Genomic DNA, 72,089 nt, shown 5'->3' with positions numbered 1-72,089 from the left:
TTTTAATTTCTTTTCTCTTCTCTCGGTTTTTTAAAAACTTATTTTTAATAAAACAGCCAATCCAGTTTGGTTGGTCCATGATATGGGTCCAATAGTAGTGTAGTTGGATGGGGCTTGACAAGAGCTTTCCAACGATATATTATAAGCCCAATTCCGATGAATATTGAGGAAGTTATGGCCAATTTACTGAACTGGGCCCGATTTGAGCCTTATATACGGCCCAATGATCTAGAGGAGGGCCTAATATAGATTTATCATTCCTAATGCACTTAAGAATGGTTTTAGTCTTCTAGATTCTTCTAGAAGGTTCTTTTCATTCTTAATTCAATTAGCATTGATAAATGACTTTTCTTGACTTTTCAGAGTTTTAATTAAAATCAAAAAGCATTTTCGAGGAAAAGATACGATTTTATCCTCCAGTACGGCAAATTTATCTGATTTTCAAAAACGCGTCAAAAACAGGACTAGCGCCTGACGCCAGGCATTGGCGCCTCGAGCTAGGCCTGGCGCCTGGAGCCAGCCATTGGCGCCTGGCGTTAGTGTTGGCGCCTGGCGCCAACTCTGTTTCACGTGCGCCAAGTGCTCTGTTTTGATATTTTATCTTTTTGGCTAATTTCTCTATAAATAACGACGTAAAAACTTCGTTTTCAGTCATCTACAATCAGTTTTCAATTCTCATTCTCTTCTAATTCATTAATTCATATCTTTCTCTCTTTCTTTCTTTCTCTTTAAACTTGCTTTTACATGCAAAATTCCGCATTCACAAGATCTAGAAACACCTAGCCATATTCGAAGTTGCCTTCGCCCTAGACGTGAAAGGTTTAATTTCTGAGGGTTTGGTCCCAAATCTCTATTTCAATTATTTAATTTAATTGTTTAATTATTATTTTCCTTGAAGTTACTAACTTGTGTATTTTGTTATTAGAAAGAGGTACGAGGCATCAAAGTAAGTACTTTAATGATTTTTATTGATGTTATGATGTAGAAATCATGCTTAGATTGTTATTGTGATTACTAGTATCATGTCTAGGGTAATTTTAATATTAAATATGATTGTTACGATGCCTTTTATGTTCTTTCTAATATTTATGATTGTTAGTATCATGTTAGGGCTAAAGATTTGATTTTTATTGCTTAGTGACATGCCAGGGTTTGTTATTAATCTTGTTAGTATCATGCCTAGGATCTTGCTATTATTATGCTTTAATATTAACATGAACATGATTATGATTATAATTGTTATAATTTATGATGATTATGAATATTATTATTATTATTATTATTATTTTGATGATGATTATTTTATTTATGATTATTATTGTTTTGATTATGATTATGATTTTATAATGATTATTATTATTATTATTATGATTATTATTGTGATTATTATTATTTATGATGATTATTATTATTTATGATGATTATTATTATGTTGCTTGATATTTATTGTTATTGCTTGATCACGCCTCTTATGCATGTTTAAAGGGAATTGGTAATTGTAATCACGCTTAATAAGATATTATTAATCTTGTTAGGGTTAATTTGATTATAATTCAAGTGATCGCCAATAATAGATTTGTTTGTGCATTAATATTCAATCAACATAGATATACAGGTTTAGGGTTAATCCTATTGATTGTATGTTAATTAAAAAGCGCACATGAATACGATCAGAATAAAGTACAGGCCTATTATTAGGGCAGATTCAATCTCTTTTAGGTTGGATTTGTACCTTCATCCCCGAACCCTTATTTGGTTCAAGACCTTATGGAGTTGAAGATCTCTTGGATCGTTAAGGGGTGTGACCTTCACCCTGTTAACGGTTTATAAGTTCCTAAAACTTGTTGGCGACTCTTTTGCTCTATCTTCTTCCCTTTTGGACGCCACCGTACTTTAGTGTATAATCACAGTGGGGTTCAAGCTAGGGGTTAATGCTTGAAATTTATTCCCTACAACTACCTCATCACTTTGTTCATCAAACTTTCCCAAGTTCCTTTTTCCATTATATGAACAAAGCAATTACAACCAAAAGATCTAAAGTAAGAAATGTTATGTTTTCTCCCTTTAATAGGTTCATAAGGATTTTTGTTGGAGATGACTGTAACAGATACTCTGTTGAGGATATAACATGTTGTGTTCACTGCTTCTACATGCCCAAAAGTTCCTACGCAGTCTGCTTGAAATCAGCATTGTTCTAGCCATGTCTTCAAGGCTTCTATTCTTGCGTTCCACAACACCATTTTGATGTGGAGTTCTTGGTGCAGAGAAGTTATGATCCATTCCATGTTTTGTGCAAAAATCATCAAACTTGAAATTTTCAAATTTTGTACCATGATCTGATATGAGATGTACCAATGGATTACATGTTCTTCTCTGTTCTTTCTTTATAAAAGCAATAAACTCATCAAACGTTTCATCTTTACTAACAAGAAAGAATATCCAAATAAACCTTAAATAATCATCAACAATAACCATAACATATCTCTTACCAATTCTGCTTTGGATTCTCATTGGACCACAAAGATCCATATGAATAAGTTTCAAAGGTCTCTTGGTACTTACCATCTTTTTGGATTTAAAGGAAATACGGGTCTGTTTTCCTCTAACACAAGCATCACATACTTTTTCATATAGGAACTTGATGCAAGGAAGTCCTTCCACCAATTTTTTTGATCTTAGTTTATCAAGCAGAGTAAAGCTAGCATGACCAAACCTTTTATGCCATAATAGAGGATCATCCTTAATAACACTAAGACATGTCAAGCTTCTGTTAGGAACCTCATTGAGATCCACAACATATGTGTTCCCTTTACGAGTTCCTTCTAGAATTATGTTCCCAGTGTCAATGTGGATGATTTTACACTTATTAGAAGTAAAGCTTATAGAGTTACCTTTATCACAGAATTAAGAAATACTTAACAAGTTGTGTTTCAAACCCTTGACCAAAAATACATTATCAATCGTATGGGAACTTGACCTTCCTACTTTTCTAAGAGCAACAATATTTCCTTTCATATTATCTCCAAAGGTCACAGTCCCACCATAATAGGCATCCAGTGAGAGAAATCTAGATTTGTCTCCAGTCATGTACTTAGAACAAGCACTGTCAAGGTAGCAAGTGTTGTTCCCCCTCACTGGAACCTGCATGAAGAATTAAACGTTAGTGTCAGGAACCCAGGTCTTCTTGGGTTCTTGTGTAACAAGAATGGGGTTATCTTTCACAACCGAAATTTGTTCTACATGTTTCTCATTCTTCTCAGTGCTTTTCTCTTTCTTAGGACACTTATCTTGCTTGTGTCTTGTGTTTCCACAGAAAAAGCAAACAATATTACTTAGCAGATCCACACATTTCCTTTCCTTTAGGAACTTTTTTGTAAAACCTAGTCTTACTGTTCTTTTAGTTTGAGCTTTAGCAATCTAATCTGGAACTTTGTATTCTATGGATTGCTCACCTTTCCTAGATCTCTCAAATTCCCCCTCAAGTCTTGCCTTATCCGTTTTTAGATCATCCAAATCAGATTTTAGTTTTCAAAACTTGGATAATGCATGAATGGAGGAACTTCAGAGTTAGGAGTGTTAACACTAAGTTTTAACAAAGATGATTCCACATTCAAAAGTATGTTATCATGTTTCAGTTTTTCCAAAGTTTCTTTTAGGACAAAATTGTCATCAAAGAGACTAAATAACCTATATTGAATATCAAATTTCATATTGTCTACCCATTCACTGTTTTCCTTGTAAGTATCAAAGCATTGTCACTTTGCTGTTTTTCTCTATGTAGTTCTTTCAATTCTTCTTGAATGTCCAATATAGCACATATTAGTTTCTCTTTAAAAATATGTCTTAATTCATTTTGAGAAAACCATACCTCAGCCTCGAGTTCCTTTAATTTGGCCTTTTCATCAGTCTTGGCCATTAGGCATAGATGTGCGGTTTCTTCATGAGGTTGGTCTTCTTCTTCTTCCGAGTCCAAGTCTCCCCAAGCAGCTTGCATAGCCTTCTTTACATTATCCTTAGTAAAGTATGGCTTACAGACTCTGGAATCCTTGGATTGCTCCTTTCTTTTAGTCTTTCCTTTTTCACCTTCCTTGAATAGATAGTCCTTAATAAAATGATCTTTCGAGCCACATCTAAAACAAGTAGTGTCTCTGGAACTTGCAATCTTCTTGTTCCTGTCAAACTTCCTGTTATTCATCATTTTCTTGAACCTTCTAACTAGCATTGCCATCTCATCCTCATCAACTTCTGAGTCATCCGAATCTTGTGCCTTGAGAGCTAGGCTTTTATTTTGGAACTTTTTGTATTGGAATCAGGTGAAGTTCATGAGTCATCAGGGAACCGGCTAGCTGTTCCATATTGAACTTAGTGAAGTCCTTAGCTTCTTTCATAGCAGAAACCTTGGATCTCCAGCGTTCATCTTGTGGTAAGCTTCTCAAGATCTTTCTTGTCTGTTCATCTATAGGAATGTGCCTGCCAAGGGAACCCTACTAATTAATTATATCATTAAATCTTGTAAACATTTCTTCTATGGTTTCCTTAGACTACATTTCAAACCTCTTATACCTAGACATCAATAAATCAATTTTAGAACGTTTTACCTCATTAGTTCCTTCACGAGTTACCTCTAGTAAATCCCAGATCTATTTGACTGTCTTACACCCCATAATACGATTGTGCTCATGGGGTCCAAGACCATAGTGCAAATATTTAGTAGCTAGAGCATTTAACTCAAGTTTCTGATAGTCTTCTTTATCATAATAACAAATAAGTTTAGGAACTACCTTGTTTTTGTCATTGGTTGCAGTTACCTCGAAATCACTAGATTCTATAACACGCCATACCTGGTAATTTTCGGCCTTGATGAAGATCTCCATCCTATTTTTCCAGTACGTATAAAACTTACCATTAAACATAGGTGGACGTTGGATGGAATACACTTCTTCAAATTTCACCTTGTAATTCATCTCTCATCAGGAACTTACTCAGCAAATTATCTGCTTGCACGTGAGAACCATGCTCTGATACCAATTGTTAGTTGAGACGAACACTACAAGAGGAGGGATGAATTGTAGGTGAGTTCCTATTACTAATTTTTGCGGAAATAAATTAAACTGTAAAGGAACTTGCAAATGCACACAGATTTTACGAGGAAACCTTCCAGGGCCCAACTGGAAGTAAAACCTTGACCCTTCCTAATGGATTTCCAAAACCAAGTTACTCCACTATAATAGGGCAATACCAACTTACAATCTATTACAAACAAACCTTTACTCACAAGTTCCACAATGAACTTGCTACACAGTAGGACCCTATCTTACCCAATCTAAGTCCCAAACTTAGATTCACTCGTACTCCCAAAGTACACTTACAGCCTCACACTAGAACCTAGCTCTCTGTATGCAAAATATAAATTACACACTCACCCAAGAACCCAACCAATACAAAATATAGAACACCTAGAATATGTTAGGCAAGCAATGCACGAAACCCGAAACTAATATGACAAGATTATAAGTTTGGTAAACTTACACAAATTAAACTCTGAGATTTCTTCACGAATAAACTCACAAAAACTCATGAAATGAGATCTCTACTATTTATAAAAGATTTACTTGTATAGCAAGTAGGGTTTTTCAAAAGATAAATAAGTTAATTTAACTAAATCCCAAAACACGGTTTTATGTAAATCATTTAGAATAAAATCTTTTCGGAAAAATAAGATGAAGAAAGTTTAAACAAAAAGAATAATATCTTTTTGTTAAACCGATTTTAAGAAATAAAATCAATTTAGAAAATCTGTACTTAAAATCTATCTTTTATCTTATTCATTTTAATTAGATTTACCAAGCAACTTGTCACGCTTCTAATAGGTTTCGTGCAAACCCTACTTAACATATTTAACAACCAATCTAGAAGATAAAATCTTAACTAAATAAGTTGCTATGCCGATTTATTCTGCACTCGAGGATTGCTTGGGCTTCACGCAGACCAGGACCAAGTTTAGGGAACGGTCCTGTTAAGGAACTTAAATAGTTCTTGTTAGAGAACTAAGTTCCTGTTAGGGAACTCTTCTTTTATCTTGATTAACCTTCTTAAAGACTTCTTCTTCACATTCTTTAAAGTCAAAGTTACTCTTCCACCACCAAGGTTTACTTCACATGTTCTTAGTCAAACACTAAAAGACATCTTTAGTTAAGTTTGCTTGAGTTTAAGTCTATCATCATCAAAACTTTAAGCTTCAACAAAGACTATTGCATATTATACCAAGATAAGGGAAATAAAGTATTGTTCGTCTTTTCCGAAGCAAATAAAATGATATTATGGTTAATTAACTGTTGTATAACTCTAGTTATTTATATATAATCAAGACTTGATTGTTCCTACTTATTGCTTTCTAAATTTTAGGCTTTTACCTTATTCTAATACACCTTTTCTCTCTGTAAGTGCATTAGAAACTTTGGGTCTTTAGACCTTAATACAAAGTATAACTTTTGCATGCCCCCGATTTACAGTAATTTTATTTTACATCGAACATTTTGCACAAAAGTGACCCTTTTTCTTCTACAAAAGTGTTTTATATTTTCACAAAAGTGACCTTTTTTTCACAAAGTGACCGTTTTTTCCACAAAAGTGACCCTTTTTTACACAAAAATAACCCTTTTTCACAAAAGTGACTTTTTTCACAAAAATGACCCTTTTTCACAAAAGTAACCTTTTTTTCACAAAAGTGACCCCTTTTTCACAAAAGTAATTAAGCTACTTATGCAAAACAGAGTATCAAAATCAATAAAAACAAATACAAAATTAACAATAGTTATGATTAAACAATACAATCACTCAAACAAATCAAAAGTCACCACCGGAACCACCGTTAGCGACGTCGATCGCGCTGAAACCATTGTTGATTCCACCATTTTTGACCATCTCACCGAGCAAAGCGACGAAAAAATTAATAAAAAAGTGTGCAAACACTAAGCTAGAGCAGAAACATCAACATCATCAATTATCAACAGAAACCAAACTATTCTTCTTCACCATTGCAGAAACTACAAAAATCCTAAAAATCAAAACACTAAAATTTAACAAAATTGAAAAATAAAATTGAATAACGCAGAGAAATTCAACTAGTACACTGAGAAAATAAAAATCGCTAAAAGAGGAGAGAGAAAATAAGAATTTTTTTTCCTTGCCAAAATTGGGCCACCAAACTAACGTCTTTTTCCGATTTTCACTTAAATAGTGAACATCCGATTTAATGGAAAGTTTGTGTTTCTATATTTATGAGTAAAATAGAGTTTTTTTTTTTTTTTTGGTTGATTGGAAGTCAATATCAATTTTTTTTTTATTGTTTTTTTGTGTAACTTATTAAGAATTGAGAATTGTTGCAAATATATTACTCATTATTAAAATTAATGGGATATTTCAAAATATGGCATTAGAATTTCCCAAAGAAAAACAAAATTCCGAAAAAAAATGTGAACCAAATTGGTTTACAGGAATATAAGAAATAGATAAATTCCTTCCAAGTTAATAAATTAGCTAATTTGGGAATTAAAATTTATAATTAGCCGTTTCGGTAAATAATTTTATAAAATTAGCCATTTTGATAAAAGATCCGAAGTAATGGGTAATGGGTAAAGTCCATATATAAATCAGTTGAGGATGAGAAGGAATCTAAGAGAAGGAGAAGGTATGTGGAGCTGTTCATAGTGCTTCTACATCTTCTGTTTCATGTTGGAAGCCATCCCCAAGTGGCATTGTGAAGGTGAATGCTGATGCACATTTATCCTCGAATTATGTTGTCCAGTTTGGGGTTGTTATTCGCTGCTCTCAGGGGTCCTTACTGGGCCTACTGGCTGCAGCCGTGAAGAAGTTTGAGGTGAATTGGACCCCTGAATTGGCTGAAGCTAGGGCAACAAGATACGGGATGGCTTTGGCAGGAAGTTTGGGTTTCCAAAATGTGATCTTAGAAGGTGATCTCTCATTTTTTTTTTTTTTTTGAGAAAAGATCTCTCAATGTTATGCGTGCTATACAGCAAAAGAAAGTGGGTGAGGCTCCAATTTCCACTCTGCTTAGGGATGTTTTAAGGATATCTAGCTCCTTTATTTACTTTGATTGTAAGCATATTAAGCGTGCAGGTAATACGATTGCTCATTTTGTTACTCGGTGAGATACCAATTCTCATGCGGAGCGTATTTGTATAAACTCTTTCCCCCAAAGTTTACAAACTTTGGCGGATCTCGATTTATCTTAATATAATCCCGCAACTTTTATTCAAAAAAAAATTAATAAATTGAAATTAAATCTGCTGAACTGAATTTATATTTACTGAACTGAAATCATTTTTACTGAAGTGATTATTATTTTAAGGTTAAGTGAACAGAGGCTTAACAAGAAACAAAACAATGACATTATTGAATAAATACATTTATTTATTAATTTAAATAGTCTTTATTTCATTAATTACCTGTTATATACTTTCTTCATTATTTTTAATTGTACTATTTTTGATTTTACGTTCGGCAATGCACTACTTTGGCAATTAATATTTTTTATTATACTTTATTAAAAATTATTAAAAAAAATAATATAGAGTTGATATTGAGAGGAATCTAACTCGATCCCACATAACTATGTTTATACTAACAAATAAATCACAAAATATGGTAAAACACTATTGTGTGAATATCGTAAAAGTCCAAACAATGCAATTAATTAAAAAAACAAAGTAAGTACATTGGTTGTCAAGATAATCTCAAAGTCTTGTCTTCTCATTCATCATCAATTCAATATTTATATACATCTCTTAGAAACCTAATCAACGTAGGAATCTAATTCATATCTATCTTAGGATATATTTAGTAAATATTATCCTACCTAAAGATAACACAATATAACTACAAATATATCAAATATATTCCCTAAGATATTCTTCCTTATCTTAACATCCCCTCTCAAGTTGGAGCATGGAGATCACGAATGCCCAACTTGGAAAGTAATGTCTCAAACTGAACCTTCCCCAAGGCTTTGGTAAAAATGTATGCTAGCTGCTCCTTCGTAGGTACATACGAAGGGGAAATCAGTCCCTCCTGAATTGCATCTCTTACAAAATGCAAATCAATTTCAATATGTTTCGTCCTTTCATGAAATACTGGATTTTTAGCAATGTACAAAGCTGACTGGCTGTCACAAAATAATTTCATACCCTGTGGCTGTTGTACACCCAAAGCTCGTAGTAGTTGTTTCAACCACTTTAGTTCACATGTCGTAGCCGCCATTGACCTGTATTCCGCATCCGCAGATGATGTAGCAACTGTGGGTTGTTTCTTGGTCCGCCATGATATTGGGGAAAAACCAAGAAACACAAACCAACCCGTCAAAGACCTCCTAGACAAAGGATAACTAGCCCAATCAGAATCACACCAACCTTCAAGTTGCAAAGCACTATCCGAGCGAAGAAGTATTCCTTGCTCTGGATGTTTCTTCAAATAACGCACCACTCTAAGTGCGGCCTCCCAATGTGCTTCCTTCTGATTCTGCATAAACTGAGATAAAATATGAACAGAATATGCTAGATCCGATCTAGTTACACATAAATAAATCAGACGACCAACAAGCCGTCTATATTTCTCCACATCCTCCAATACTCTGCCTTCCGCAAGAGCTAATTTATGATTTTGTTCCATCGGGAAATCTGCACGCTTAGATCCCAACAAACCAGTTTCAAAAATAATGTCTAATGCATATTTCCGTTGACAAATATAGATGCCCTGCTTACTTCTTGCAACCTCGAGTCCTAAGAAGTATTTTAATACTCCCAAATCCTTCATCTTAAAACAATCTCCCAAGTATGCCTTAAATTTTGATTAGGCTACTTTATTGTTCCCTGCAACAATCAAGTCATCAAAATATATCAACACATTCAACTGGAATGTTCCTTTGGTAAATGTGAACAAAGAATAATCTGAGTAAGATTGTTTAAATCCATATTTCTTCAACGCCGCAGTTAAATTTGCAAACCAACATCTAGGAGCTTGTTTCAGACCATATAATGATTTTTTCATCCTGCACACAAAATCAGAGTTATTTTTATTGAAACCCATAGGAATTTTCATGTAAATTTCCTCCTCCAAGTCTCCATGTAAAAGTGCATTGTGCACATCCATCTGATGTACTTCCTAATTCTTCACTGCTGCTACTGCTAGAAACGTTCGAACTGTAGTCATCTTTGCAATTGGTGCAAATGTCTCATTGTAATCAAGGCCTTCCACCTGATGATTGCCTAATATCACTAATCGAGCTTTCAACCTCAACAAGTTTCCGTGCTCATCACGTTTCTCTGTGTACACCCACTTACTTCCCAAGGCTTTCTTCCCTGGTGGAAATTTCTATAGAACCAACGTACCTTGCTCTTCTAAGGCTTTTATTTCTACAGTCATTGCATCTCGCCAACCGGCATGTTTCATTGCCTATTTGAATTATCTAGGCTCATTCCCTGCTGTTAGAGCTGCAATATACTTTTTATGTTTCTTAGAAAAACGTGAGCAATCAATAAAATATGTGAGGGGATAAGGAGTACCTGAGGAAGATGATAGTGGAGATGAATTGCGGGATGATGGACTGTATTTCCGTATAGTGTGTGTCACAAAATCTTTATATTTAGTATTTGGGATTTTTGGTCTTTTTCCTTTCCCGAACCTATCCCCTTCTCCCTCATTCTCACGCAAATTATGCGGCTGCCCTGCACTCCCCCTACCTCTGCTACTACTGGCGTACTCCCTGCATCCTCCGTGGCAGCAACGTTGGGCAGGGAAGCTTGCTGGCTCTGCTGTTCGTCTCGGCACCCAGCAGCAGCTGGATCTCCAGCGTGCTGGTCAGTGGGCTGCTCTCGGCACCCAGCTGCCGCTGGATTTCCAGCTGGCTGGTCAGGGGCTGGGATGTCCTCGGCATGGGGCTGTAAAGAGTCCCACTCTGCATCTTCACTCCCACCTTCGTCTACACCCCCTAATCTCAAATCTTCCATTAAAACTGTCTTCGAAGCATCATCAAAAGGAAAAACAGTTTCAAAAAATCTGACATCACGAGAAATAAATATTTCTTCGGTTTCCAAGTCTAGCACCCTCCACCCCTTTTTTCCAAACGGGTATCCTAAGAACACACACCTTCTACTCCTACTAGCAAATTTATCTCCCTTACACCTTTGATTATGATCATAGCACAAACACCCAAATACACGAATGCTCTCATATAACGGGGGTTTATTAAATAACACTTCAAAAGGAGTTTTGTTACCAAGTAATGGAGTGGAAGTTCGATTTATTAATGACATGCCGCTAAAATACACTCCCCCCAAAATTTTATCGGTAAATTCCCTTGAAATCTCAATGCTCGTGCCACATTTAAAATATGTTGATGCTTCCTCTCTACCCTTCCATTTTGTTGTGGTGTTCCCACACACGATGTTTCGAAAATTATGCCATTATTATTAAAATATTCTTTCAAGGAATTAAATTCCGTTCCATTATCACTTCTAACAATTTTAATAACATGATCATATTGTCGTTTCACCATAGCTACAAAATTTAAAAACATCAATTCAACCTCCGTTTTATTTTGTAACAAATAAACCCAAACACCTCTTGAAAAACCATCAACTATTGTTAAAAAATAACGGGCACCACACAAAGAAGGTATCTTATAAGAACCCCACAAATCAATATGCACAAGTTCAAATAAACGACTGGCTTTATTCTCACTAATTGGAAAACTAGATCTAGTTTGTTTTGCTCGAGGACACACATCACAAATTTTATTATTTCTACTATAACGACTACTAACCACCGGAAGCAATTTTAACACTGACTCTGAGGGATGTCCCATTCGTTGATGCCATAAGTCGAACGAAGAATCTCCATCCACCGCTAGAACCTTCACTTGAGGGACACCTCGATAAAAATACAGTCCATCTTCGCGTTCACCCACACCAATCACCTTTCTCATCCGCAGGTCCTGTATCACACATATTTTATTAGTAAATTGCAACATACAATTAGATTCATCGCTTAACTGAGTCACAGAAATTAAATTGCAAGTCAACTGAGGTACAAAAAGCACATTAGTCAGTTGTAAACCACCCGACAATAACACTGTTCCTAATTGATCCACATTAGCCGACTTGCCATCAGGCAAGCCTACGGGACAATTTTGGATCTTCTTCACATCTGTGAGCAAATTAAACTCACATGTAACATATTTGATGCTCCCGTATCTACAATCCAAGGTATTATATTCGTCTTACCATGCAACTGTCTGTTTTTGGGATTTAAAATATCAAGAATCTGCTGAACTTGGACCGCACTCACACCAACTAAACCTGCTGCCGCATCTTCAGTCGAAGAAGAAGCCTTCGGTTGTGACTGTGATGAACCAGCCACCTTGTTTGCCCTCACGGATTGCTGCTGGGATGAGGTTGCTGCCGCTGCATTGCTGCTAGCGCCGCGCGTCCCACGACCAGCCCCACGGCCACCACCTCGACCCCGTCCTCTACTACCACGTCCACGCTCCCCCCACCACTCGGGGTAGCCAATAAGTTGAAAACAGCCGCTCTCGTCATGGCCCACTCTATTACAATGATTACAAAACTTATCACTGTTGTCTTCATATCGTTGCTTATTTTTCAAATCAACTTTGAAAGCCATAGCATTGTCCACCTTCACACCGCCCTCTCGTAAGCGTTCCGCCATTGCTATGTTCTGATAGGCAACATCCACACTCGGTAGAGGAGTTTGCGCAAGGAGTTGGGCTCGAATCGCAGCATAGTGAGCGTCCAAGCCAATCAGAAAATAGTGCAAATAATCTTCCTCTCGAATGCTATCCACCTGTGTAACTATGTTACACTCACACTTTCCACGGCTACACTTAGGAACCCGTACATATTGCAAGAGCTCCTTCCAAATTTTTGAAAGCCGACCAAAGTAGTCAGCCACGGACTCTGTATTGGCTTGCTGGCACGCACCCAGGCAGTCTTAAGTTGGCAGACTCATGTGCCACTTACCACACAGAACCGACTTTTAAGGTTCAACCATAATACACCTGCATCATCATAGTCACCAAGTGTAGCACGAACCTTCGGATCAAGCGTATTGGTAATCCATGAGACTAACATGGATTGAACCGCAATCCAATCCTCCATCTTCTTCGCATCCGACACCGGTTTGGCAATAGTGCCATCTACAAAACCAAACTTACGCTTAGCCATTAATGTCCTTCGCATAGCTTGAGCCCATTCATCATAATTTTCACCACGCAATTGTATAGGTGTAATGATATTACTCGGACCATCACTCGATCCCAAATAATACGTCAAGTCTGCAGGTTTTTCACCCATCTTCGTTCTTCTTAATATGTGTTTTAATTATTTTTAAGTGTGTTTAATTTTTCAGACTTTTCTCACGGCAAAAAAATTGAATCTTGCCTTGGCTCATGATACCATGTCAAGATAATCTCAAAGTCTTGTCTTCTCATTCATCATCAATTCAATATTTATACACATCTCTTAGAAACCTAATCAACGTAGGAATCTAATTCATATCTATCTTAGGATATATTTAGTAAATATTATCCTACCTAAAGATAACATAATATAACTACAAATATATCAAATATATTCCCTAAGATATTCTTCCTTATCTTAACATTGGTCTTCAAGAAAAACCCTATTTAACAACTACAAGACACCGACGACCATCAAAATATGTTTCAGCAATCATCAACAGTTATAGACTGACGTTGCCTTTAAAAGCAGCATCTGTTACATTGGCTGTTAGTGCAACAACAAGTACGTGGCGGATCTAGGAATTGTACCTAGGGATTCGAATTTCATCAAACACCCAATATCCAAATGCACGGATATAAATTGGGTATTCAAGTATAAAATAGAGTGTTCAAATAAATAAAAATATACAAGTACACCACAAAATAAGTCCAAATTTCAATAAAATTGTAAAATAAAATGATGTGATACAATAATACATAACTTTGATTAAATGTCAAAATACAATACATTAAAAAGATGCAAATTACAAAAGCACTTCGAGTTTTCATTCTTTGAAAACATTCCAATTACAAAAGCATTTTTTGAGTTTCCATACATCAACACATCTATTGTCCATTTATTCATTTAAGTTAACAATTCAACAAAAGTTACAAAATAATCAACATATTAACAATTAAGAAATTGAAAAACTAAAAAACAGATTAACACTTTATAGAAAAAAAGATAAACAATCTACAATTTAAATAAGTATAAATTATAGAATATATCAAAATACTTAAGAAACTTATAATAAAAAAAATGAGAGAGAGAAGAAAGAGAACGAAAGTTACAGAATTGAGAAAAGAAAGAGAACAAAAGTTACAATGTAAGGGGAAAAGGAGAAAATTAAAAAGAAAAAAATAAATAAAATTGCGTCCTGCTTGACTCGAACCCAAGTCCTGTTGTCCAACTCTAAAGCATCCTATCCAACTGAGCTGCAAGCCTTATGTTCTACATATTTGTTTCAAATATTATTTCTATATTTTTTTTTTATAAAATTCTTTTTTTTTTAAGGATCTAATGGGGTTCAATTGAACCCCCGTTGGATCCGCCTTTGTTTTAAACTATAGGTGTTTCACTGACAACCAAACTACCTTGAAGTGGAGGATAAAACATCAATACACATTTGATTTATAAGTGTTTCTCTTGTAAATAGTCGGTGATCTGATTAGATCACTGACAGCATAACTAACGATGATTTTTGCATCACCGACGAAATGTCCACCGTCAGGCGTACAACGACATTTAGCTGTCGATGATGCGATCACTAACGATGTTTTTGTGATCACCGACTAATCCACGCGATCGATGATATCTTATTTTCTTGTAGTGTTGTATTTCAATAATCCAGCTATATCATATTGATCTTACAATTTGACTAATTCTGTTCCATAAAAAGATTCTTAGTAGAACGAACAAAATGAAATGAAGGGATAAACACTATTTTGTAACTTTTTTTCGATTTTTTCACTAAATACCCTTGAGTGATTCGCTTATTCACAATATACTCATAATACTTTTCAAATGCACCATGCATATGCCCCCAAGTTTAATAAAAATGCCTCAAATACCCAAATAACTAATGAACCTCAACTTCGTTAGTCATTAAGGGTTAACAATGCTTCATAACATCTGCTGATTGGATGTTTTTTTTTTTTAATCTATTTAGTTAATTAATAGAAAATAAAAATCGAATATTAAAAAAAAAAAAAAAAAAAAAAAAAAAAAACCAGCCCTAGCCACAGCCATCACTATTTGGTATTTTGGACATTTTTGTTAAACTTGGGGGTATATGGTGTATTTGGAAAGTTTAATGGGTATTTTATGAATAAGCGAATTACTTAAGGGTATTTGGTGAAAAAATCGTTTTTTTAATTTTTTTCTTGAAAAACTACCTAATATATTTCGAATTTTGTGAAAAACTACCTTATATAAAAATAAAAAATATAAAAATTTAGAAAATAACACCACAATAAAACCCAAATTTTTATTATGACAAAAAAAAAACTTTATTATAACACCACAAAAACTTCTAAAATTGATTTCACCACCACTTAATGGATTCTTGGATGTAATCCGTTAGTAGGACCCGCCACGTACACATGTCAGTGTACCATTGGTTTACAAAAAAAAAGTATTATTTTAAAAAAGAAAAATCTCTAAACCCAAACCCAGCCTCCACCAGCAACCTCCACGGCCGACAGCTCTCTCCAAATCCCACCGCCGGTAGCTTGTTCCCCCTCCCCATCCTACCACCAATAGTTTTTCCCAATTTTTTCCTTTTGCCTATTGTCGGAACTTGATCTCCACCCTCGCCCCCGCAAATCCACTCTCGCAAAACATCCTATGATTGCCGGCAGATCCCAACCCTCGCTTGCAATCGCTCAGATCCATCCCAGCCCTCACCTAGACCCAAAAACCCCTCTCATGCTTACCTGAACCCTAACCTGCACCTAAAATTCGAAACCCGAAACCCAAACCAAATCAAAATTGGGTGTTTTAGGGTTATTGGTGTTGGGATACTTTCGGCGGTAGATATTACAGGGAGGGGGTGTCAACAGTTCAGCGTTAAATGAGAGGTTTTGGTAGTGGAGCTTCCAGCGGTGGGATGTAGGGGATATGGTGGTGGGATGCAGGGGCTGCCGGTGGTTGGCTTAGGGTTTAAGTTTTTTTTTTTTTTAATTTTTTTAACCAATATATAAGTAACACGTGTACTAGGTAGGGTCTATAAACGGTTTTTGGACGGCATCCACCAAGTGGTGGTAAAATCAAAATTTTGGGTTTTGATGATGTTATAATGAAAGGTTTTTTTTTCTTTTTTTTGGTGGTGTTATAATCAAAATCGTGACTTTTTTGTGGTGTTATTTTCTAAAATCTTATATAAAAAATTCATTAAAAAACTAAATGTTACTTGTAAGTTTCCCCATATGTTTGAATTAACAATGAAAGAAAAGGGGAATTAGGGGTAATAAGGGGGCTATGGAGAAATTGGGTGAGAAAATGAGAAAAAATGATTGAAATTGGGTCATTAAAGTACCTTATTTAATATAATAATCAATCAAAAGGTAACTTCTTACAACATTTAGTGTTTTATAAGGTTGTTTCTTACTTCATATAGTCTTTTATAAGTTAGTTTCTTATAATATTTTTTAATAAGTTAGTTTTTTCACAAAATCTAAACTGTATAAGGTAGTTTCTCACAAAATAAAATCCTCTTTTTTAATAATTACATTTTCAACTCGTCAATGTTGCACTCCCTACCACAAGATCTCCCGTGGTAATTTATTACTTTTTTAAAAATCATAAACGTTGGTTAAAGATTTTTTTTACTTTGACCACATGAATAGTAAGTGAGTCGAATTTTCAAAAATAAAGGTAGTATATAAAATTTCTCAGTTAAGGCATTTTATTGAGTACACATATTGTTAGAAAATCAATGAAAATTGATGTTCAAAGAGACCGGATAAATTCTTCAAGGCACGTGATAAACGCTTTCCTAGTAGTTATTTATTGACTTTCTTTGGAACAATCGAGTTACACGATAGTACTATTGGGATACAATGAAAAACCAATTAGTTTTGCTAGTTCTTACAAAACTAATTCAACAAAGTTTGAGTAGAAATGTGTTTGTTTTCACTCTAAGAAAATTACTGCAGATTTTCTCTCAAAGTAAGCAAGAATGATTTGTAATTCTAATCTCCTTCCTCATATATGTCATATAAACTCCTATTTATAGAGTTTATATGAAGAGCATTTTTAATTCCAACGGACATGTCCGTTCACAAAGCAAATCGTTCAAAAAACTGTCAAAACCGTCAGTTTTGAACTTTGCCCGGTCAGACCGGGCAATGGAGCCCTACCAGGCGCAAGCAACACTTTAATTTTGTAAACCATGTAAAAACTAACAAACCCCCTACGCCCTGGCAGACCAGGCAATTGAGCCCTACCGGGCGCGAGTAACATCTCAATGAAATTGAGATGATTGACAATTTTTACTCGTGCTCGCCCTACAGGGCGAAGCACAAATTAATCAATAATTTTGCATTGTTTTGTCACTTTTATACATCTTGTTTTGCTATAACTCTAAGTATAATCATTATACTAATCCTCCTCAACTCCTAGCATAATATAAACTTCATATATGATACATAAGCTCCATTTATTCCATAAATGTTCCAACACATATTGCATAGTAAATGACATTAGGAATGGAGGGATTGGTCTTACCATCTCCCGTGTGACACGGGGTTTGATTCCTCACCATCCCCCCCCCCCCCCCTCCTCCTTAAATGAAGGTGTTTTTAAAAAATATAGCATAGTACATGTACGACATAAGTACGTAGAATACAAGGATGGTTTAAAAGGATAACGAATACAAAGCCAAAGTAATAAACACAACAAATAAACAAAGTAAATACTTTGGCTTTTGCATACATTAAAATGCAAGGATGATTATTAACATAAATATATTTATTAGATGTTTGAACATCGGAGACACAGGGGTATGTACACGCTCGTGCTCTTTATTAGATTATCTTGACAGTCGACATACTTGGATCAATGGATCATCCGTTAACGATCTCTCCACCTGAAAAGTTAGGCAACTTAATTAATTAACTGTGCTTCACTTAAATTATTTTTGCAATTCGAGTATTAATGTACGAAGAGTTATGTATATATCGATAATATGGGATGACAACAATTTCAAAAGATGAAAAATTACAACATGCTTACCATTTGGATGAAGGACTTGACCTGTGAAATAGGATGAACACTCGTCGCTTGCAAGAAATACAAAAGATGGAGGGACTTCAAATGGCTCCGCGGCTCTATCCATTGGTGCATATGAACCTAAATTCACAACCCGTTCAACAGGCAGAGAAGCAACCTGAAGGGGAGTCCATATGGGGCCTGGTGCTACTCCATTTACTCGAATTCCTCGTTTGATGAGTTGAAGACTGAGGCTTCTAGTGAAGCTAACAAGCGCTCCTTTGGTGCTGCTGTAGTCAACTAGCGTTTCCTCACCCTTGTATGCTGTGACGGAGGTTGTGTTGATTATGCTGCTTCCTTCTTTCATATGCTTTAGTGAGTGCCTTGATTCGTTCGTTAGAAATCATATTGCATTAGCATCATAACATAAAACAAAGTTAAAAATCCTACTATGATGATATAATGGAGGGTGACATATTAATCGATTGTTTTATGGACATTTTGTGAAAAACTACCTTATAAAACAATTTTTTTTTTTTTACGAGAAATTACCTATTAAAAAAAATGCTGTAAGAAACTACCTTATAAAAAGGTAAATGTTGTATGAGACTCCCATTGGTCGGAAAGTCACCACTGACTTTCATTTTAGCAGACAGCCCAAAGATGTATTCCCGACAAATTTTCCTATTTTTTATGCATTTGTTTGCTTATTGTTATTTTTTATTTGTTATAAAAAGATGTAGGTTATCATTATAAAGGTTGTAGATTAAATCATATAGATGGGGGATTAATGATGTGACAACCCAAAACTACATGTACATGTACCTAGTCATTGTGGATGCTCTTATAGACTTATAGTCTTTATCTAATCAAAAATTTGGATTTATATAACCCTTTTATCCAAATGTTCTTTGATAATAATGCAATAAAATACTCCCTCCATTTTGTTAAGTGTCCCATTAGAGAGTTTGAGACTATTTAATAAACATATTTTGACCAATGGTAAATGAATTATTCATAAGAAAATATATAGTATTGTGAGTACTTGTTAGAATCGTCTCAATGAGTATATACTTCCTGCATCCCTAAAAAACGACCCTTTTGGGGAGTTCACGGGTATTAAGAAATTTAAGTTGGAAGTACAATTGTATGAAAGCTAATAAAAGTACATTGTAAAGGGAAATTTACATGAGGAATTCTAGGACAATAACTGTTAAAGTCATTTATGACTCTAACAAGGGGATAATCGTCCATTCACTTTTACCGTACTTGAAAAAAATAATGTCATAACACATGTTGGTATTTCATTATACTTTAGATAGTATCACCATGATACCAACCACCTTATTCAATGATACCAACGAACATAAAATTGTTTTGTTGGTATCGATATAATTTGTTGCTGGTATCATGTGAAATACCTACATGTGTTGTTAGAGTCATAAATGACTCTAACAGTTAGAGTCCAAGAATTCCTCAATTTACATTGAATTTGAAAAAAAGTAGAGAGATAAAGTAATAAAAGTACATAGAAAAAATAAAATTTACATGGAAAAGCTAATGTTACACAAATATCATTGCAAATTGGAGAATATTTAAATGCAAATGAGATGAACATTTTGGGACTAAAATTTGGTCAAAAGTGATTAGGGGATTTTTATCCACCAATCACCGTCTGACAAGTGGACCAACCAGGTTTCGCCACGTGTCCTTCACGAAGGCCAATAGGAGCCTGCCACGTGTCAATCACAGATACGTCCTCTACGGACCAATCGAGGCACGCCACGTGTCCACCCATGCCAAATGGGAAAACCGGCCAACAAGGCCCAATCCTGTCTAGAGGCCCGGTCAGCCCTAGGTTTACCCTAAACCTAGAGAGTGGCACGCTTCTCAAGACTATAAATACTTAATTAATCCTCATTAATTAAGCAATCAAGAAATCAAGAGAACATCAAGCAATTGAGAAGCAATTAATCTCACCTGAAGAACAGAAACATTACGGAACACTAATAACCGGCTAATCTCGCTAACAAAGCAGATTACCAACATTAAACACTCTCACCTAGAGAGGTCTTATTACTTTAATTTCCGTATTAATTACTCCTTAATCAGGTACTAACTTGACCGTTGGAGGCGGAGCTCTAAGGAGTCTCCGTTATTTTGCAGGTACAGGCGTCCGGTTCCAGTCTCGGAATTGTAACTCTCCCGCAGGACATCAGAAAACCCCGAAACATTTGGCGCCGTCTGTGGGGAGAGTACTTCAGAGATGGCATCCAAGTCTGTACCGACTCCTGAAGAGAGGCGTCCCCTAAACGACCCTCAAGTTCAGTCGGACCATGATACCGAAAGTGAATTTGAAGTGGAAACTCATACAGCTCCAGACGGGACCCTAAGGGCCCGACGTACCCGTCATACCGAAAGGAGGGAACGGGAGCATCTTCAAACAGGAAGCGAGCCAGCAGGCGCACCGCCTGCTCGGCAACAGCCGACTGATGGGTCTGCTCCCATCACAAGGAACGAACTCATGACCTTCATGAGGGACTTCAAGGGAGAGATTCAAGAATTGATCAACAAAAAGCCGCCTGCTTCAGTCAAAGAGCAGTCGGCCAAAAAACCTTCCACTTCACTGAAGAGGAAGCCAGTTCAAGGGCGAGAGGCGACTCCTCATCCTAAATCCAAGAAGCGGGAGCCACCTGCTCTTGATTTCACAAAATTCTGTTATCCTACGGGAAATAGGAAACCGGTTCGTCATATTCAGGCGGACGGGTCAAAGCAAACGTTCACAGATGCTCGGCTACTGCTAGAGCAGAAGAAGAGTGACCGATTGTCAGAGTCGGCTTCTACTTCAAATTTTCAAGACAGTTTGCGAAATGCCTCGATGAGGCATACTCAGTCGTACCATGAGAGTCAGTCAGGCGGCACCTCCCGTCAGTCCGGCTTTCATAGTGCCCAGGCGGTACCAAGCTTACCATTTGTGCCGCAACAACAGTATTTTATGCAGCCACCTCCATTTGGTGGACCTGCAGCAAAAAACGTCCAACCTATGGACTGGCAGCTACGGTTGCTTAGACTTGGTGAACAGCCGTCGGCCTTCTCCAAGGAAATTACTGAAGCCGCTCAGCCGGCCAAAGTAAAAAATGTACTAGTAGGCGCCTATGACGGCACTACTAACCTAGAAGACCATCTGATGGCATTCACCAACCTGATGTACCTTCAAGGGTTGGATGATCCCACTTGGTGCAAGTGTTTCCCAGCGACTCTCAAGGGAATCGCACAGCAATGGTTCGGCAACCTGCCGACTGGTTGTGTAAACAGCTTCAGGACGCTTGCTTACTTATTTGCCTCCAACTTCGCCATGAACATCCCTGCGAAGAAAACGACCGTTGATTTGGGAACAATTCAGCAGGGCGAGAAGGAGGGGCTTCGTTCTTACATCAGGCAGTTCAACCTGATGAGAATACAGATTCAAGGGTTACCGGATGAGGTAGCTTATACTGACTTTTTTAGAGGTCTCAAAGACGGGTCTACCTTCAAATTTGATTTAGTTCGAAAAAGGGTGGCGACTCTTCAAGAGGCCTTGATTGAAGCAGAAGCCTATATACAGGCGACTGATCTGTGTACGATAAAACAGTCGGACGGGAAAAGGTTCGACAAAAGAGAAGGACGACAGAAACAGTCGTCTAACAAAGATGAGAAAAGAAAAGAGGTCTGGGCGGTTGATTCCTCTAAACAGCCGACCCAGAAAAAGAAAAAACAATTCAAACCATACTCCCCAAAGTATGTGTTTAACAAGGATAACCAGTTTATCCTAAAAGAAATAAAGGGACGGTTCTCAATTGAGAAGCCGGTCCCCATGAAGGGTTCTGCAAACAACCGGAACCAAGACAAAATCTGTGCTTATCATGATGACGTTGGTCATCACACCAATGACTGCATCAGTCTCATGCGGTACCTAGACCGCTTGGCTGAGCAAGGTGATCTTGACACTTATGTCAAGAAATCTACGGGGAACACTTCCTCAAAAAAGCAGTCGGCCAAAAAGAATCAACAGGCCGACAGTTCCGATACAGATGATGCAGTCGTCTACACCATTGCAGGCGGCTTCTCAGGAGGCGGCCCCACTATTAGGGGCAACAAAGATAATATAAGGCGGTTAGATGTAAATTCCGTTCACCAAGAACGGCCGTCCAAATATACATTTCCTGAGATTGTCATCACTGAAGAGGATCTAGGAGGGGTAAGGGGGCCGCATGACGACCCTCTCGTTATTGAATGTAAAGTGGCCAACCAGAGAGTTGGCCGAATCCTCATAGATACCGGGAGCTCCTCAGATCTCATTAGCAGCAAATGTCTGTCAAAACTGAAATATCAGACGGACTGCATACATCCGGCCTCCCACCCTTTAATAGGGTTTGGAGGAGGAGTCGTCCACCCACTGGGACGAGTAGATTTACCCATTCGCCTGGGCGAAAAAGGGGAAGGACGACACATGGTAGTCCGGTTCCTAGTAGTAGAGGAACTCTCGGCCTACAACATGATTCTGGGTCGACCAACCCTGAATAATTCCAAGGCTGTTATAATCCCGTCTCTTATGCTGCTTAAGTTTGAGAGGGATAATGGAACAGTCGGCTCCCTAAGGGGAGATCAGAGGATGGCCCGAGAGTGCTATCTCTCGGATGTCAAGCCCACTGTTATGGCCACTGGATCAAGTGGAGAAAAAACAGACCTTGACAATGTCAAGGAGAGTGCGCCTGTTCAAGAAACAGGCGACAAAAAGAGAAAGGCGTCCCAGACAGAGTCCGCAAGAAAAGCAAGAAAATAGCAATCATTGGCAGAGGAGCGGCCGGATGAGTTCCGCCCTCAGCCGGCTGGTGAGCATGCGGACCTGATCTTAGACGACTCTCGTCCTGACCGAACAGTCAAAGTTGGGACGACTGCTCTGAGAAACCTTGGTGACGACTTTCACAACCTATTGAAAGAATACAAGGACATCTTTGCATTTGAAGTCCATGAAATGCCAGGCATTAGTCCTGATCTGGCAGTACATAAACTCGCTGTGGATCCGAAAAAGAAGCCGGTACGGCAAAAGAAGCGGAACCATGGCGAAGAAAGAAGTCAGGCGGCAGCCGCCGAAGTTAAAAAATTACTTGATGCAGGGTTCATTCGGCAATGTTACTTCCCAGACTGGGTTGCAAATGTGGTGCTTATTAAAAAGCCGAATGGCACCTGGCGAATGTGTGTAGACTACACAGACTTAAACAAGGCGTGCCCCAAAGACAGTTACCCTCTGCCTAAAATTGATAACCTGGTCGACTCAACAGCCGGCCATGCCTTGATGAGTTTTATGGACGCCTATTCTGGTTTCCATCAAATTCCTTTATGGAAGAAAGATCAGGAGAAGACGGCCTTCGTCACTGATCAGGGGTTATACTGTTACACGGTCATGCCGTTTGGTCTTAAGAATGCCCCGGCTACCTTCCAACGAATGATAAACACAGTGTTCTTTGATCAGATTGGGAGAAACGTCGAGGCATATATTGATGATATGATTGTCAAGACTAAACTTCAGAAAGATCATCTGACGGACCTCCGAGAAACTTTCGCCACACTCAGGCGGCACCATGTCATGCTCAATCCCAAGAAATGTGTATTTGGAGTTGAGTCTGGGAAATTTCTCGGATTCCTTATCAATCAGAGAGGAATAGAGGCGAACCCTGAGAAGGTGCAGGCGGTCATTGACATGCAGTCGCCTCGTACCATCCGAGAGGTTCAGAAGTTAACAGGTTGTTTGGCGGCCTTGGAGAGATTCCTAAGCCGATCAGGCGACAAATGCCTATACTTTTTTCCAGGCAATTAAGAAAAAGGCAAGGTTTGAATGGGGGCCGGATGCTGAGGCCGCCTTCCAGAAATTAAAAGTTCACTTGCATTCCTTGCCAAGGCTGGTCAGCCCTTTGCCAAAAGAGGATCTCTACATGTACCTGGCCGTCTCTGATCATGCGTTAAGCGCTGTGCTCCTTGCTGAAAGGGACGGCTGTCAGCTCCCGGTCTACTTTGTCAGTCACGTACTGAAAAATGCCGAGTTGAGGTATCCCCTAGTGGAGAAATTTGGTCTTGCACTCTTCATGGCTGTTAAAAAATTGAAGCCCTACTTTTTGGCACATGCAGTCGTCGTGTATACCGACCAACCAATCAAGCGGCCCCTTACCATCATGGAGTCGTCAGGACGAATGATCAAATGGGCCATAGAAATACAGAGCCTCGAAGTTACTTTCGAGCCTAGAAAAGCAGTGAAGGGGCAAGCCTTTGCTGACTTTATTGTAGAGATGACTCGTCCTCCTGACTCTCAAGTTCCAGACCAAGTCTGGAAGGTATATGTGGACGGAAGCTCTACTTCAAATGGTTGTGGAGCAGGCGTCGTATGTCAATCTCCAGAGGGCGACAGGTTCGAGTATGCTCTACGCTTCAGTTTTCAGGCTTCAAACAATGAGGCAGAATATGAAGCTTTACTAGCCGGGATCCGCATGTGCAAGGCGGCAGGGGCAAGAAAAATAGACGCCTGTTCTGATTCACAATTGATAGTGAGTCAGTACAATGGCGAATACGAAGCAACCCATCCGGCCATGATCAAGTATTTACAGGCGGTCCGACAAGCAGTCGGCTCCCTTGAGGATTTCCATCTGATCCAAGTGCCGAGATCAGAAAACAACCAGGCAGATGCACTGTCAAAATTAGCATCATCCGCCTCCTCCGATACTCCTCGAACTGTTTTTTGGGAAGTAATGGAGAAGAGAAGCATCGAGGAAAACCCTATTGGAATCCTAGACAGAAGCTCAACCTGGATGGATTCAATCAGGGCATATCTGACAAACGGTACACTACCGGATGATCCTCAACAGGCGGCAGCACTGAAAAAACGAGCCTCCTGTTTTGAAATGATACAGGGAGAACTTCACAAGAGGGGGTACCTTCAACCCTTCTTAAAGTGTGTTACTCCTGAAAAGGGACGAGAGATACTAGATGATCTTCACTCTGGTTACTGTGCTTCTCATATAGGTGGTAGGATGCTTGCTCAAAGGGCAAGGCGGCAGGGCTACTTTTGGCCTACTTTGGAAGCAGATGCAATGGAGATGGTGAAAAAATGTGACAAGTGCCAAAGGTTTGGCAAATTAATTCACCGTCCGGCTACTGACCTCACTACCATTCACAGCCCACTACCGTTTGCTAAGTGGGGCATGGACATTCTGGGTCCATATACGCCTGCTACAGGCGGCAGAAGGTATATACTTGTTGTCGTTGACTACTTCACTAAATGGGTAGAGGCGGAGGCTGTAAAGGGAATCAAGACGAAAGATGTAATTTCATTCATTTGGAAAAACGTCATCACTCGGTTCGGGGTTCCCATGTCTATGGTTTTTGATAAAGGTCCCCAATTTGAGACGCCTGTTCTCAAAAGCTGGTTGGGAGACCAAGGAATCGCACACTACTTTGCATCTGTCGGCCGCCCACAAGCAAACGGCCAGGTAGAAGCCTTTAATAAAATCATCTCAGACGGTCTCAAGAAAAAAATTGAACGAGCAGGCGGCCTATGGGCGGATGAACTACCACATGTTCTCTGGGCCATTAGGACGACTGAAAAAGGGGCGACTGGAGAAACTCCATTCCTCCTAACTTATGGTGCGGAAGCTGTTCTTCCAATTGAACACTACGAGCCGACTCTTCGAGTAATGCTATATGACGAAGAGGCAAACTGGGAAGCCATGCGCCTGGCATTAGACTCACTTCCTGAAAAGAGGGGCAATGCTGTTTTGCGCCATGAGATCTATCGCCTGAGAATGACTAGATCATACAACAAAAAAGTACACAGGCGTCCACTCAAAGTAGGGGACTTTGTACTTAGAAAAATGGAAGCAGTTGGTAGGGCTAATGAGTCTGGCAAACTAACTCCCAACTGGGAAGGACCCTACCGAATCTATGAGGAAGTCAGGGACGGTACCTACCGTCTGGAAACACCAGACGGACAACCGTTGCCTCGAACTTGGAATGTAGATAACCTTAAAAAATATTTCTTCTGAAAGATGTAAAGTAAAGAGCTACTTAATAAAGTTTGCACTTACTATTCAATTTTGTATTACGAGGGGCATGCCGTCTGTACCTTTACAGTCGGCTACTCTCCATTGAGTTTTTTACTCACAATACTTAGCTAAAAAGATTAGGGCCTGGCCGACCCTGTGCCTAACAGGCGGCTACCCTTCTTTTACTTAGCACCTACGTTCACCAAGAACTTACCAAGGCCACCGGCCGAATGATCAGACCAGGCGCCAAGCCACCTGATCAAATCTACAAAACTAATACGACTTGTCCCAACATCATAGCAGGCGTCCGACGGCATCCCTCCGGATGAAATTCGTCGCAGAGAGCAGCTCCCTTTTGGGTGGAACATTGTTCTATAAACTAATTACACGGCACCTATACGACTGTCCTTAAGGGCAACCACGTAGCCGTTTTTGAGACAAGGATAACTCTATCACTAACCAAACCAGTGGTAGCAGTTGACATCTGAGTCAGATGACCGCCTGTACTACTTGGGATAAATGCAGGGGGTACCTATTGAGTTAATAGCCAACAAACATTGGCGAATCAAGGGGTCTAGCCGGCCTACGCCGCCTGGTACCTCTACTACTCAATCTAGATTGTGACGAAGACTAAGTAACTCCTATGTTAACTTAATAGTCACTCAAACTTAGTATGGAGCCTAAAAGGTATGAGTCGTCCGCCTGTTTTTAATAAACAGGGGCTCTCAACCACTACTCTTGCTAGGTTAACAAATTACGAGTTAAAAGCCAACATTAGCAATAAAGGGAAACAACCGGTACCCGCCGCTTGTTATCCTACTTAATTCCTTGGCGACTAGGTAATACTATTTACTTGGTCAGACCGATTGAATAAATAGTTCGAATACCGATTGAATAAATGGCCGACTGATCGTCTATCCTGGAAACAGACAACCAGTCGTCCAGGGGCATAGGCGGCGTACTTACTATTTGTACCTGTCTGCAACGTTCGGCCATGCACAACAGTCGGTCTAGTGAACAATGGGATATTAGATATGGAATACTTAGACAAATTTGAATCTTCAAAACAAAAATTTGATTAAAAATAAGCCGGTCATTAAAGACCAGCAAAATATTCAAAACCCCGGCCCCCTGGCCGGGTAAATACAAAGCAAACGGCACGCAGGCCGTGGAAAAAATACTTTAAGCTTAAGAAGGGGGCAGTTCAGTATTAGCAGCTGCCGCCTGGTCAACACTCTTCTTGCTGGACTCGGCTTCAGCTGCATCCTCTTTTGATGCCTTACCCCCAAGTGGCACAAGCGCCACAACCGGCTCTTCCTCCTCCTCCAACGCATCTCCCAACGCCTCTTCTTCAGCAGCCGCCAGGATCTCTTGATTATATGTTTCCGAACACTGGCGGTACGTTCTTTCCCATGAGGCAAAGTCGGCATTGGGGAACAGGCGGCCCCAGGTCATGCGCTGGATTTGAGCGGAGTCTTCCACCATCTCCCGGACGAGCTCTTTCTTCTCTTGCTAGGCCTTTTCCGAGAGCTCTTGGGTAAGACTCTTCTCTTGGCTCACCAGGCGTTCTTTTACGTTGGCCAAAGATTTCTCCATGGCTTCGTAAGAGTGCATTTTTTGGCGAAGAGGTTTCAGCTCGGCCTTAAGATTTGTGACGGTCGCCTCCAGCTCGTCATTCTTCTTCTGGGCCGCCTCTAACTGAGCCCGAACAGCGGCGGTAGCCTGCGCCTGATAATAAAGAATATCAATGGTCAGTACTTCATTTTGGGCAATTTGAAACATTGCCTTATCACAGTTGGAGGCGGCCATAGCTTTTGCGGCCTTTACCTCTTTGTTTTTCCGATCAATCGGCCTGCGAAGGCTGTTAACTCGGAGCAGGGCCTAAGTACAAAAAAAAAAAAACAGGCGTCAGTTTCCAAACAAAAAAGATAACAGGCGTCCTGGAACTCAAATACTCAAAAATATGCTAAGTATACCTCAGCAAGGACCCCTGCAATCCCATCAAGGTCAAGGGTGCCGGCACCCCTGACCGCCTCCCTTTCAGATGGAGGAACTGCTTTGATCATGGACTTGGCTACCTCAACCAAGTCAAGCCCCTGAGGGCCGGCTGCATCAAGCGTAAAAAAAAAGCAAGTTAGACCTAGTCAAGAAGGAAGCAAGTGTGAAAGTTTTTACAAGTGATTGTCCATACTTCTAGGCGGCCCCGCCGGGGTTTTAGAAGAAGTGGTCGGCTGCTTCTCAGCCGCCACTATTTTCCTGGAAGACCCAGGAGAGCTTGCAACAGTCGTCCTCCGGGCCTTGGGGTCCGGCTGTTGCGAGGAAGAAGCTCTTGGAGTGCCAGACTGAAAACAAAAAGAGTTAGTATATGCATAAGACAACTCCTAAAAAAGGAAGAGTTTTCGAAGCCTACCAAGGGTGCCCCCTTGTTGGGGGAGTCGGCACAAGACTGTTGCATGAGAGAGGCCCGCAACATGGCCGCCGCAGTCTTGGATGCTGTTATTTTACTCATGGCGTCAGCTGCAAAAAATAAACAGCAAAGTTAGTAAAGATCCCAAGAAAACAAGGCGTGAAAAAAAAACAGAGTATTTGTCAGGCCGGCTACCTCTAGAGCACCGACTGCTGAGGCCACAGGCGGCCAAAAAGTACTCGTCATAGAGCCACTTGAAGCTCGGGACGCAGTGTAGGGGTACTTGCTCTCGTACCCCTGAAGTAGAGTTCACCCTAGTCTCTACTTTGAAGAGTCCTTTGTCTAGGATCTCTCTTTTAGCCTTTGGGGGAACAGGCGGCATGCTGCGGCCGCCTGCGAGAAGAGGCGGATCCCTATTCCACTTGTTAAAACGTTGGTTCGGCTCCGTGTCTGAACCCTCAATGATAAGGAAGGTGTTCCGCCAATCCTTCCATTTGTTCGCCTTACCTCTCGTCATGAGGTAACCCCTATGGCTTGTTAATTGATACCAGCCGGTACCTCCCGACTTAGGGGTCCGGCTGAGATAGTTCATGTGGGCGAAAGCCTCAAAGCTTGGCTCCACCCCGTACATTTCGCACCCGGCCACATAGCCGAGTACGTTTACCCAAGAGTTGGGGGCTAACTGCCATAACCCCAAATCATACCCATCTAAAATCCGCTGAACAGCCGGATGTAATGGGAAGCGCAGTCCAGCTTTGATGGCCGCCACATAGCAGCCAAAGCAGCCGTCATCATAGCTGGTACTAGCCGGCCAGACGACAGTGTCTTCTGGATCCGGCACGAACAGTAAAAATTCCGGGCCCATTCTGTGGTTAGCAATAAAGCTCTCCACTTTGTCTTGCATGGTTGCGATCCGGCCCCGGGGTACCATGCAGTAGTAGGGGGCGTTTTCCTCTCTGTAAGAGGCGGACGGCTCCGCCCAATTGTCCCCCTTCTCAACTGCATGAGAAAGTCTCGCCTCTTGTAGGCGGCTATGTCTTTCTTCTGAGCCTGGAGAACTGTGGCCAGAAGAGCTGGACTCGGACTCGTCCTCTGACGAGTCCGAAGAGGACGACTCCTCCCCTCTCCCAGAGGGGCCCGCCTCCTCTCCCTTAGAAGGAGCAGGAGGAAAATTAGACATATCAACGGTAAGATGGGAAGGGACCACCTTGGCCCCTCTCTCAGAACTGTCGGCTTGGCAGCCGCCTCGTTTCAATTCTACATCTGGCGCCTGGTCAGATGTTTCACTAATGAGCACCCTTTGGGAGGAGCCGTCTGAGTTTGATATCATAGCAGTCTTTTTTGTTCTGGCCATCACGTTCTGCATAGACACAGATACAGTCGGACTTTGTATAAAGGGCAAAGATGGGTCCAGAAAAGGGCAGGCGGCACTCCTAGTCCTAGATTCAGCCGTCCCCGGTGACCGGCTGATCACTAACTTAGGTCGTGTCGTGTGCTTCCGTGGTGCCATTTCAAAAAATAAAAAGAAAATTAAGAGTAAGAGAACTGAGTTACCTGAACGAGTGACGGTTGATGAAGTTCTGGAAATCCGGTGCAGTCGGCTTGTCAGAACAGGCGGTAGGCAGAAAAGGCCCGAAATGTCAGAGCAAGTTCAGGGGTCCGAATGTTCTCGCAAAGTTCTCAAATGTGAAAATGACCGAAGTCAGCACTTCCTTATATAGGCAAAGTGAGAAGGCGAAGGGTCGCTTCCAAATTCAAAATTTGGGCGGGAAAATCTCTCGGCCGTTTGCAAGGTGACACCTGTAGCAGGCCGTCGCCTGTCACCGTGCGACACCTGTCACAGGCGACACGTGACCAGTCACGTGCCACCTGTGAGGGGCAAATGATTAGGGGATTTTTATCCACCAATCACCGTCTGACAAGTGGACCAACCAGGTTCCGCCACGTGTCCTTCACGAAGGCCAATAGGAGCCTGCCACGTGTCAATCACAGATACGTCCTCTACGGACCAATCGAGGCACGCCACGTGTCCACCCATGCCAAATGGGAAAACCGGCCAACAAGGCCCAATCCTGTCTAGAGGCCCGGTCAGCCCTAGGTTTACCCTAAACCTAGAGAGTGGCACGCTTCTCAAGACTATAAATACTTAATTAATCCTCATTAATTAAGCAATCAAGAAATCAAGAGAACATCAAGCAATTGAGAAGCAATTAATCTCACCTGAAGAACAGAAACATTACGGAACACTAATAACCGGCTAATCTCGCTAACAAAGCAGATTACCAACATTAAACACTCTCACCTAGAGAGGTCTTATTACTTTAATTTCCGTATTAATTACTCCTTAATCAGGTACTAACTTGACCGTTGGAGGCGGAGCTCTAAGGAGTCTCCGTTATTTTGCAGGTACAGGCGTCCGGTTCCAGTCTCGGAATTGTAACTCTCCCGCAGGACATCAGAAAACCCCGAAACAAAAAGGGTCATTCTTTTAGGGACGGAGGGAGTAATTAATATTCAATAAATTGGTCTAAATTTTAGTTAATGATAATTAAAGATATTATTAGTCAAAGTTGTGTATCGACATACGTGTCATGTCACTATAGGTACATAAAAAATAGAGGGATTATTAAATTAGAAACTAATAGTTCAAGGATTAAATAAACAATAGTTTCACACCAACAATTCAACAATTATTTTTGTTAAAAGTAAATTTAAGAGAGTGAAAGTGAATTTATAAAATAAAATTACTACCTAAGAAATGTTTGGTTGTCTTCGTGTAGTTAATTCAAACCTGTTAAATTCAATATGATATAAAAGTCTAATTTTTGAAAAAATTTAATTCGATCAAATCCAATTTTAAAAAAGAACAACATCAAAATTAGTACGGAGTAGTCCGGTTTAAATTGAATCTGATTTAAGTTTTACTTCTTATATAAATAAGAATAATAAAACGTGGTGTAAGTGTGTAACCAAGAACTTGTTGGTAGTGGACCTAGTGGTACTAAAGAATACACCAACTCCCTATTAAATTTGTGTGTATCATACATGCTTACATTCTTCCATCATTATTAATTAATGTATAATTAACTAGATTATTGAGATGTTGAAACACGTGTGCTAACATAGATTAGATAAAAATAAATTGTTTTTAATACTGCCCCGTTTCTTTTTACTCGCAACAATTACTAAAAATAGCCGGTGCACATTACTTGCAACAAACTTATTTTTTTCCTTTTATGGTAAATTTTTTTGTGTGATTTTACAATATTACCCTTACTTTTTTTCCTAAACACCCTAATTAAACTACTGATTTTAACTTAATAATTTAAACCCTAACATTAACTAACTTAATTATTTCCCCAAAATCATTACTCTCCCATCTAAATTCATTCTCATCTTTTGTTAAAAAAAAAAAAAAAAGTTCTTTCTCATCTTGATTGGGAACCACCACTAGTCCACCACCAATCTCCATTCTTTGTTCATCACCCAAAAATTCACCTCAATACACCACCATCGCCAGAAGTTGCTGCCGATGTCCCTTTTGTTGCGGCCGCCTCCGTTTTTTCTCTCTTCCTCTTCTTGTTGTTTTGTCATTGCGGTGAAACACATATTTGAAGGTTTTATGGTTAAATTTAACCATGAAAACTCTAGATCTGGAGTTTTGATGGTTAAATTTGACCAATTAAAGCTTTAATTGATGATAGAGAGTTGTGGGTTTCGGATTTTGGGGTTATGGGTTTGGGTTCGAGTTCGTGGGTTGGGGATTTTGGGATTGGGGGTTCGTGGGTTGTGGGTTGTGGGTTTTAGGGTTGTGGACTTGTGGGTGGTGGATTTGGGTTCGTGGGTTGTGGGTTGTGGGTTTCGGGGTTGTGGGTGGTGGTTCTGGGTTCTTTGGTTGTTTGGTTGGTGGTTCGAATTTTCTGGGTTAGTGGGCTGGTGGTTCGAATTTTCTGAGTTCGTGGGTAGGTGGTTCGAATTTTCTGGGTTCGTGGGTTGATTTGGTTGGTGGTTTGAATTTTCTAGGTTCGTGGGTTGGTGGTTCGATTTTTCGGGGTTGTAGGTGGTGGTTTTGGGGTTGTGGATGGTGGTTCTGGGTTCGTGGGTTACATTGTGGGTTTCGGGGTTGTAGGTGGGCGAAATCGGGGGTGGTGCTAGGTGGTGGTGGCGTCATGGTGCTAGGTGGTAGTGGTATGGTGCAAGGCGGTGGTGGTGCTGGTGATAGGTGGTTGTAATTGATGTTTTTTTTTTTTTAATTTGGGTTGGATTAATATTAAACACATGCCCTTATTTTTTGTTAATTACACTTACCATCTTTTGTCTAATAAAATGTTACGGAGGGAGTACATTTTTTTTTTTTTTTTCCTTGTATTATAACCATTTATTATACATATAAATATCCTTATAACTTTTGCAAAAGACCAACATTTTGATTTATTTCGTTTAAAAATTATTTAATTAATCAATAAAAAAAATGGTTATTATTTCGATAAAAAACTTTTGCTTAATCTAGTTCATTCTTGTAATAGCTCATGGAATGAATACTTACTTTGCCAAGAAGAAACTAGCGAAGAAGTTGATTTCAAATGTAGTCCTTAGTTGTTCCTCTGTGATTTCTTCGATTCTCTCAGCAAAGTATTGTACTCCTGCGTTATTCACTAAGACATCAATGCGTCCAAAGTGGCTAACCACCTTATCAACCACCTTCGTGCATTCCTCTTCACCTCGGCGAAGATCAGCTGGAATGGCAATAGGCTCACCTGCATCATTTTCTTTGGCCGCTTCTCTTATCAAGGCCAAGGCGTCACCGGTATCTTTATCCTCCGGCCCTTTAACGTAAGTGAAAGCAACAGTTGCACCCTCGAGTGCAAAATAGTAACAAACTGCCCTTCCTATCCCTGAATCACCTCCTGTTACCAATGCCACCTTTCCCTATATATACATAATAGTCGACGATTGTTAGCAAGTTTATGATAAAACTACCCGTTCAAAAAAAAAAAAAAAGTTTATGATAAAACCTAAGGAAATTTTGACAATTACCACCTTCTGTTATGTCCATCTTAGTAATTACCATCTTCTATTTTTTTTTTTTGAAAATTACCACCTTCTACTTTCAAAAACATCAAAAGTTACTATTAGAGGACCAACTCAACCAAAAGCTTAAGCTGATGGTCGAGACCCAGGAATATGTTTTATACTCTATCACGCCCCCCTCACACGAGAGCCCGTTTGGGCTAGAAGTGTGGATACAACATGAGCCCTCCTCATACCCAGCGCTTAATACTCCACTTGAAAGTGAGGGGTGGATGCGATTCGAACTCGTGACCTTTGTGTCACGCTAGCTCCGATACCGCCATGTTAGTGGACAACCTCAACCTCAACCATCAGCTTAAGCTTTTGGTTGAGGCCCAGGAATATGTTTTATACTTTATTAGTTACCACCTTTTTGCCCCCCAACTACCACATGACGTCATTTTGGGTCCATTCTTTCCCTTCCCTCCCTATTTCCCTCACATTTCTCTTTTCCATTTGGATTATCATCTCCCCTTTCACTTTTTTTCCCCCAAACCACCAATAATTGTTCGTCAATTTTGATTTGGAGGAGTGAATTGAAGTGTTTTTTATTAATTAGGGGAAAAAAATGAAAGGGGGGATGAGAATTGAGTTAGGAATGAGAAATGTGAGGGAAATAGGGAGGAAAGGGAAAAAATGAGCCCAAAATGACGTCATGAGGTAGTTGGGAGGCAAAAAGATGATAATTTTTAATGTTTTTGAAAATAGAAAGTGGTAATTTTTAAAAAAAAATAGAAGGTGATAATTGCTAAAATGGACTAAACAGAATGTGGTAATTGTCAAAATTTTCTAAAACTAAAGATTAAACTATTGGGATGAGAAGTATATATCCAAGGTTATCCAACAATAACATCCTTGATCCACATACATAATTTTTTTAAAAAAAAAAATTTTGGTAAGTGATAAAAACAAAAATTTGTGGACCCTTGTAATAATTGGCATAACTATTTATTATTTTATAAACACCATTCATGCATATTGTAAATATTCATATAGTAGCAAAAAATTATACATTTATACAGAATTAGGAAAATCAAAGAAGCTCAAACAATATATGAAATTTAATGCATGTACGTCTTACATGAAGCTTTTTGGAAGGTATATAGTGAGGATTGACAGATTTCGGGAGTGGATTCATCAAATATTGCTTTCCTGGTTGAGAATCCTGTGTTTGTGGTGGGAATTTTTCCCCGTTGCTCGTCATTTTTGCTTGTATTCTTACTTGATATTCTAATGATGACTTAGCTCAATTTCTCTTAACAGAAATAACAAAAACAGGCCTTGTTATAGTTTAGAAAGACTAACCAAGAACTAGAATATATATACAAAACAATCTCACGTACGTATTACTACTTTCGTCCTTAAAAAAATCACAAAGAGTATTATTTTCCTTTAGAGAGGTAGTTATCAATTTCATAAATGATTTAATGATTTTGAGACTTTTTTGGCCACGGCCAAACTAATTACATGATGAATTTTTAATTCATTAATAAAAAGAATATGTTAAAATTAACAATCCTTATATAAATAGTTCAAATTTTTTTAAAAAATATAAATAGTTCAAATCTTTATATTTATTTTTTTTTTAAAAGAGAAAATTGTGAGAAAAAGACCTTTTAAATGATCGACTTTTTAAAAAAGGACCTTTTAAGTGAAAACTTGTGAAAAAAGGACTTTTTAAATTATATTTTGTTTATATGGGGTACTTGTGTGAACTTGCGAGGTGGTCAATCTTGGAGCTTCGGCGGTGTTCGCTATCACATTAGTCACATGACTTATTTTCAAAACAAAAAAAAACTCCCCCCGGCCCCTTCCCCTACCTCTATGAGAATATTGTATGAAAGGGTTCGGTCAAGAAATGATGGAAGTTTGGGGAAATATTTTGATTTTTAAAAAAAAAAATTAAAAAAAAATTAAAAAAAAAAAACACGTGACTAATACGTGATAGTCAACCCCGAAGCTCCGGTGTTGACCATGCAAGCTCACCCAAGTACCCCATTCAGACAAAATACAACTTAAAAAGTCCTTTTTCACAAATTTTCACTTAAAAGGTTCTTTTTCAAAAAGTCGACCACTTAAAAAGTCCTTTTCCAAAATTTTCTCTTTTTTAAAATTTTTGGGAAACCAATAGTTCAAATGTCATAGTTCAGTTAGTTTAAAAGGAGTAGTACCAGTGTACCACATAGAGTGTATTAGTTACTTGTTAGGTTACCAAAAAAAAAAAAAAAAGGTTACAAAGATGTCCTTTATATCCTTGTTCCTTTAATCTTACAACAATTAAAATTTAAGGAAGTTTCACAAATATTTACAATACCATATTATTTATGAGTGAATAGCCTGAATTGTATTAATGATATTGCCTAATATTTATAGCTTACAAAAGATAACCTACACAATATAAACTCTATCATATAAACTTCCATTAATCTATCTTAGAATATCACCAAGATATATTATTATCCTAAATATAATATCATAAGATCTATATGCATGGAAAATATATCACAATAATATATTTTCCTATATTCCTAACACCCTCCCTCAATCGTAACAGCAGTAACACTAACTTTGCGATTGGAAATTCTTCAATATGTTGAAGTCGATTGAGTTGCAATACTCTATTGATGTCGCCTTCAATTTATTTATTTTTTTAAAAAACAAATTTTGTAGTCATGGCCCTTTGCTGGTGTCCTTGATCTTCTGCTACGGCCCTTTGCTGGTGTTCGTGATATTTTGCCACGGCCCTTTGCTGGTGTCCGTGATCTTCTATGTCGCGGCCCTTTGCTGGTGTACGTAGTCTTCTCTGCCGCGACCCTTTGCTGGTGTCTGTAGTCTTCTCTCCATGGGCCTTTGTTGGTGCCCGATCTGTAGTCTTCTTTTCCACGACCCTTTGGTGGTGTCCATGATTTGATTTTTTTAAAGAAAATAAAAAGGAAATTTTGAATATTAGTACCTTGAAAATGACCCTAATTGATTTTTCGTACCCGTTTAAAATTTATTTTTATTTTGGTACCCATCAAAGTCACAAAATGTAGGTTTTGGTACCTCCATCCCTGTTCTGTTATGTTTTCCGTAATTAGAGGGTCCAGCCACCCCTTAGCCACCTTCCAGCTACCCCTTGCACACACAATTCACAGCACACCACCACCACCAAAACTACCCCCATACACACACAATTCACAACGGCGTCGCTCCATCACACCACCACCACGAAAACTACCCCTGCAACACGCACCAGCCATCCCTCGCAAAATAACCATTATCACCGACCATCTCCCCCACTGCAGCACACACCAGTTGGCCCCCGAAACCCTAAACCCACCTGAAACAACCCAGAAAATCACGAAACCCTAAACCCACCTGAAACAACCCAGAAAATCACGAAACCCTAAACCCACCTGAAACCCTAAACCCACCTGAAACAACCCAGCACACAACAGTTTTCTGGGTTGTTTAAAACCCTAAACGGATTGTTTCAGTTGGGTTTTAGGGTTTTGAGGGCCGCAAAAAGTGGAGGTTGGTATTTCAGGGAGGGGGGTTGTTTCGGCGAGCGATGTGGTTGTTTCAGAGAGGGGGGTTGTTTCGGTGAGTGGTGTGGTTGTTTCGGTAAGTGGTGTGGTTGTTTTGGAGGGTTGTTGTGGCTGTGATCGGAGGAGGGAAAGGGAGGAGGTGGACTGTTGCGGCTGAGGTCGAAGGAGGGAAAAGAAAGAGGTGGGCTTGTCGGCGCTGGGGAAATATTTGGGCACCGACAGCCGGCACGGGGAGGGGGGAGGGTGGCTAACAGGGAGGGGGGTAGGTGGTTGTTGCTGTTTATTTTTTTTTTTTTTATGTTTTTTTAAAAATTTTCTTTTTTTAATAATGTCTTATCAAAAAATAATAATAATAATAATAATTAGATAATGGGTCCCACTACCGGAAAGTTTAACGGAAGTTGGACGGAGGTACTAAAACCTATATTTTGTAACTTTGATGGGTACAAAATAAAAATAAATTTTAAACGGGTACGAAAATTTAAAGCTTGGTTCGTGGAGGCGGATGCAAGATCCACATGGTGCATCCGCTCCAAAGTACAAAAAGGCGAAATGAACATGTAGGTATATACTAATGTACATGGACATATAAAAGAACATAGTGTTCATTTATAATGTACATGGACATATACATAAAAGAACATAGCGTTCATTTATAATGTACATCAGATTTTTGTGCAACAATTTTGTATATTATTTATTTATAATAATATAATTATTATTTTTGTATAATGAAATAGATAAATAGTACTGTAATTATTTTTCTTACCATACATTAATTACAATCATTTCAATTTTTTTTTTTACCAAAAGTTCACTTTCTCTCTCCAAACAAAACTTCAAACCCATTTAAATTCCTCAAACCTACTCAAGCAAAATTTCAAGAAATTCGAAATTTTGAGTCCAAAATTGTTCAAGATGACAAATAAAAACGAAAGGTAAGACCAAATTCGACATTCATACTTGTTTATTTGACATTCATACTTGTTTATTTTAAGTTTGAGTGTTTGTTTTTTATAAATTTGATTGAAAATTGTAATATTTGATTTTATTGGGAATTAATTGCGATTTTGATGTTATTTTGTTGTTACAATGAGAAATAAAATAAAGTTATTGAAGAAGATCGTCCGATTATTCCATTTTTGTAGAAGAAAGCAAGCAAATAGACAATTTTAGAAAAAGTTGTAGATTCAAATAATACAATGTACATTAAAATACAGTAAAATGTTCTTTTTTTCATATTCTTACATGATGCAAATAATACAGTGTACATTAAACATGTAACCAACATTATAACATATATGTTCATTAGAATATAATACAATGTACATTATAATACAATAAAATGTACTTTTTTTTTAATAGTAAAAATATTTCATTAATTAAAAGTCATACGACATCTACAATAGAGATTCGACGTTAACAAATACATAAGATATTGAATCAAATAGAATTTCCCTTCATAAAAACTACGATCGTAGAGTAAATCTTGCACTGCGGAGCATCTCCCGCTTATATCGCTGAAAATTACAGCCTTGTTGGAGAGACAATCTAACGATCCTTTGCAGCCGTGAGCATGTTTTCCTTCTGATTCATCTGTCCGTATTCGAAAACTTGATAACTTTTTCACCAACGAAATAATTTCACGACAATCCATTACATATGCTACCATGAAATCAAAAGTAAGAAATTTCTCCCTCGAAAAGAGGAGATAAACCTTGTCTTTCGAAGGAGGTCGAAAAACCCTTGTCTTTCGAAGGAGATCGGAAACCCTTTTTTCGAGGGAGAAAAGTTCCTCCGAAAAGGAGGAAGCATTATTAAAAACCTAAAAAACAATAAAGAAACAAGGATTGGGGCTTTCCACCGATTAAAATCGATGGAAGCCCCTTCAAAAATCAACATGGGAGGCTAGGGTTTTTGGAGAGAGAAAGGAGGAGAGAGAAAAGATTTTAGCTTTAAAGTTAAAAAAATCCAATAAAATGTACTTTATTATATGCATACATGGTCATTTATACCAAATGTACATTTACTATATGAATAATGTTCTTTGATATTATCATGTTCTTTACTAATATTACAAATGTACTTTAGATTTACAAAAAAAAAAAAACATATAAAACTAGATGTTCTTTATAAAATAGCTATATGTTTTTTATAAAACAACTATGTGTTCTTTATTGAACAACTAAATGTTCATTCCGCCTTTTTTAAAGAAAACCGGATGCACCATGCTTGGTGCATCCGCCTCCACAGTAAAATTTCAACGAAAATTCAATTAGGGTCATATTCGATGTACCAAAATTCAAAATTTCCAAATTTTTTTTTTTTAAAAAAACCTAGATTGATACCACATTGGCACCTATCTTTATATATGAGGATCAAATACCTACGCATGATCCACTAATCAAGCTACTCATGATATAAAAACATCAAATCATTAAACTTAAACTCTTCACGCAGCTGAAATAATTAGGAAATAAATTTGTAATTTTTGCTAAGGTTCATCATATCCCACCGGTGGGTTTAATTACTAACCCATCGGCAGGGGGAAAATTTTTATAAACAACCCCAAGATCTAACCTACTCTTCATACCATGCTAAATTATTTACGAGGGAGTAGCCTGAATTGTATTGATGATATTGCCTAATATTTATAGCATAACCTACACAATATAAACTCTATCATATAAACTTTTATAAATCTATCTTAAAATATCACTAAGATATATTATTATCCTAAAAATAATATCATAACATCTATATGGAAAATATATCACAATAATATATTTTCCTATATTCCTAACATATTTGTAAATGTTCTCATCATCACATAAATCCTAACTTTTACTTCTTTCTATCTTAAATTTCGTATCTTTAATCCCTGGTTGGAATATAAATAGGGGAACATAACAACAGAATTATATAATAGAATGATCTACACTATGTATTATTACTGTATTTCTATGAAATATTTCACAATATTTAGTTTTATATGGGGAATTTTTTTGTGTGGCTAACCACACCCCTTTCAAGTAACCCCCGACCGTTTATCCTTAAAGTAGTAACCTCTGACTGAACCCCTTAAGTAAACCCCATCAAGTAATCTCTAATCGAACCCCTTAAGTAGTCCCTAACGACCGAGTAACTCAAGTAACCCCGACCATGCGGTGTGACTAGCCACATATTAAAATTTGTGTTAATATATATATATATATATATATATATATATATATATATATATTATTTTAGAATAATTAATGAATATCAAAAAGTTTCTCGTAAGGTGAAAAAGATTTTTTTTTTAATTTTAAAAAAAAAAAAGCCTAAAACTATTATCTCTATTTGTTACATTTTCGACCAACGTAATGTCACTACTATTTTTTACAATCCCTTTTTAATGTTCACAAGGAAAATTTGCAAATTGCAGCCATTTAAAGTTCGTATTTTGCAAATTGCAGCCATTTAATTTTTTTTTTTTTTTTTTTTTTTTTTTTTTTTTTTGCAAATTGCAGCCCAAAATTTTGTATTTTGCAAATTGCAGCCATTTAAATTTTTTTTTTTTCAAATTGCAGCCCAAAAGTTCGTATAAATTGTAAATTGCAGCCCAATTCAACTTTTACATCAATTTACATGTTGAAAAATCTTCGGTTAAGGTTTTAAGGGTCATTTTATTCCTTAAGGATCCTAATTGAGCTCGGAATTAGCAAAAAAAATAACATAAGTGTCTCTTTTTTTTTTTTACAGTTTTTCAAAAATCGATATTTTTTTGTTACGCAAAATGAGGCACTCATGTTATTTTTTTGCTAACTTCGAGCTCAATTTGAACCCTTAAGGGCTAACATGACCCCTAATACCTTAACCGAAGATTTTTCGACATGTAAATCGATGTAAAAGTTGAATTGAGCTGCAATTTACAATTTATACGAATTTTTGGACTGCAATTTGCAAACAAAATTTTAAATGGCTGCAATTTACAAAATACAAACTTTAAATCGCTGCAATTTGCAAATTTTCCTATTCACAACCTTAAACGTCGCAACTATTCTTTCTGTCTCTAAAAATTTGTTTGAGTTACATTATTGGACTTTTGTTTTTATATTAAGAAATATTGTAAGATTTGAGTGGATGTAAGAAGAAAACAAGTGGCTACAGAGAAAAAGGTAAAGGATGTAGAGTGTAAAAAAATTGTATTAATTAAGAGAGCAAGAGGGCAAACGAATAGATAATAATATACGGAGTATATATGGACAAGAGGAGTAAGCTAGTTGAGGGTTTGTCAAAAAAAACTTATGCAAAGTAAATGTGAATCATATACTATAACAAAGAGCGAGTAATATTATAATTTTGGGAACAGATGGCGTAAAATAATACTGAATGTTTTCTCATTTACTTCCCTACCAATATAATGTCATTATTTCAGTTGAATAATGATTATTGTTAATTTTAATATATATATATATACACTAATTTCCACTTTCATCCATTTGGTTAGGTGCAAGTGTGGGTAGGATTTGTGACATTTTGTCCCACATTGAAAAATAAAATAGGGTGTTATAAAGCGATTGGTTATGTTAATATTACTATTGTATGGTTATATTTGGATGTATATCTTTTAGGAGTTTTAGGCAAGTTAGGTTTCTTTAATTTGTACTATATATATATTGTTGTGCATATCAATACAAGTTAAGCGGTTTTCTCCAATCTTTCTTGAATTTTACATGGTAATAGAACCTCTCTAATTTCTTGAGAATTATATATATATATTCAATCCTGGTTTGTTCATCAAATTATTTTTCTTGAGCTATGGGTAGTCCAAGACAAGGCATCTTGTTACAACCTATGAAAGATTTGCGGTTGACGGCCTTTTGTGATAGTGATTGGGCCCTATGACCATTGACTTGGCGTTTTTAGACAAGCTATCTAGTTTTTCAGGGTTGTTCTCCTTTTTCTTGGAAGACTAAGAAACAACTTACCGTATCTCGTTCTTTGGCTTTTTCGGCCGAAGTCGAATACTGTTCTATGGCAGTTGCGACTTTTTGAGTTTATGTGGTTAATAAAAGCGTTGTTCTTTTTTGTTGGGGTTGGTCATTCAAACTCTATGAAATAATTTTGTGATAGTCATTTTGCTTTACATATCGCTTAAAAATCGGTATTTCATGATCATATATGAAGCATATTGTTACCTGAGATGAACACTACAAGAGGGGGGGGGGGGTGAATTGTAGTTGAGTTCCTAAATAATAATTTTGCAAATATAAAACAGAACAAAATAAGAACTTGCGATGCACACAAATTTTACGAGGAAACCTTCTAGTGCCCAACCAGAAGTAAAACCTCGACCCTACCTTAGGGATTTCAAACTCAAATAATTCCACTATAATAGGGTAAACACCAAGTTACAACCTATTATAATTCAGCCTCTACTCTCAAGTTCGAGAATGAACTTGCTACAGAACAACACCTTGTTCTACCCAGTTTGAGTCCCACACTCAAACTCACTCGTACTCCCTAAGTACAGATCTTTCCCCTTCTCACCAGAAGCTCTCTCTGTATGCAATGATAAAAACACTCTTACCCTGATAAACCCGAAACCAAATACAAGAGTTAACACCTAGTATATGATAGGCAAGCTATGCATGAAACTCGAAACTAATATGACAGTATGATAAGCTTGGCAAACTTACGCAACTATAGCTCTGTAAATTCTTCACGCATAAAACTCACAAAAAAAACCTAGGCTCATATTATTCTCTACTATTTATACGAGTTTTACCTGTATAAACAGTAGGTTTATATAAAGATAAATAAGTAAAACTTAACTTATCTTAAAACACGGTTTTTTTAATTAAATCCTTTGAAGAAAATCTTTTCAGAAAATAAGATAGAAATATTGAATTAAAAAGCATAATATCTTTTTAACAAACTGATTTTAAAAGATACATATTTAAAGAAAATCTTTTTCCGATTTCTATCTTTTATCTTTTCCGATTTTAATTTATTTGCCAAGCTAACTGTCACGCTTCTAATAAGTTTCATGTATATCCTACTTAACATATTTAACAATGAATCTAGAAGATAAAATCTTAACTAAAACATTGTTGCGCTATATTCTCGTTCTGGTAGGTTTACTTGGACTTCACGCTTACTAAGTTCCTCCAAAGATCTTAGTCAGCAATCTTCAAGTTCCTGTGAAGGAACGTTTCTGTGAGGGAACTCAGTTCCTGTTAGGGAACTCTTCTTTTATATTGAATAACTTTATTGATAAAGAACTCCTTCAAGTCTTCTCAGCTTTAGTTACTTCTTCCATCTCCAAGATCAATTTCGCCTAGGCTGCACAAAACACTTGAAAAGTCTTTATGAGATGAGTTTGCTGTAACTCAAGTTCCTCATCATCAAAACCTTTAAACATCAACAATTTCCCCCTTTTTGATGATGACAAATTTAAGCAAACTCTTGAGAAAGTTAAAACAAAATAAAAGGTCGTATTTTTGTATTTTAAATTTATTGACAGAAAATAAACACACAACAGAAATAAAACAAAAACTAAAAGTAAGCTAAGTAAACTAAAAGTAAACGAAACTGAGAAAGTTATGATACTTTCTCAACTGGAACCCATAACAACTTAAGCCTCCATGTTTGCTTCTTCTTTTCCCCCTTTTGGCATTATCAAAAAGTCCTGTATTTTCAAGTTTATTAAACATCCACCAACAGCCCCACAAGCAATTCATCGAGTGTGGGAAACTAAAGGCAGCGCTGCTAAACAACCTCAAGTAAGATCTACTCTTCAATACAAGTATTCAAAAGATACAAAAACACACTAGTAAAAGCAGAGTTCCAACTATTCATTCCATAAACCAAAATATTTAACATCCAGATGAACAATTTTAAAAATTTACAATCAAAATCAATTGTTCAAACATTTAAAAACGAAAATTAAATATGTTCATAACTAAGACAGTGAGAGAAAAAGTTAGGCTGATTTTGAGATGGAATAGGCTGAATTTGAGATGGGGTAGACTAAGTTTCAAGAAACTCCAAAATCTTGTTGAAGTCCTCCTTTGTTTGCTTTGTAGAGACCTCCAACTTTTCTTCAACCACCTTGAGCTTTACTAAGAACTCCTCCTTCTGTTCTTGTAGAGCCTTGTGAAGTTCTTTCTCCTGGAACTCCTTCTGTTCTTGAAGGTCCTTGGTCTGTTTGAGCATCATTCTCTTGAGTTCCTTCAACTCCTTCCCCTGATCCTGGACCAATTTTTCAAGTGTCAGCACATGAAGTTTTCCAGCAGAGTCCTTCATTTGACTCTCTACCCTCTCCATTCGGTCAGCCAACTCAGCAACTTGCCCTTCAAGGATATTCTCCTCGACATCCAATTCCAGTGGTTGTTCCATGCTAGTTTGAGGAACACTACTGGCAGAAATCCTCCTACTCTTCCTTACAGGTTGTTCTGACATAGCCTTTTCCTTCCTCTTCCCTGTCACTTTCTCTTTCTTTTTCTCACCTTTCTCTAATTTCTGAATTTTTTCCTGTACTACTTCCAGACTTAACCCAGCAAGGGTTTCCTCATTGATCACATTTTCTGGCTTCTCATTCAAAGCCCCATATTTTCCTTTTAAGATCACTCCTGCACTTTCAAAAACAGTAGACAAAATGGCTCCATACCCTACTTTTGTCCTACTTGGAACACAATGAGCTAGATGTTGATACATCAAAGAAGGAAAGTTCACCTTAATCTTCTTTGAAATGCAGAAGATTACAGCCATATCCATTAAGCATGACTCCCTCTTCTTAGCAGTCCTAGGCAGAATAGTCTTTTTCACCAAATTAAACAGCAGCTTATTTAGAGGGCTTAGATCATTATGACTCATGACCTTCTTACCCCTCTGACCCCCTAATTCTTCAACTATATCCCTAGCCATGAAATTTCCTACATTGATACTACCCTTTCCCTTCAAGTAAGTATCATAACCTTCAGTAGGAGCTTTTAGAATTTTACCTAGAGTTTCTAAGTCCAATTCAATCTTTACATCATTCACCATGCTCGTTATTATTCCCAATTTTGCCTGAAAATTCTTGCAAAATTCATTCATAGCAGCAGGATACAAGTAATTTGATGAAACCTTAGTCAACAGAAATTCCCAACCTTGAAATTTAATTAAATCAAGAAACTCTAAAAATCTTGCTTTTCTACACCACACAGCGTCAAGACGATGACCTACTACATACCTTCTTGCCATTGATTCAAGTTCCTCTTGATCAGTTACCTCCTCTTCTTCATCTTCCTTTTCCGATTCTTCCTTTTCTGAGTTGTTCTCCTCTTCTTTTTCTTCCTCTTCTCCCTCGCTTATTTCCTCTTCTTCTCTGTTCTCCTCTGTTGTCTCTTCTGGGTTCTTCTCTTTTGCAAATTCATCAACTTCCTCAATTTGCTCTTCCAGAGACTTCACATTTTGTTTTCTTTCCTTCCACTCCTTTAATTTTTGAAGAACATTCGAGACAGAGGAGTCCCCTTGATCGATTGTACTCTCTACTTCTTTTGGTTTTGGAGGAGATTTCTTAAGGTTTACAGAAGGTGTTCGAGAGGTAGAAGATGCTTTGTAGTTTACCATGGCTAAAGGAGATGATTCATCCTGAATTGAGTTTTCTGTACTTTGGGATTCTTCAGAGGAAACAAACTAAGAAATGATCACCATTGAAGCTTAAGGAAGGGTTTTAAAGAGGTTTTCAAAGTTTTACTGAGAGGGAGTAAATTTGATGTGACAGTGAGGTGAAAGAAGTGGGTGAAAATTTGCTTTTTATAATAAATGAAGCGGTGGGAGAGAATTTAGAAAGTTTTCACTGTTTAGTTATTAATTGAACAAATTTAATTAATTTTTCAAAATTTAAACACTGGATGAATCTTTCAAAGATTTTAAATTTCCAAATTCAGTTAATCTTGATTGAAGTTTCTATAAAACACAATTGGAACACGCTTTCAACAAGTATGCAATGTACAAATTTAATAACTTATACTGTTGAGAAATTTAATGAACTTACCTTTGGTAGTTAACAACGGTGACACTTTAGCTATGTTTATCACACCAAGTTTGTGGTAGAAGTTCTTTTTGCTCTATTTACAATATTTTTGACTTTGCCATATCTTGGAACTTCAGAGGCTAGTACTTCAGCTTGATCATTCCAAGTTCCAGTCTCAATTTCTCAAATCTTTCTCTGTTCAAGGGCTTGGTTAGAATATCTGCAATTTGATTTTCAGTTTGGCAAAATTCTAACTTAATATTCCCTTGCTCCACATTATCTTTTAGAAAGTTATGCCTAATGTGGATATGTTTTACCTTTGAGTGTTGAACTGGATCTTTAGAAATACATATAGCACTTGTATTATCACAGTAAATCGGTACACATTTAAAAATAATACCAAAATCTCTGACCTGTTGTTTTATCCATAGAACTTGTGAGCAACATGCTGCTGCAGCTACATACTCAGCTTCTGCTGTAGATAAAGCAACTGTGTTTTGCTTCTTGGAACCCTAAGAAACTAAACAAGGTCCTAAAAACTGTACCATACTTGAAGTGCTTTTCCTGTTTACCAAATCACCTGCATAGTCAGCATCTGTAAAACTATTCAAATCAAAAGAATCACTTCTAGGATAGAAGAGACTCAAATCGTCAGTTCCTTTCAAGTATCTAAGGATTCTTTTTACTGCTGACAAGTGAGACTCCTTTGGATTTGCTTGGAACCTGGCATACATACCCACACTAAAAGATATGTCAGGTTTACTCGTTGTTAGATAAAGTAGTGAACCTATCATACCTCGATACATAGATTGATCAATGCAAGTTCCAGATGGATCTTCATCCAATCTAGTAGCAATTCCCATAGGAGTATTGTTGGTTTTGGCATTTTCCAACTTGTATTTCTTGATCAGTTCCTTAATATATTTTTGCTGATGAATCATAATTCCCTCTTCAGTTTGCTTAATTTGCAAACCAAGAAAGAAATTTAATTCTCCAGTCATGCTCATTTCAAATTCTCCACTCATAAGGTCAGCAAAATACTTGCACAGAGATTCGTTAGTTGCACCAAATAAAATATCATCAACATAAATTTGTACAACTAAGATATCAGTTCCATTTGACTTTAAAAACAATGTTTTATCAATTTTGCCACGTTTAAAATCATTAGCCAAAAGGGACTTAGATAATCTTTCATACCATGCTCTAGGAGCTTGCTTTAACCCATAAAGAGCCTTGTCAAGCTTATAGACATGGTTTGGGAACTCTGGATTTTCAAATCCAGGAGGCTATTCCACATAGACTTCCTCATTTAAGTATCCATTTAAGAATGCACATTTGACATCCATCTGGTACAGCCTAAAACCCATATAAGCAGCAAAAGCAATAAGTAAACGTATAGCTTCTAACCTGGCTACAGGTGCAAATGTTTCTTCATAGTCAATTCCTTCTTGCTGGTTGAAACCTTGTACAACTAGTCTAGCTTTGTTCCTGACAATAATACTATGTTCATCTAGTTTGTTTCTGAATACCCATTTTAGTCCAATGGACTTCTTGTCTTTAGGTCTAGGTTCCAGATGCCAAACTTTATTTCTTTCAAATTCATTTAGTTCAGCTTGCATAGCATTAATCCAGTCTGCGTCAGTTAAAGCCTCAACATAATTTTTAGGTTCCATGGAAGAAAGGAATGCATTGAATGCACAGAAGTTCCTAAGCTGAGATCTGGTTTGAGTTCCTATTGTGATGTCACTCATGATTGTGTCAACTGGATGAGATTTCTGATATTTTCAGGGCCTTGGAGTGAAATCTTTGATTGGATACATCCTCTCTTCATTATTGTGCTCTGATACCAATTGTTAACTGAGATGAACACTACAAGAGGGGGGGTGAATTGTAGTTGAGTTCCTAAATAATAATTTTGCAAATATAAAACTAAACAAAATAGGAACTTGCGATGCACACAAATTTTACGAGGAAACCTTCTAGTGCCCAACCAGAAGTAAAACCTCGACCCTACCTTAGGGATTTCAAACTCAAATAATTCCACTATAATAGGGTAAACACCAAATTACAACCTATTATAATTCAGCCTCTACTCTCAAGTTCGAGAATGAACTTGCTACGGAACAACACCTTGTTCTACCCAGTTTGAGTCCCACACTCAAACTCACTCGTACTCCCTAAGTACAGATCTTTCCCCTTCTCACCAGAAGCTCTCTCTGTATGCAATGATAAAAACACTCTTACCCTGATAAACCCGAAACCAAATACAAGAGTTAACACCTAGTATATGATAGGCAAGCTATGCATGAAACTCGAAACTAATATGACAGTATGATAAGCTTGGCAAACTTACGCAACTATAGCTCTGTAAATTCTTCACGCATAAAACTCACAAAAAAACCTAGGCTCATATTATTCTCTACTATTTATACGAGTTTTACCTGTATAAACAGTAGGTTTATATAAAGATAAATAAGTAAAACTTAACTTATCTTAAAACACGGTTTTTTTAATTAAATCCTTTGAAGAAAATCTTTTCAGAAAATAAGATAGAAATATTGAATTAAAAAGCATAATATCTTTTTAACAAACTGATTTTAAAAGATACATATTTAAAGAAAATATTTTTCCGATTTCTATCTTTTATCTTTTCCAATTTTAATTTATTTGCCAAGATAACTGTCACGCTTCTAATAAGTTTCATGTATATCCACTTAACATATTTAACAATGAATCTAGAAGATAAAATCTTAACTAAAACATTGCTGCGCTGTATTCTCGTTCTGGTAGGTTTACTTGGAATTCACGCTTACTAAGTTCCTCCAAAGATCTTAGTCAGCAATCTTCAAGTTCCTGTGAAGGAACGTTCCTGTGAGGGAACTCAGTTCCTGTTAGGGAACTCTTCTTTTATATTGAATAACTTTCTTGATAAAGAACTCCTTCAAGTCTTCTCAGCTTTAGTTACTTCTTCCATCTCCAAGATCAATTTCACCTAGGCTGCACAAACACTTGAAAAGTCTTTATGAGATGAGTTTGTTGTAACTCAAGTTCCTCATCATCAAAAACTTTAAACATCAACACATATATATTGAGTTAGATTGTAATTTTTTTCGTGACAAGTTGTTCAAGGGTAATATTTCAACCCCTTATGTTCCAACGAATCATTAAATTAGTTGGCGGATATTCTTACGAAGGCTCTTGGACGACAGTAGTTTGGTTTTTTGAATACGCAAGTTGAGCATTTGTGATCTACAAGCTCCAACTTGAGGGGTAGTTTTAAGTCGGTTGGTTATGTTAATAAATAATAATAGGACATTTTGTGAGAAACTACCTAATAAAGCCTAAATTTTGTGAGAAACTACCTAATAAAGCCTAAATTTTGTAAGAAACTACCTAATAAAAAAAATGTTGTAAGAAACTATCTAATAAAAGATAAATGTTGTAATATACTACCTTTGACTGAAATTCCACAGTTGACTTAATTTTAGGATGTTGATCCACCTTAGAACACCCCCAAAACCACCGTTAGGGTTGGTTTTCAAGGTGGTAAGGTTATTTTCGAGGTGGTTGGAGGATATTTCGAGTTGGTGAGGGTAGATTAGTGCTTCGGGATAGTGGTTTTTAGGGTTAGAGGTGGTGGTTTTGGGGTTGAAAGGTGCTTTAGATGTAGTGGAGACAATTTCAAGAAAGTTGTGTTAATTTTGGGAATGAAAGCGGTGGTTTTGGTAGTGTTTTGAGACCGATCAACGGTGAAAATTCGGTATAGGTAGTATTTTACAACATTTTACCTTTTCTTATGTAGTTTTTTTACATCATTTTACCTTTATTAGGTAGTTTATTACAACATTTTTTTTTTATCAGGTAGTTTCTTGCAAAATATGGATTTTATTAGGTATTTTTTGACAAAAATCCCATAATAATATTGTTTTATGATTATATTTGGATGCATATCTTTTAAGAGTTTTAGGCAAGTTAGGTTTCCTTATACTATATCGTTATGTATATCACTACAAGCTAAATTGTTTTTCTCTAATCTTTCTTGAGTTTAACACAGGGATTTTAGTTTATAATTAACCGAGCAGGCTACTCCTTCAATTGCTAATTGGTTTTAAGATGGAAACTTATTGTGGGCTCTAGTTTGTATCCTGGGCATCTAGGTTTCTTTCCTTTGTACCTTCCCCATCTATTATAACAAACTAGTATCTGTGCTAGGTTTGATCTAGTCACATCGTCTATGTTAGGTTTTATGGCGTTAGGGATTGCATATGACTAATATGAGTATCGTATTCCTTATAGGCTTACAATTAGGGCTTTGTAGGCTCTGGGTGTAGTTTTTGTTCAAGGGAGACCGGGAGAGTGTCATGTATAGAGAAGATTATTAGATACAAGTGTGATTAGGTTAAACTAACCCACATTGAAAAAGAATGCAACGACTTATCTCCCCTATGTTCTCCCCATCTGTTATGACACGTGTCTTTCATTCTACCAAAGTTCTTCCTAATTATTTTTTATTTTATTTATGCATGGTATTGTTTAATTTATCCTTATCCTGTCTACATATAACCTCATCTTTTTAGGAAACTATGTAACTTCATTTTGTAGGAACCCTTTATATCCATTAAATCATTAAGGATTTTTTGTCCAAAACTACCTTTAATTGACAACTTTTTGTCCAAAACTGCCTTATAAATTTTTTTTGTCCACAACTACCTTTAAAATGAGTTTTCATTGTTGACCACTACCTAATTTTTGTTGACCTTGATTTTCATATACTTAAAGATATGTACAGGGCACATGTTTCATCTATTTATTCTTTTGTTAATTTTCCCCCATTTTATTATTTTCTCTCTCTTCCACAAATAAAAAACTTTATCCCTCTCTAATCTCAATACTCCATCCCCTAAAACCCTACATTACTTCAATTAATTTTGTTTGAATTTATTTATTTTTTGTCAATCACATCATGAAAACATCAATACACCATAAAACCCCAATTAAAGACGATGGACGAAGTGTTCGAGAGTAGTGGAGGCGCTCACAACGTACCGCAACTGTTTAGGGTAATTTTACCCCGCCATGTGATCCAACCAGAGGATGACACGTGTCAGCTTAGGTTGGTCCAAAGTGGACCAATCTATGCCTGACACGTGTCACTCCAGAAATTAACGGAAAAAGGCGGCCTTCAGGCCCAAATCCCGAGAAAGCCGCAAAACGGCGCAGCCCACCAATGATTAGGGTTTAGTGACCTAATCAGGGGCACAAATCCCAAAGACCCTATAAATAGGGAGATATCCCTCTTTTTGAGGGCACGTTTTACCATTTATTACACCTGCATTCTCTCACATCAGAGAAAGACCTGAGCTTGGAATTCGAGCAGATACCCATCTAAATTTCCGTCCTCTTTATTCTTTTTCAAGTTACTAACTTGACCGTCGGAGGCGGAGCTCCAACCACCCAGAGTCTCCTTTTGTTTTGCAGGTACAGCTCAGCCCGGATCAGTCTTTGTGTTGTAACTCTCCCGAGGGACAAAAACACCCAAATCATTTGGCGCCATCTGTGGGGAGAGTACCACAAAGATGGTTCAAGAGTCTGTACCACCCCCTAACCGTCTGGGCGAAGACCTAGAAGTCTTTACAGACCATGAGGATGAAGATCCTCAAGTCGAAACCTTTACAGCCGAAGACGGCTCTCTTAGAATCAAGCGCATCCGGCCTAGAGACACTCTCGAGCGGGGTGCCTCCCAAGCGGGTACAAGCCGACCCTCTGGGCAGCCGGAAGGGGAAACCCAAACGGCCGCAGGATCAGCCCCTGTCACCCGAGACGAACTCATGAGATTCATGACAAGTTTCAAGGGTGAAATTAAAGAGCTGATCACACAAAGCCGGGCTGGCCCAAGTAAAGGTCAGTCGGCGAAGAAGACTCCTCTGGAGAAGGGGAAGTTAGTCAGAGAACGGCAGCCCACTCCTCATCTAAAGGAGAAGGCAGCCGGGACCATTGATTGGTCAAAACTTCTTCTTCCAAAGAGGAACAACAACACTCGCCGGACTCAGCAGCCGGTGGGAAGCAAAAAATCAATTCTCGATGCCCGGGAGATCATAAACTGGAAGAGAAACCAATCTCTGTCTGAGTCGGCTTCAACGTTGAACTTTCCAGACAGCTTCAACAACATTTCTGCAGGGAGCGCACCCTCCCTGCATGAGAGCCAGACAGGCGGTAATACTGTCCATTCTGGCTCTCACATGATTAGAGCTGTACCGTACGTGCCTACTCAGGTTTACGGATAATATCCCCCTCACTTCATGCAGCCGGCTCTCTTTGGAGGTCAGGCGACATATCAAAATGTCCAGCCACTGGTCTGGCAGCTCCGTCTGCTATGCCTGGGTGAACAACCTTTTGCATTCACCCGGGAGATAATCGAGGCGGCACAGCCGGCCAAGGTTAAGAATGTGTTGGTGGGTACCTATGATGGTACTACCAACCCGGAAGATCACCTCATGGCTTACACCAACCTCATGTATTTACAGGGGTTGGATGATGCCACTTGGTGTCGATGCTTCCCGGCTACATTGAAGGGCATTTCCCAACAATGGTTTAGCAACTTGTCAGCCGGGTCCATTGACAATTTTAGGAAGCTCGCCTTCCTATTTGCTTCCAACTTCTCAATGAACATCCCTGCTAAGAAAACAAGCCTTGACTTGAGCACCGTTAAGCAGGGAGAGAGAGAAGGGTTGCGCTTATATGTCAGGCGGTTCAATCTGATCAAAATTCAGATTCAAGGACTGTCTGATGAGGTAGCTTTCACCCTACAGGCGGCCCTGAGGGAGGCGGAAAGCTACATTCAAGCTACCGACCTCTGCTCGCCTGGTAACCAATTGGACTCCAAGAAGTCCGACAAGTAGAAAGACAGTCGGTCTCCTCAGCCGGCCAAAAATAAAGAAGAGAGCGAGAAAAGAAAAGAAATTTGGGCAGTTAATGATTCTGACCAGCCTTCCCAGAAGAAAAAGAAAGAGTTTAAACCGTACGTCCCCAAGTACGAGTTTAATAAGGACTGCAACTCCATCCTCATGGAGGTAAAGGACCGGCTGTCCATTGAAAAGCTGAATCCAATGAAGAGTTATGTTCAGTCACGGAACAAAAATAAATTCTGTTAGTTCCATGAGGAGGTCGGCCATGATACCAACGACTGCTTCAGTCTTCAGCGGGCGTTGGACCGTCTGGCTGACAAAGGGTTGTTGAAGTCTTACATTTCTAAATCCCCAGCCGGGGAAAAAAAGAAAAACAAGGGTCAGTCCTCCAAGACTACCCCCAGCTTGCTAGTTCGGATACCGACAAGGAGCCGGTCTACACAATAGCAGGCGGGTTCTCCTGTGGTGGCCCTACCATCCGGGGCACCAAGAGCCATCTTCGAAAGATAGACAAGGATGATGATGATGAGCAGGCGTCTGCAGGCACCTCCTTCCCAGATGTCTTGATCACTGAGAAGGACAGGGGCAACGTCCGCCGTCCGCATGATGACCCGGTCGTCATTGAATGTAAGGTTGCTAACCAACTGGTTGGAAGAATCCTTATTGACACCGGCAACTCATCAGACATCATCAGCCTTCGGTGCTTGCAAAAGCTGAAATACAACGTCAGCAACATGCATCCGGTCACCCACCCCTTGGTTGGTTTTGGGGGTGGGATGGTTTACCCAGCCGGAAGAATTGACTTACCCATCCAGCTGGGAGAGAAGGGCCAAGGACGACATATTGTCGTCAGATTCTTGGTCGTTGAGGAATTGACCGCCTACAACATTATCCTTGGCCGGCCAACCCTCAACGTAGCCAAGGCAGTAATCATCCCGTCTCTCAAGCTCATCAAGTATGATAGGGATGACGGCACTGTTGGTTACCTGAATGGGGATCAGAAGACGGCCCGAGAGTGCTATCTCTCAGCCGTCAGAGACACTATGGCCCCAGGCGGCCAGGAACCAATAGACCTTGACAATGTCAAGGATGTCGACCAAGCGCCTGCCCCACCAGCAGCCGGGAAGAAAAGAAATGCACCTCTGCTAGTGGAGGTGAAGAAAGAGATAAAATAGCAATCACTGACCGGTGAACGGTCTGATGAGCTCCGCCCCCAACCGGCTGGTGAAAACATTAATCTTGTTCTGGATGACAGCCGTCCAGAACGTACTGTAAAGGTGGGGAAGGGTGCTCATGCTAACTTGGGTGCAAGCTTGCACCTTCTACTGAAGGAATTCAAAGACATTTTTTCCTTTGAAGTGGAAGAGATACCAGGCGTTAGCCCGGATCTCGCTGTCCACAAACTCACCGTGGACCCTAAAAAGAAGCCCATCTGGAAAAAGAAAAGAAACCACGGTGAGGAAAGAAGTCAGGCGGCAGCTGCCGAAGTCAAAAAGCTGCTAGACGCCAGGTTCATTCGGCCTTGTAACTTCCCCGACTGGGTGGCCAATGTGGTTCTTGTTAAGAAATCGAACGGGACCTGGCGCATGTGTGTTGATTACACAGACCTCAACAAGGCGTGTCCAAAGGACAGTTACCCGCTTCCAAAGATCGACAGTCTGGTCGATTCTACAGCCGGTCACGCCTTGATGAGCTTTATGGATGCCTACTCCGGCTTCCATCAGATACCTCTGTGGAAAAAGGATCAAGAGAAGACGTCCTTTGTCACTGATCAGGGGTTATTCTGTTATACTGTGATGCTGTTTGGCTTGAAAAATGCGCCTGCCACTTTCCAACGGATGATCAATACGATCTTCATTAATCAAATTGGGATGAATGTGGAGGCGTACATTGATGACATGATAGTCAAATCCAAGCTACAGACGGATAACCTTGCTGATCTCCGAGAAACATTCACCACCCTCAGGCGACATAAGGTCATGTTAAATCCAAAGAAATGCGTCTTTGGTGTTGAGTCTGGGAAGTTTCTCGGATTCCTGATTGATCAAAAGGGGATAGAGGCTAACCCTGAAAAGATGCAGGCGGTGATAGACATGAAGTCACCCCGTTCAGTCAAGGAAGTTCAGAGACTCACCGGTTGTCTGACCGCCTTGGGGAGGTTCCTCAGCAAGTCAGGCGACAAGTGCCTCTACTTCTTCCAAGCAATCAGGAAGAAGACCAGATTTGAATGGGGGGATGATGCTGAGGCGGCATTCCAGAGGTTGAAAGAGCATTTACATTCTCTACCTAGGTTGGTCAGTCCTTTGCCTAGGGAGACGTTGTACATGTATTTAGCCGTCTCAAATCATGCCCTCAGTGCCGTTCTCCTTGCTGAGCGAGACGGCGTGCAGCTCCCGGTTTACTTCATTAGCCATGTTCTTAAAAATGCTGAACTCCGGTACCCCATGGTTGAAAAATTTGGCCTTGCTTTGTATATGGCATTCAAAAAACTGAAGCCTTACTTTTTGGCACATCCGGTGGTGATTTACACCGACCAGCCACTCAAGCGGCCAATGTCTACCTTGGACTCATCCGGGAGAATGTTGAAATGGGCTATTGAAATGCAAAGCCTTGAAATCACTTACGAACCAAGAAAGGCAGTGAAAGGTCAGGCGTTTGCCGACTTCATTGTCGAAATGACCCGTCTGGTGGCTCCGGATAATCTTGATCAGGTTTGGAAAGTGTATGTAGACGGGAGCTCTACAAAGAACGACTGTGGTGCAGGCGTAATCTACGAGTCTCCTAAAGGGGACAGATTTGAGTATGCACTACGCTTCAAGTTTCAGGCCTCTAACACTGAGGTGGAATATGAAGCCCTGCTAGCCGCCATTCGCATGTGTAAGGCGGCAGGGGCAATGAAAATTGACGCTTACTCTGATTCCCAATTGGTTGTTAGCCAGTATGAGGGAAGCTACGAGGCTACTCATCCGGCTATGATCAAATATCTTCAGGCAGTCAAAGAAGAGGCCGGGGCACTTGAGGAATTCCGACTGAATCAAGTGCCTAGGTCGGAAAACAACCAGGCGGATGCATTGTCAAAACTGGCGTCTTCCGCCTGACATGATACGCCTCGGTCAGTCTTTTGGGAAGTTCTTGAAAAGAGAAGTATCTATGAAGATCCCATTGGAATTCTGGACCGAAGCTCTACCTGGATGGATGGCACCCGGGCCTATCTTTCAGACGGTACACTTCCTGATTCGCCACAGGAGGCAGCCGTCCTGAAAAAGCGAGCTGCAAGCTTCGAGTTGAAAAATGGAGAACTCTTCAAGGCGGGGTTTCTGAAGCCTTTGTTGAAGTGTGTCACCCCAGAAAAGGGGAAGGAAGTTCTCGAAGACTTGCACTTGGGATTTTGCGCCTCCCACATAGGCGGCAGGTCCCTAGCCGTCAGAGCCAGACGACATTATTTTTGGCCCACTCTTGAGGAAGACGCCAAGGAGTTGGTAAAGAAATGTGACAAGTGCCAAAAATTTGGCAAACTCATTCACCGTCCGACTACTGACTTGACGACCATCTTCAGCCCAATCCCGTTTGCAAAATGGGGCATGGACATTCTAGGTCCTTACACGCCTGCTCCAGGCGGAAAACGCTACATCTTGGTGGCTGTGGATTATTTCACCAAGTGGGTGGAAGCTGAGGCGGTTAAAAACATCAAAACCTCAGACGTGATTTCCTTCATCTGGAAAAACATTATCACCCGGTATGGGGTACCTATGTCTATGGTGTTTGATAATGGTTCTCAGTTTGAGACGCCTCATCTAAAAACATAGTTGGGAGATTAGGGGATCTCAATCTATTTTGCATCTGTTGGCCGGCCCCAAGCAAACGGCCAAGTTGAAGCCTTCAATAAACTCATCTCAGACGGCATTAAGAAGAAAATAGAAAGAGCTAGTGGCTTATGGGCAGAAGAGTTAATCCATGTCCTATGGGCCATCCGGACAACAACGAAGGGGGCAACTGGTGAAACCCCATTTCTCATGGTTTATGGTGCTGAAGCCGTCTTGCTCATCGAACATTACGAGCCAACTCTTAGAGTGATGCTATATGATGAAGAGGCATACTGGGAATCATTGCGCCTGGCATTGGATTCACTCCCAGAACGTAGGGGCAATGCCGCCTTGCGTCATGAGATTTACCGTCTGAGAATGACTAGAGCCTACAACAAGAAAGTACACAAGCGTCTGATATGTCCATTTTATATAGTGTTTTACCCCCGTCCCTTGGTCGTTATTAGTAGTGTTTTTTGCTCTTTCGGGCCACTTTTATTACTAATTTGTGTGTTCTAGTGTTTTCGTAGTTTTAGTTGTATTTTACAGGAAATTGCACTCTTGGAGCATTTTCCCGGGCTTTATGGATCAACTACGGAAGCTAGAAGGACATGGCCACTTTTGGAGCCCAAGATCGGTGAGACCCGGTGATTAAGGGCTCGGTAATTAGGATCCCGAGGCATTTGGACCAAGTATTACATATCATTCGAGACTCGGTAATTGGGATTGGGCCAAGAAATCTAGCCCAATCGAAGTCCAAGCCTCAAGGAGAAGCAACCGCTCGATTGGGCTACCTCTAGCACGAACAGGCGCGGCAAGATTAGTAGGCTGAGCGTGCTGAGGCGCGCCTGATCGGCCGAGCATCTAGCACGATCGGGCAATGCTGCTGGGTAGGAACGCGAAGAAAAAGGCGCGCCCGATCAGGCGCGCGTTTCTGGAAGACCTGATTAAGTTAGTTTTAATTCTTGTTTTAGGAAACGTTTAAATACGATTTTGTACGGAATTTTTAGATTACCTTCTTTCTTAGACTTTCTCTCTCTACTTAGTATTTTTCTCTCTCTTAAATTCTCTCTTAACTTTTGTTCTTAATTCTTCCTTTAATTCCAGATTTATGTTTTGTAACAATTTCTTCTCTTTTAATTTCAGCTATTTTGTTTGGTTTCTTGAATATGCTTTTATTTAATTGCTTGATTAGTTTACTCATGATGATTTGTAAGTAGTTTAATTTCTAGGGTTTATGGGGATCTAACAAATTATATGAAGGGGTAATTTTGTGTTTGTTAATAATCAATGCTTGGTTGATTTCCTATTGATTGATTAAATGCTATGCAATGAGGTTTGGCCAGATTTAATTGTATGAGTTTAGCAATATTAATTCGAGATTCGACAGATGAGAATTGATGTTTAGGCTTAGTTTCAATAGGCGGATTAATTTATAAATGGTTAAGTCGAGATTCGACAGATGAGATTTAATACCGGTAAATTAACTCTGTGATTATAATACGTAGCGAAAGCCCTTTATAATCTGATTAACCAATGCTTGATGATTGCTTACTATGATTTTCCCTGGAATATTGTTTATTAGTGAACCTATGCCCTAGGCCTTTTAATATTTGATTTTCTCCCTACTTTATTTCCTTCGACCTTATTCTCCGTAGTTTAGATTTTATTCATAAAAATATTGGTTACTTAGATAATTTAGATTATATTTATTAATTAGAAGTAAAAAGTCCTGTTTCCTTGTGGAGTTCGACCCTACTTCCCTATCTACCTTAGTTAGAGAATTTAGGTAATTATTTTTTATTAGGGGATACGACTTTACCCTGTCAGCGTCCCTTGAAGGTTGACGACTTAGTGTTACGAAAAATGGAGGCAACCGGTAGGGCCAATGAGCTGGGAAATCTAACTCCAAATTGGGAAGGCCCCTGCCGGATCTATGAGGAAGTAAGAGACGGCACCTACCGCCTGGAAACCCCAGACGGCAGGCGCCTGCCTAGAACTTGGAATGTAGACAATTTGAAAAAGTACTACTTCGGAGAATGTAAGTCTTTTGTAAACAGTAAGTCAATTAATGAAGATTCAGACTTTGTTTGCAAACTTGTTTTGTTGTTTTTTTTATTATCTGCCTGGGTAATACTCAGACGGATTCTACATTTACCTAACTAAGTTTGATACTTAGTAAAGGTTACATTTGTTTGACCGCCTGGGTAATATTCAGATGGATCCTTTGTTTGATTAATTAAGTTTGATACTTGGTATGATTTAATAATTTCCTGTCCGTCAGGGTAATACCCAGACAGGCTTTTTTGTTTAACCAACTAAGTTCGACACTTAGTGTAAATTCACCGATTAAAAACTAAGCATAAAAACGCTTAGTGGCTATACAACCGGTCCTAAACGAGACCAAAGGCTAAAATGGCCGGATGGTTGCCCATTTTATAAAATCACCTATCCCAACATGGACAAAGGCATCCGACGACACCCCTCCGGGTGCAATCGTCGAAGAAAACAGACTATTTTTCGGTTCTACGTACCCATGCAGAAGGGAAAAAATGAATGACCGAATTGGTCAACTCATAGCCGTCTGACCAGAATGATCTGTGATGAACGATCAAGTTACCAAATACCGGATGCCCTGGGGCATCAATCGGTCTCCGGCTGAAGTTCTCACTTAGGTTATTTATTCCAAAATTGCACTCTCTATCCCTATTGGGGCAAAAGAGTTGTTCAAAGGCTATGAAATCTCTACCAAGACGGACAAACGTCGTCTGGGTAGTGACTGGAACGCCTGTTGGTGTACGGCTGTGCACTTGGTTTAGGGCAATCACTATTGCGATTGATTGACTTACAAACGTATCATGCTCTTGGCAGCATCAGACGTTTCCAAGTCAATCAACCAACTCCACTTGAAACCAATCATACAGCCGTCCAGGGGCAAGGACAGCCATGCTTTTGATAAGTTAGGCAAAAATGAAAAATTAAAATTCGCAAAAATTGAGATTCAAATGCAAATGCAAGATGAGCAAAACCGACTCAGTCGGTCCATTCAATAAAATTCCACTTAACCAAACGGTTGTAGTGGATTAAATGTTAACCGGACCCCGTCCGGGAGAAAGGAGAAATTGTTAATTAACCCGGCTCCACAGCAGGTAAATACAAAGGTACTCGGCACACAGGCCGGAAAAACAAGTTTTGGCATACTGCCGCTGAATAAAAGAAAAACGAAAAACAGAGATTGGCATATTGCCGCTGAAAAGTCACTTCTGGCCTGCAAGCAGCTTCTCCTGGTCCTCTTCCTCACCGTCTGAGGGAATCTCTTGTGCTTCACCGGGACCAGGTTGCTCAGGCGCGGCGGGCTCACTGTTAGAGTTGACCCAGGCTTCAAAGGACTCAGGCTCTGGCTCACCTCTGTCTCTCAAGTACACCACGTACTCGGCATAACTGTGAGCTAGTGCCCAGATGTTGTAATCCACGTCTGGGTATAAGGCAGCCCAAGCGATCTTCATACGGGCGTCATTGTCAGCGTCACTCTCAGCAACTAGACGGTTTTGCTCCGCCTCCAGGGTTGCTGCAAAGTTTATCTAAGCCTGAGCAGCCTCCTTCTCCAGCCTCTCAACCTTGGTCTTCAGGTTGGTGTTCTCTTCAGAAACACCATGAAGTGTGCCAAGGTCCGCCTGGGCCTTCTTGAGCTCCTCATTAGCCTTCTTGGCGCTCTCATCCGCCTTTTTCTTGAGCTCCTCCGCCTTCTTCTGGGTCGTCTCTGCATCGCCCGCACGCAGGTTGGCCGTCTTCAGATCCACCTCCAGCTGCTGGATTCTAGACGCCTGTGTCATTATGATTGCTTTAGTTTCAAGTTCATTTACGATAGTCGAGTGTAAAGCAATATTATCAGCGTCTGTGGCGGACTTCTTGGCCCTTTTTACCTCTTCCCGTTTGCAGGAATAAGGACATTTGCGGGAATCGACCATTATTTCGCCCGATCTGGCGGAGTTGCCCGATCGGGCGCGCAAGTTCAGTCACAAACTCGAGCAAATTTCGCTCGATCGGGCGCAAATCGAGTGAAGGAAAAGATATGTCGGGCAAAGCTCGCCCGATCGGGCGAGCCATAGGGCGAATTTTTTGTTCGTGTTCGCGCCCGATAGGGCGGAGCTCGCCCGATCGGGCGCGCAACTCCAATTCTGGAATTCAAATGATCCGCTCGATCGGGCGAGGCTCGCCCGATCAGGCGCGCCTATTTTTTGGCCGTCCCTTATATTTTTCTTCTTCTTTCTTTCCTCATTTTTTTCTTACTTCATCTTCTTCTACTTTACTTTCTCTCTCTAAAACCCCAATTTTTACACCTTCAAACTCACTTATTCTTCAAGATCCTCTCCAATCCTTCCATCAAAACTCAAAGTTTTTTACATATTTCTAATCCTTTCACCTTTCTCTACAATCTAAACCCAATTTCTACCATTTTCTCTCAACTTTTTCTAAACCCTAAGAGAGAGAAACCACTCAATTCCTATTCTTTCCACCATCAATGGCTTTCAAGAGGTCAAGAACGGTGAGGGGGGAAGGCTCAAGGAACCAAGAGGCGAGAATTGACTCGGACTTGCAAATTCTGGGATGGGAGAGGGTGGTCATCACCACCGAAGAGCAAAAACAGAGGATGCTTAATCTCATCACGAGGCAGGTCATTCCCACTCGTTTCATTCATCACCCTACCCTCATTACATTAGGAATTGATAAGTATGTGGAAAAATTATTCAAAGGAGTTGGCATGAGCGGTTTCTTTAATATGCATTACGATACTTATGATTATTTAACCTTAGAATTCGTTTCTAGTTTTAATGTCATAAAATCAAATGCATTAATTTCTCATGTTCAATTTCGGTTATTCAATAATGATATTAGATTGAAATTGAAAGAGTTTGGTAAAATTTTTGAGTTGAAATCGGATAAACCTCTTGAACCACCCAAACAACATTGTCGTTGTCTATCAATCCCTTACGGAGGATCCTAACTTGAACCTCCAACATGCTAAAGGTACTTGGATAAAACATCTCGTGCCAAAGATTTGGCAACGGTTTGTTGGCCTTACCATTTTTGGAAGGCATGAACCGCCCAATGTTAGGCGGGATGAGCTTGAATTACTAGGGTCATACATGATCCCTAGGAGTGAAAAGCTCAATATAGATAAAATGGCCAATCACTTCCAACGGGTGGCCAACGCGGCCGAGGCGGGTAGGTCTAGGGTACCCATCTACTTTGGTGGCCTAGTTACACATATAGCGGTCAAACACCTTAGCTTCGTCCCTAACGATGATGGTAAGGTCGCCGGCCCAACTCTTATGGACCTACCCTATCTAGGTAGCCTTAACTGGATTAACGTCATGGGAGGGGAGACATGGTGGGTGATTCAAAGGGAATCGGGTAGGAGGGATAATGCTTTCACTTTACCTCACCCACTACAGCAAATCATCACTTGTGCCACGAATTATGTCACGGGAATTCAAAATTCGTGGCATATTTTCATATAGCCATGGGAAAAATGAATTATAATACAAACCTAAATAAGAAGAGCAATTTATGCCACGGGTATTTTTTTCCCATGGCAAATTCACACTTGTGTCACGAGTAGTGCTTTTTCCGTGGCAAACTTTACATTTGTGCCATGAATATATCTTTTCCCGTGGGAACAACAATCATACACTCAAGCCATGGATTTTGCTACAATATAAAAATTTTATAGGTAGATCTAGCCATGCCATAAAAAGAAGGAAATTATAGCTTATACTCCGTAATAACTTTACTAAAAATAAATATTTACATGACAATTAATTAGATAACATGAATTAGCCATATATATATATATATATATATATATATATATATATATATATATATATATATATATATATATATGAAATAAAATAAGCACTAACTGATATAGTAAAATATGAAACATAATATAAATTAAAGGGTAAATATATTAATATATATGATCTATTTCAAATACACAATTAACTTTTTTTTTTATTTATAGATTTGCTTTTTTTAAAGCGCAAAAAACACCAACAAGTGTATATTCAGTACTAGTCACTAGTACTCCCTCCGTTTCAATATGATAGTCCCATATGGAATCAATCACATAAAATAAGAAAAGGTGAATATTTGGAATCTAGCATTAAAGTAAAAAACAATTTATAAATTATTTGCCTTATTTAATATTTTTTGATTTTTTTAAGGAAATCATTAGTTATAATTGCATAAATCAAGGGAATAATTTCTTTACATAGAGTCGTGTTATTAATTCACAATCAATTAATCTAACCACTCAGAATTTATCATGTATAAAATAGGAAATAAAAACTAAGTTAAAAGTGGAATACATTCAATATGGGTAGATCTTTTTTAAACACCCAAAATAGTATATGGGACTAACAAATTGAAAACGGAGGGAGTAGTAAAATTTTAAAAAGACACCAAAAAAAATGCGCTAGTTTTATAGAAACTTTAGTCCGTACAGTAATGGAAAAATTGCTATTAAAAGCACTTAGATTAGCAATTGACATTAGTGCTGTCAAAAGCTGACCCGACCCGAAATATCGACCCTAACCCGACCTATTAATCGACCTTTCTGAACCCGAAAAAAAATGGTGACCCGAACCCCACCAAACCCGACCTGAAACCAACCTTAGACCTGAGTTGACCAGAGTATTTGAGACCCAAATCCGAACATTAACCGACCTAGAGACGACCCGACCCGAATGTAACCCGTAAATTATTGACCTGAACTGAACCGACCTGAACCGAAATTGACCCAAACCCGTTTTAACCCGTTAAAACCCGAATACAACCCGACCTGTTCCTAACCCGACCCAAATTCAACCCGACTTGTTCCTAACCCGACCCGAATTAACTCGACCTACTACAAAACCGACTCAAATTTCAACCCGACCTATTACAAACCCGACCCGAATCAACCCGATTTGTTATTGACCTGACCCAAATTCAATCCGACTTGTTATCGAATCAATATGTATAGGTCGTTACCTCATGTTGGTATTGGAATGAAAATTGAATCCTAACTCTATTCCTCCAAGATTTCACTTTGAATTTTAAGAGGTTAGTTTCACAACATGTTTTTAGGGACGAATTTCAGGGACAAAACATGTTTGCCGCAAATTGTTAACTTGAACCGAACTTGACTCGAACCCGAGAATGACCCGACTTGATTATAACCCGCAAATTATTGACTTGAACCGAACTCGACTTGAACCCAAGAATAACCCGACCTGATTATAACCCATAAATAATTGACTTGAACCAAACCCGACTCGAACCCGAGAACGACCCTAACTCGTTTAAACCCGTAAAGATCCGAATTTAACCCGACCTATTTTCACCCGACGCGAATGTAACCCGACCTTTTACTAACCCGACCCAATCCCGATAAGATGTATGAACTTACGTGACCCGACTCAAGCATATCCCAACCCGAACCCGACCCGCATATGTTATGACCTAACCCATATTGACTCGACTCACACTAACATGACTTAAACTCGACCTGTTTACCCGAATTGACAGCTCTAATTGACATTATGCTAATTGCTATTTTTTTTTTTTTTTTAAAAGTTATGAAGAAATAAACATTATAAAACCCCCTTGTACTAGAATAAAGAATAGAAAACAAACTAGCGTCATCAATCTCATTATAAACAAAGTTGAACAAAATTATTGTACCTAACCTACTCGTAACTTATCTCAAAGTTGCCCCGCTGTATTTTTTTTTAATATTTGGGTTAAACTATTTTCGTGTTTGAAAAAGAAAAACAAAACTCAGAACCTGCCTTTCATTTTCGCAACTTCTGTGTTCTCCTCCATTTTCGATCTTTGCTCTTCTCCATTTTCGCTCAGGTTCATCGGGCTTTGCTCTTCTCCATTTTCGCTCAACTCTCACCTTCTCCACCAGAGTATAAAGTTTATGGTGAAGAAGAACCTGCCTTTCGTTATCAACTATCAATCAGTTTCTCAATCTAGGGTTTGCTTGCTGTTCAACATTTAATAAGTTTCTCAGGTAAAGTTGTCTTTAATCTTGATTTAAATAATCGACTATCATTTCACAATACAGGGAATTAATTGCAGGACTATGAATTGTCTGTGATGTTTAATTTGAGAGAAAATTGTTGATGATTTCATGAAATTTCGCTGGTAATTTATTGTTTGTAAAGGGGGAAGAACAAAAATCAAATTCTATTCTTTCGTTGCTTATGTGATGTATTTTTCTTGAAGGATCTTCTCAAATTTTAATTTTGACTTAATTTTTTATTTACTGGGTTCGCAAACCCTATGATGTTATCAATTTTGGGAAATTAGGGATAGGGGATGTTTAATTGTATTAAATTTAGTTTGTTTTGATATATTTGGTCAATTAATGAGCAAGGGATTATTGAATATGATTCTGCTTGCATTATGCTCATCCTTTTTATCTTTGGTTAGTTATTTATATCTCGAAGCTTTTTATTTGTGGCATTGAATGAATGCTAAACTATAATTTGAGCTAGTCATAGATGTAAAGTGAAGCTAGTTGTCGGGCAGTTCTTTGTTTGATCAATTTTAGTCGAAATTTTCTGTTTTTGACATCTGTAGGATTTTGCTCTTAGGTGAAACCGTGAAATGAGGGACTATTGTTTCATTTATATGGTCACTTGTTAATATTGTAGTATAATTTAGCTTTCGTGTCGTTGTTTGTTGATAACACATAGCTTGATTTTGTTTGTATGGCATATCTTCTGCTAGTCTATACAGTTTGCATACTTTGTTTTGGTTGTTTTCTGCCACTAATTTATCTTGTCTCATGTAATTATTCTTAGTTATATCACCATTAGATTAAATACATATCTGCCCACCAATTTTCATTTTTGAGTGATAAAAATACTGCTCTATATCTCCCCTAACCTTCCCTTGACCATTTTGTTAGTCCATATGTATTAAATACTAATATCCATGTACATATGAAAACATTAGTTTTGGTATGCAATGTAATTGCTTTTACTTAAAAAAAAAGTTATTCAGCTAATGAAATAAGTGTTTAGTATAGGAAAGTTGGGTAAACTCATCATTCTATGAGTATTCATACTCCAACTAATGTTGTACGGTTCAAATTTATTTTGTCAAATTCCTTGTTCTTACCATCTTCTATGAATAAATTATTGGTAGTTTTGATATTCCTCAATAGTATATGCTACATGGCATGAAAGCAAGTCAAACTCCCCATATTCATGATTTCATGCTTGATGTTCAATGATAAATTTTCTCACTGTTATATTGGAGGATTGTTGTGAGTAGGTGTAGCAGTATATCACATACAAAATTTCATTCCAGATTGGATTATGATGATGGCTTACTTACTGTTAAAGTTTCAACTCCATATCTCTATATGCATGCTAAAAGATTGGACTATCTCTAAATAATGGGAATGATATAGTTTTTATAACTTCTTTATTCACAAGGTTTTTGCCCAGAAATGAGTGTAAATAACTAGATCTCTTTGTTTGTTACTCTGGTAATGGATATGTTATACTACCTTCTTTTGTGGCAACACCTATCAGAACTTTTCGTGGGAACCTAAGAAATTTGTTGTATTCACAAGTCTCTTCCCCTAAATTTATTTACAAGGTCAAGACAGTATTCTGTAAAATTAGTGTGCTGGGATATATAAAAACGAAAATGATGTATTATAAATAAATTTGTATGTAAACTTAGTGTCTTAGTGTGATATTCCAAATGCTTTTCCTTATTTGCTTTGCCTCTAACCTTTCGCTCAGTTACCTCTTCTGCAGCTTTTCCACAACAAGCTTCTTGTGTATGGATAGCACAGGACCTTGCAGAGATAAGGCCCTTACGTATGAGCCACATACTAATATCTACTACTTGTAGAAATGGCCATCATATAGAAATTACTAGTCCCCTATCATCAATATGCTTCTTAATAATACTGAGAAATGCCAACCTAAAAGCTTTACAACCTTCAGTTTCTCTCGTTTTTCCAGTTCGAACTTCATGTTCTTCATCCCCTGCCTCGTTGTCACTGATTTAAGAATTTATCATCTTTCTCAGCTTTCATGTCTTCAAAAATAGATGACTGCCATGTCTGCAATAAAACCTGCCATTTTCTACTTGTTAGTAGCAATTTGGCAGAGTAGATGACTGCATGAACCTTCATTTAGCTTCTTTTTTAATTGTTTATAGTTCTTGAAATTGAAAGTGGCTCTTTAGCCTGACTAAATGCAATCTTAGAAGAGTGTGATATTTACTACTTGGACTTGAAACAAAAACAGAACAGTAGATGAGTACAAATGCATCTGTTGTCTAGGCTTTCTCATTCTTCCTTCTGAGAGTCTGGTCTGAATAATTAAGAAGTAGAAATTCTCATAAATTGAGTAGAAATTGATATTTTGCAATGTACATGTCATATTTTGTAATGTACAAGATTGTACTTTGGACATTCTTTCTTAGTGTACTATATATATTCTCCTACTCATACTTATTTTATTATATGCAAATATAATATATGTTTCTCCTAAAATTGCAGTGAATTAAATCTTGGACTTATGACATAATCTCAAAACAAAGAAAGCTCCTGCTGGCTGAAATTGAAGACATTTGTGCTGTGCAGTGTGCTAGTTGAAGAAAGCAAGGTGGTTTAGATGCTCCAAGGTTTACCGCTATTGTTGTAGTTGGCCTAGGCATTGCTGTTGTGGCCGGACACTGCTTTTGCTTGGCTGATTGTTGCTGCTTCAATTGTAGTGTACTCTAATCATCTAATTGTATTTTTTTTTTAATTTTTTCGGATAAAAAGTGTAAATTTACAAGCTATTAATGGGAATATCTATGTTTTATAAGTATATTTGTAATATAACTATTGATCAATTTTGGGTTAAAAATGCAAAAAATGGGAAAAAAAAAATTGCAAGTGTTAGTAGCCACATTAATATTTAAAGCAACATATTGCATTAGCCACGATAGTATTTGTGGCAAACAAGCTTATTTGCCGCGGTAGAATATATGGCATATAATTTGTTAGTCACATTAATATTTTTGGCAAGTCAATTTGTTTGCCACGTGAATACTCGTGGCATAAAATATAAAATTTGCCACGACATCCATTTTCCCGTGGCAAATTCCTAGCCACGGCCTCTTGTGCCACGGGAGTAAATTTCTAAATTCCCGTGGCTAAATTACATAGCCACGGGAATTCTAAACTTGTGCCACGATTCTACTCGTGGCACAAAGGTTAATTTGTTGTAGTGATCCCACCTTGACCAAATTTGAGAAGGGGAAGCCTTCTTACACTTTTGAGCTTAACGGTCAAGGTGAGGTGCAACCACCTCACCCTTCACCTCAACCCCATCACTCTCCCATTGACCACTCACCTCCTCACCATTCACCACATTATCCACCACCTCAACCCTTTACATACGATATCTCCACTTCCTCTACCAACTACAACATAGACCCCAACGCCCCTTATGACTTCTCGGCTTTTAGGAGCCAATTGGATAGGATTGAGACGGGGCAAGGGAGAGTTGAGGGTTTGGTTAGGGATTTGGATGCTAGAGTAGGGTCTCTAGATAGAAGGGTTGGTTATGTGGAGAGGAACCTAGGGAGGGGTTTATACCCCATGTATGATGACTACGCCCGTCGGGGGGCTATTCCCCCGATTCACTTGTCCCTGATTGGTTCCAATATCCGCATGGTGGATATACGAACCCAAGTGCCTTTGGTACCTACGTCGACTACTCATCGGTCCATGGATATGGGACCGATGTACTTTTTGGTGGGCTTGGGGGGAATGTGGACCCTAACTACTTTGCAGGTGGTTCAGGGTATGGAGGTGGTGGCTCTAGCCATGGAGGAGCCGGTTCTAGCCATGACGGGGGCTATTCGAGGATGGATGAGGATGAGGAGTAGGCTACTCTCCCAAGTCAATGAGGGCATTGCTTGATTTGGCTTAGGGGGTGTTCTTTCACTTGGTAATTCTCTTCCCTTTTCTCTTTTTATTTGCTTTCCCAGTGTAGTTTTTATTGCTTTCTTATATATGAAAAATACAAAAAAATCCAAAAATAAAAAAATCCAAAAATACGTTCCAATAAATTATGAATCATACTTCCCTGTGCCCCATACTTGAGAAAAATTTGTTTTGATTCTTGGTTATTGATAATGAGCATTGTGGATTTGTTGGTCATGATTTGAAGTTTAATTGCTTGGATTCCTAAACATGAGTCAATTTTGCCCAACTACTTGTGAATATAGTGCTTGACTAGTTGATTTAGTTAGGAAATGTGTGATAGTTCCATAATTCCTGGTATGTCAATGAATTTGAGTATTGATTTGCAACTATGAGTAGTGTTTCATGACTTATTATTATGCACATGAGGAGGACGAAGACGTTCATTCTTTTAGGTAGCCTTCAGAGTATTAGATACATTTGTTCCCTTCTTGTTACCCATGTTGTTGCTTGTGCCCTTTTATTGATTATTTAGCCACATTACAAGCCTATTTGAGCCCCATTGGTTACTAGTCCCAAGCTTGGCTTGGGGGAGCTATTAGTTGGTGAGGTGAGGGATTTGTGGTGTGCACATTATTTGCACAATGTGGGAATAAAAGAAGAGTGATTGTTCTTTGATTTTTGATTGGAAAATATTGATGTTGTGTTTCAAAGTTGAAATTTCCAATATGAGTTAAAAAGAAAAAAAAGAGCAAAAGAAAAATTTAATGCTCAAATGTTCTATTTGAAAATTGTTCAAGAAAAAAAAAGAAAAAAATTTTAAGTTTGAAAAAGAATGAGTTCAAAGTTTGTATTTCACTCAAAGTTCTACATTATCATAATTTTATGAGTGACTATTGTAAGTGTTGGGATTGTTTATGACGATTGGAGTTGTATTTGGTGGTTTTTGTTGGAGTTGGTTATGTTTATGGAGATGTATGATCATCATTTATTTTGATCATGGGTTTATTAGGATTTGGCTCCCTTAATGCATAGCTTTTCTCTCACATAATCCCAAATTTATCCTACCTTTACCCTAGCCTTACATTACAAGCTTAAAAGACCTTCCGACCTTGTGCATAGAAGTTATGTAAATGTGAAAGTGTTGTTTATCAATGCAAGTTATGACTTGGCATATTTCGAGTCGACTAGTAGGATGAGCGTTCATTGTTTTTATACACACGAGAGTGTGAGTCGGGAGGGCATTGTTCACATTAAAAGGGTTGGGTTGGAGAGCGATCAAGTACATCCTTTACTCGCCACATAAATGAGAGTTGAGTGTGTGAGCACTAGTCTTGAATTCTATATGCTTTTGTGGTTTGCTTTACTTGACAATTGTTGGGGAGGAAAGGTGATTAGATGAATAAGATTGATTGATGTTGAAGCATGTTCATTAGGTTTGCCTCTAATCGTTGGTTTTTGATTTCATGATTGGGTGAAGTATGTTTTATATGTTCATTGATGAGCTCTTTGCTTAGGGACAAGCAAAGGTTTGGCTTGGGGGAGTTTGATATGTCCATTTTATATAGTGTTTTACCCCCGTCCCTTGGTCGTTATTAGTAGTGTTTTTGGCTCTATCGGGCCACTTTTATTACTAATTTTTGTGTTATAGTGTTTTCGTAGTTTTAGTTGTATTTTACAGGAAATTGCACTCTTGGAGCATTTTCCCGGGCTTTTTGGATCAACTACGGAAGCTAGAATGACATGGCCCCTTTTGGAGCCCAGGATTGGTGAGAGCCGGTGATTAAGGGCTCGGTAAATGGGATCCCGAGGCATTTGGACCAAGTATTCGAGACCCGAGAGGAAATCCGGATTGGGCCGAGAAATCTAGCCCAATCGAAGTCCAAGCCTCAAGGAGAAGCAACCGCCCGATCGGGCTACCTCTAGCACGATCGGGCGCGGCAAGATTAGTAGGCTGAGCGTGCTGAGGCGCGCCTGATCGTGCGAGCATCTAGCACGATCGGGCGATGCTGCTGCGTAGGAACGCGAAGAAAAAGGCGCGCCCGATCGGACGGTCTTTCGCCCAATCGGGCGCGCGTTTCTGGAAGACCTGATTAAGTTAGTTTTAATTCTTGTTTTAGGAAACGTTTAAATACGATTTTGTACGGAATTTTTAGATTACCTTCTTTCTTAGACTTTCTCTCTCTACTTAATATTTTTCTCTCTCTTAAATTCTCTCTCAACTTTTGTTCTTAATTCTTCCTTTAATTCCAGATTTATTTTTTGTACAATTTCTTCTCTTTTGATTTCAACTATTTTATTTGTTTTCTTGATTATGCTTTTATTTAATTGCTTGATTAGTTTAGTCATGATGATTTGTAAGTAGTTTAATTTCTAGGGTTTATGGGGATCTAATAAATTATATGAAGGGATAATTTTGTGTTTGTTAATAATCAATGCTTGGTTGATTTCCTATTGATTGATTAAATGCTATGCAATGAGGTTTGGCCAGATTTAATTGTATGAGTTTAACAATATTAATTCGAGATTCGATAGATGAGAATTGATGTTTAGGCTTAGTTTCAATAGGCGGATTAATTTATAAATGGTTAAGTCGAGATTCGACAGATGAGATTTAATACCGGTAAATTAACTCTGTGATTATAATATGTAGCGAAAGCCCTTTATAAGCTGATTAACCAATGCTTGATGATTGCTTACTATGATTTGCCCTGGAATATTGTTTATTAGTGAACCTATGCCCTAAGCCTTTTAATATTTGATTTTCTCCCTACTTTATTTCCTTCGACCTTATTCTCCGTAGTTTAGATTTTATTCATAAAAATATTGGTTACTTAGATAATTTAGATTATATTTATTAATTAGAAGTAAAAAGACCTGTTTCCCTGTGGAGTTCGACCCTACTTCCCTATCTACCTTAGTTAGAGAATTTAGGTAATTATTTTTTATTAGGGGATACGACCTTACCCTGTTAGCATCCCTTGAAAGTTGA

At 38.6% G+C, this 72,089-nt stretch overlaps 2 protein-coding genes and 1 long non-coding RNA gene across 3 annotated transcripts; 1 reads left to right on the top strand and 2 right to left on the bottom strand.

Moving 5' to 3' along the window:
- Positions 1 to 8,955: 8,955 nt before the first annotated feature.
- Positions 8,956 to 9,831, bottom strand: LOC110725986 (uncharacterized mitochondrial protein AtMg00810-like). The gene has a single exon (XM_021905462.1). The coding sequence runs from the start codon at positions 9,829 to 9,831 to the stop codon at positions 8,956 to 8,958; it is 876 nt and encodes a 291-aa protein (XP_021761154.1).
- Positions 9,832 to 17,718: 7,887 nt separating this feature from the next.
- Positions 17,719 to 35,158, bottom strand: LOC110725925 (glucose and ribitol dehydrogenase-like). The gene is made up of 4 exons (XM_021905393.1): positions 34,936 to 35,158; positions 33,331 to 33,713; positions 18,330 to 18,688; positions 17,719 to 18,183 (listed from the first exon to the last, which is right to left on the bottom strand). The coding sequence occupies exons 1-4, from the start codon at positions 35,056 to 35,058 to the stop codon at positions 18,161 to 18,163; spliced, it is 888 nt and encodes a 295-aa protein (XP_021761085.1). The 5' UTR covers positions 35,059 to 35,158; the 3' UTR covers positions 17,719 to 18,160.
- A 29,582-nt stretch (positions 35,159 to 64,740) lies between these two features.
- On the top strand, positions 64,741 to 67,991 carry LOC110725924. Its single transcript, XR_002512260.1, has 2 exons — positions 64,741 to 65,164; positions 67,682 to 67,991. It is a non-coding gene; the product is annotated as an uncharacterized LOC110725924 (long non-coding RNA).
- Positions 67,992 to 72,089: the final 4,098 nt, after the last annotated feature.

Source organism: Chenopodium quinoa, unplaced genomic scaffold (assembly GCF_001683475.1).
Source record: "Chenopodium quinoa cultivar QQ74 unplaced genomic scaffold, ASM168347v1, whole genome shotgun sequence".
NCBI classification, from domain to species: domain Eukaryota; kingdom Viridiplantae; phylum Streptophyta; class Magnoliopsida; order Caryophyllales; family Amaranthaceae; genus Chenopodium; species Chenopodium quinoa.
This window is presented reverse-complemented; position numbering and strand designations above follow the sequence as displayed.

Coding starts and splice junctions, on each gene's coding strand:
- LOC110725986 (XM_021905462.1), bottom strand. CDS start 9,831: ATGAAGGATTTGGGAGTATTAAAATACTTCTTAGGACTCGAGGTTGCA.
- LOC110725925 (XM_021905393.1), bottom strand. CDS start 35,058: ATGACGAGCAACGGGGAAAAATTCCCACCACAAACACAGGATTCTCAA. Junction 18,689..33,330: donor GCTAGTTTCTTCTTGGCAAA/GTAAGTATTCAT, acceptor GAACGAATCAAG/GCACTCACTAAAGCATATGA. Junction 18,184..18,329: donor TCAAGTCCTTCATCCAAATG/GTAAGCATGTTG, acceptor CTAACTTTTCAG/GTGGAGAGATCGTTAACGGA.